The sequence below is a fragment of the Salvia splendens genome, chromosome 21, assembly GCF_004379255.2.
Source record: "Salvia splendens isolate huo1 chromosome 21, SspV2, whole genome shotgun sequence".
Taxonomy (NCBI): Eukaryota; Viridiplantae; Streptophyta; class Magnoliopsida; order Lamiales; family Lamiaceae; genus Salvia; species Salvia splendens.
In genome coordinates this window covers 20,498,256-20,570,002 of record NC_056052.1, presented here as the reverse complement: position 1 = coordinate 20,570,002, position 71,747 = coordinate 20,498,256, and the positions used below count along the sequence as shown (strand labels likewise).

At 37.8% G+C, this 71,747-nt stretch overlaps 4 protein-coding genes and 4 long non-coding RNA genes across 34 annotated transcripts; 5 read left to right on the top strand and 3 right to left on the bottom strand.

Annotated features, from left to right (window-relative positions):
- Nucleotides 1-699: 699 nt before the first annotated feature.
- Nucleotides 700-2,785, bottom strand: LOC121785052. Its single transcript, XM_042183392.1, has 2 exons — nt 1,459-2,785; nt 700-1,024 (listed from the first exon to the last, which is right to left on the bottom strand). The coding sequence occupies exons 1-2, from the start codon at nt 1,931-1,933 to the stop codon at nt 975-977; spliced, it is 525 nt and encodes a 174-aa protein (XP_042039326.1). The 5' UTR covers nt 1,934-2,785; the 3' UTR covers nt 700-974.
- Nucleotides 2,786-17,220: 14,435 nt separating this feature from the next.
- On the top strand, nt 17,221-20,993 carry LOC121783266 (uncharacterized protein At4g38062-like). Its single transcript, XM_042181294.1, has 2 exons — nt 17,221-17,414; nt 18,244-20,993. Exon 2 carries the CDS (start codon nt 18,265-18,267, stop codon nt 20,824-20,826), a length of 2,562 nt encoding a protein of 853 aa, XP_042037228.1. The 5' UTR covers nt 17,221-17,414; nt 18,244-18,264; the 3' UTR covers nt 20,827-20,993.
- A 17,109-nt stretch (nt 20,994-38,102) lies between these two features.
- Nucleotides 38,103-42,028, top strand: LOC121785063. 16 transcript variants are annotated; one of them, XR_006046887.1, is made up of 9 exons: nt 38,103-38,200; nt 38,280-38,339; nt 38,503-38,666; nt 39,756-39,823; nt 39,970-40,067; nt 40,138-40,251; nt 40,738-40,793; nt 41,561-41,710; nt 41,850-42,028. XR_006046887.1 is itself a non-coding variant. In XM_042183405.1 (5 exons), the coding sequence occupies exons 1-5, from the start codon at nt 38,123-38,125 to the stop codon at nt 40,152-40,154; spliced, it is 423 nt and encodes a 140-aa protein (XP_042039339.1). In that variant the 5' UTR covers nt 38,109-38,122; the 3' UTR covers nt 40,155-40,251. The 16 variants fall into 16 exon arrangements, 2 of the variants coding, with proteins under 2 accessions (XP_042039339.1, XP_042039338.1); XR_006046889.1 differs by having other exon boundaries at nt 39,756-39,830; XR_006046882.1 differs by having other exon boundaries at nt 39,756-39,834.
- Nucleotides 38,867-54,671, bottom strand: LOC121785069. Of its 3 annotated transcripts, XR_006046898.1 has the most exons (3): nt 54,496-54,671; nt 52,822-52,885; nt 51,612-51,706 (listed from the first exon to the last, which is right to left on the bottom strand). It is a non-coding gene; the product is annotated as an uncharacterized LOC121785069 (long non-coding RNA). The 3 variants fall into 3 exon arrangements; XR_006046899.1 differs by lacking the exons at nt 51,612-51,706; nt 52,822-52,885 and adding an exon at nt 38,867-40,614; XR_006046900.1 differs by lacking the exon at nt 52,822-52,885.
- Nucleotides 49,974-52,050, top strand: LOC121785066. Of its 4 annotated transcripts, none has more exons than XR_006046892.1 (4): nt 49,974-50,563; nt 50,668-50,788; nt 51,031-51,087; nt 51,483-52,050. It is a non-coding gene; the product is annotated as an uncharacterized LOC121785066 (long non-coding RNA). The 4 variants fall into 4 exon arrangements; XR_006046893.1 differs by lacking the exon at nt 51,483-52,050 and adding an exon at nt 51,175-51,468; XR_006046891.1 differs by lacking the exons at nt 51,031-51,087; nt 51,483-52,050 and having other exon boundaries at nt 49,974-50,161; nt 50,396-50,563; nt 50,668-50,934.
- Nucleotides 52,992-55,250, top strand: LOC121785067. 2 transcript variants are annotated; one of them, XR_006046894.1, is made up of 2 exons: nt 52,992-54,339; nt 55,023-55,250. It is a non-coding gene; the product is annotated as an uncharacterized LOC121785067 (long non-coding RNA). The 2 variants fall into 2 exon arrangements; XR_006046895.1 differs by having other exon boundaries at nt 54,665-55,250.
- A 4,426-nt stretch (nt 55,251-59,676) lies between these two features.
- Nucleotides 59,677-61,880, top strand: LOC121785068. Of its 2 annotated transcripts, none has more exons than XR_006046896.1 (2): nt 59,677-60,968; nt 61,653-61,880. It is a non-coding gene; the product is annotated as an uncharacterized LOC121785068 (long non-coding RNA). The 2 variants fall into 2 exon arrangements; XR_006046897.1 differs by having other exon boundaries at nt 61,295-61,880.
- A 671-nt stretch (nt 61,881-62,551) lies between these two features.
- LOC121785405 (O-fucosyltransferase 39-like) lies at nt 62,552-67,102 on the bottom strand. Of its 5 annotated transcripts, none has more exons than XM_042183818.1 (10): nt 66,478-67,102; nt 65,420-65,486; nt 65,228-65,305; nt 64,976-65,049; nt 64,767-64,855; nt 64,416-64,619; nt 63,690-63,960; nt 63,364-63,591; nt 63,089-63,286; nt 62,552-63,003 (listed from the first exon to the last, which is right to left on the bottom strand). In XM_042183818.1, exons 1-10 carry the CDS (start codon nt 66,610-66,612, stop codon nt 62,794-62,796), a joined length of 1,554 nt encoding a protein of 517 aa, XP_042039752.1. In that variant the 5' UTR covers nt 66,613-67,102; the 3' UTR covers nt 62,552-62,793. The 5 variants fall into 5 exon arrangements, with proteins under 5 accessions (XP_042039752.1, XP_042039750.1, XP_042039754.1 ...); XM_042183816.1 differs by having other exon boundaries at nt 65,228-65,309; nt 65,424-65,486; XM_042183820.1 differs by having other exon boundaries at nt 64,976-65,046; nt 66,478-67,101.
- Between the last annotated feature and the right edge of the window lie 4,645 nt (nt 67,103-71,747).

Below are 71,747 nucleotides of genomic sequence, written 5' to 3'. Positions count from 1 at the left end.
AATGTGACAATTAATTATTGCTCTCCAGAGGGGGCCAAATAAATCTATAAGAGCATCCGCACAATTGAGGATGTCCCGGCGGTCTTCCCAAAAACACATTCTGCCACGTCATACGGACCTCCCATTGCACTGTCACGTCATAAGGACGTCCCGTTGCACAATGGCAAACATCCCGGTAGACATCCACCAAAAAAAATAAAAAATCAGGACATCCGGCGGGACGTCTGTCGTGGCACCGCAATGACGGACGTCACGACGGACGTCCCGGAAAGCCACGGATGTGCGGTGTCCGCAGCCGACGTCAGCATCCGCCCCTCCCTCGCCTAATGGCGGACGTCCCGCGCGGATGTCCGGCACGCCGGTTCGACGTCCGGCGGGACATCCTCCATTGTGGATGCTCTAAAGTGATAGCCGCAACTAAGAATACATTTTCAGCCTTTGGATGCCAAACAAAATCTAAGGCAGTGGGTTATAGAGCATTCTTGTCCTAACTCTTACCATAATCATTGAAGAAACACTCATAAGCAAAAATCACTTGTGAATTTTAATCAAGAAATAGCAAAGATCACATGATCTGCATTTCATTCTTCAAACATAGCATGCAGTTAGCAATAATCTGTTTCAAAATACAATCTATTTTTGTTCTGATTGATAGTAAAGAATTAAGGAGGTGTCAAATAAAGAAATTACAGACAAGACAACCAAACAAATATGTACATAATTTATTTACAGAAGAGGGTAGAAAGTCTGAACATCATTTAGCATATTTACAATGCTGATTTATACATTACTACTAATTATCAATATTAATGTCAATATACTAATCCACATAACAGAAGAGCCTAACACAATGCATTGTTTCTGCCCCAACACATAGATTTCCAGTAGCACCTTACTTTTTTAGGAAATTACAGAATGTAGAAACCAATAGTTGTATTAAATGATGGCAAATTTTGGAAGTGATTAGCAGCAGCTCAAGATTTTTGGAGAGAGGAAAGCCACTGTTCCATGTACTCCCTACCGCCTGCCACAACAAACGAGACGAAGCTGAGACATGAACGAATACGAACTAACAACAGTAAATTCTCCACCAAATTTTATAGATATGATGGTTTGGAAAAGAAGCCATAACTTGGAACTGCATTTCAAGAAAGAAATCAAAACAAATTGGAATTTGAGATGATTTATGCTTTTAATTCATGCATTTCTAAGATGGAAATAAGTAGTTTTCCCCATAACTTAGTAGTATCAGTAATGTCCCTTTTTAGCTATTCATAAGCATAAGATTCATTAGTTTTTATGTAAACAAGAATCCATGCCTAATGCAGAACACAGAGCACATGATCATTCCAACCACACAGCATTGAAGACCAATACGAATTAACAAACCAAACACATACACACATTTGAAACAACAATTCATAGGAAATTCAACAAGGCATTAAGGGACAGCCATACCAGCAGAGTAACCATCCAAGAACTGGATACTGAGATCAGCCTCCTTTGCTTCCAATCTCTGGCAATCATGCCTATAGCAAGGGACCAGCACAGCAAAGCTGTCGTCTCCCTCGTCATCACTCTGGAGGAAATCGGGGGCGTGAGGCTCCATCCACCCGATAGACCAATCCGAGTCATCCGATTCGGATAATGATAAACCAACCCCATCTGATGGCACCACCACCATATCATACTCTTTATCAATCCTTCTGCTCCTCTCTTCCCTACTCTTCCATTTCCTCTTCAATTTTCTATTCCTCATCCCTCCATCACCCTTCTTCGTCGAATATAACTTCAAATTCTCAGCTTCTCCTCTCAGCCCCAAGCCCCACTCCCCAACAGAATTTATTGAATTTATCATTGATCCATTTGAGACTTGCTCTTTATCTTCCCCACCCAACCACAACCATGGGAATCTAGTGAAAGAAATAGCCATTTCTTTTCTCTCTCTATGTCTCTCTTCTCTCAGACAAGCACTTGGAGATAGCAAGAATCAATGAATTGATGATAGAAAGAATCCTGGCTCAATTAAATAGCAATTTCAAACAAATAACAAATATTCAGTACACATCATTTTCCCAATCAATCCAAAACAAAAAACTTTGGATATTAAATGCTAAAAGAAGCATCAAATGATGATTAAATAATTAATGGCCCCTAATCAACATTACACAAAATACTAGTCGAATTTTTAAAGAATGCTCAAATACAATCTGAGCTCTTCCAGATAGATTAATAAACAGTCATAAACAAGCTAATTCATAAACAAACACTCACACACGCACATAAAAATCAACAAGATTTCAATTTCAAGTGTTGAACGAGTCTTAAACAAGAATGCCTAAATTTTTTAAAAAATATAATCTTGGTTCGTAAAATCTAAGAAAATGATCAAAGGCAATCGAATTGAAAAGCCCCTTTTGTTCGCCTCAAAAGACTGCGGCTTTTGGAAATTTCAGAAGAAAATCGAACGATGAAAACGCCCAAAAACCAAATTGAAGCCAGGATGGAAGAAACAAACGAGATATGACACAAAAAAAGAAAGAAGCGAGGTTAGTAAGAGGGATAATGATTGCAGAAGATGAAGACAAAGATGGAAATCCCCAAGGGGTCGAAAATTTTAGATATCTCCCAAAGGGTCGACCTATCTCTCAAAGAATTCCATTTTCAATGGACTCCCCTCTCTCTCTTTGGCAGTACTTATCTTACACGCTTCAACCATAGTTATAGAATTGTGGATTTGTAGAAACTTGATTAGGTGTTCTGCCCGTCGATGCAAACGTGGGAGTGTGTATACACACAAGGGATGCATACTATTTACCCAAAATTACTATTTGGCCCCAAACATTTTTTACTTTCTACAAATTCAGCTTTCTTTTATTTTCAAATGTATATTTAATAGGGAGTTCAATCTAATCACTCCATTAGATTTTTGAGTGACTACTTAATCGAACGAGGATTAATTGGGTCGGTTTAAAATTTTATAACATTTGTATTTCAAGTTGACACAAAACTAGCCAATCAAGCTAAACACGTATAGTTAGTTCCTTCCATCTCTCTTCCACGTTTTTTTTAATAAACTTCTTTCTCCTCGACCACTATCTTCAATGGGTTAAAAAGCAATTAGTACTATACATAACATTACAAAATAAATTTAAACTTGTAATTTAAAATACTTACAAATCTTAATTGTGATATTGATATTGTTATGTGTTTTTTTTCATACGCTATGAAAATCAAATTAAGTTTATAAATTAAAATACATTATAAAATTCAATTCAACTTATAAATTAATAATATGCAAAATTCTAAATTCTAATTATGTTATAGTCTTATATATAATGTTCGTATGTTTTATTTACTTATAAAGTTTAATTATGATAGGAGATTTTTTTTGATATTTTCTTTATTTTGTTTAATTTATAACTTTGATTAAATTTTATAATGTTATAGTAATATAATAAAAAAATAACTGCATATAATTTTTCATTTCATTCAATGTTATAAATGCGATACCAAATGAAAGTTCTAATAATTTTTTTTAAAAAATTGGACTTTTTATTATAGTGACTTTGAAAACTTTTATTATCTTGGTATATATGCATAATTCATTGAATAAAAATATGTGGACTTTAATAAAGTTAAATATAGTAAAAAGTTTCAAAATATAATTAGTAAATTTAATTTAAAAATTATTCTCTTCATTTTTTTTAAATCGATTGTTTGATTCATTTCTTTATCATCTATATTGAATTTCATTAGTGTCATAAATGCAATACCAAATGAAAGTACTAATTAAAAATCAAAGATTATTTGGACTTTTTATTATAGTTTCTTTGAAACCTTTTATTATCTTGGTATATATGCATAATTTATCGAATAAATATTTGTGAATTTTAATAAAGTTAAATATAATAAAAATTCATAAAATATAAGTAAATTTATTTTAGAATTATTCTCTTTATTCCTTTTAAATCGATTGTTTGATTCATTTCTTTATCATCTATATTGAATTTCATCAATGTTATAAATGCAATACCAAATGAAATTTCTAATAAAATTCAAAGATTTTTTGAACTTTTTATAATAGTTTACTTTGAAACCTTTTATTATCTTGATATATATGCATAATTTGTTGAATAAATATTTATGGACTTTATTAAAGTTAAATATAATAAAAAGTAAAAAAAAAGTTAAATTAATTTAAAAATTATTCTTTTTATTTTTTAAAAATCGATTGTTTGATTCATTTCTTTATCTTCTACATTAATTTCATTACGGTGGTCGGTGTATAAGTGTCAGCGCTACTAATAACAATCATAGCATGCATGTCTAGTTTCAATTATGTACTCCCTCCGTTCCATATTAATAAAGTCATTTTTCTATTTTGAAAAGTTTCAAGTTAATTGAGTCATTTTTATTTTTGGCAAAAAAGTAATTCATTTCTCTTACTTTATTCTTTCTTCATCACTCTTACTTTATTCTCTCTTACTTTTTTCACTATTCATTTAATACATTATTCTTAAATTCCATGCCGAAAAGAAATGTCTCTATTAACAAGGAACGGATGGAGTATCCTTCTGGGGCAGAATTAAATATTTATAAATCTGATATATTTTATAATAAAATAAATAACATATTAATATTCAATTAGCAGTAGTGTCCATTGGTCGTGAAAACTAGAATTTAACTACAATATAGATAACATTGAAAGTCATAAGAATAATGTTTATGAAAGTCATAAGAATAATGTTTATGATATATAATAAGAATAAGATATTTAAACATATAATTCATAATGTTTATGAAATCTGATCTGATACAAATATATTACTAGATAGCATGTACCTTAAATAAAATACAAACATGCAGTATTAGGTTGAACATACATATTATTAGATAAATATTATATATAAAAAATTAAATTATAATAATTTCAACTATTTTTTTATTATAATTATACTAAAATAAATAAAAATACCAATAAAATTAATTTGATTAAAAATAAAAGTGCAAAAAGTTATACTCCTATATAAGTAAATGAGTAAATGTTATGGTCTTATTAATATTTTAAATGTTTGTTTTGGTATACATAGAATAAACTGCAATATAGATTTTAAAAATACTAGGATAAATAAACACACAAAAAATAAAAAAATTATCTAGGAAATAAATATAATAAAATAATAGTCCATTTAATTTTAATCAATTATGTTAACTGCAAGATATAAATTAATTGATATTTATGTCAATTGTTATGCAAAAGTTTATATCGTCTAAACGAAATACATGAAAATCTTGTTTTTTTATTCTCATCATATCTATTACTCCATTTTTTATGTAATTAATATAATTAAAATTAATAATTGTAAAATCAAAGTGAATAAATAAAATATGATTCAAAGCTAATTCATTAAATTTTAGTGAGTTCTGGCTTGTCATGTGACATTTTTTATCGAAATAAATCATCTGTTGTTTGTTGTGAGTCAAAAAGTACAATTGCACCCCTAAAAATAACCGTCCTCGAACCAATTCATATGATTAGTCATGTGATATTTTCTACATATTTCAGAGGAGGGGTGCATGTTTGAAACAACTAGGTACTATTTGATTTTTTTTTCAAAATTTTTGTGTTTTATGCAAGGTGTATCCTTATTTTTTGTAAGGAAAAGATTTAATTTAGATGTTAGATAATAATTTGAGGGCACTATGTAAATCTTCTGCTTGCATGCAAAGTGTTCGACGAATCGCTTCTGTCGTTTTGGTTTGAAGATTTAGATCAAATAAGACTTTTCTATTCATAAAAAATTTAATATTTTTAAAATGAAAGATTTGAGTATTTTCCTTAGTCCATGAATGTCTGACGATATTTTAAAGTCCAGGGACTATCGACGACCCATAGTCCAAGGACTTTTTTGTAGTTCACTCTTTTTTATAAAAGCTTATGCTATCTCAAAGTGACTCAAAAATTGTATAAAAGCATTATTAATTGCTTATGGATTTTCTCTCTTCCGTCTTCATTGTACATAATAGATTTGTATCTCCTTCATTCGCTATTAGAAAAAAAAATAGCGCTCGTAAAAATTTACAGAGAATTCAGACGCTATGAATTATAATTTAAATTTTGCACACCTAATTGATAACCATGCCTCGATAAGTGATAAGAATTAGTGGTGCCAATGGAAAATTAATTCACGAAAAGTAGCAAGCAAGAAGAATGAAACAAAGCATTGAATCAGGAGAGAGAGCTTCCAAAAAAATTGAAGAGTATGAAAAATCGGCAGTATTTAATGAGAAATGTTTGATACTTTGATAGGATAGAGATGAATGAAGAAGAAGAAAAAGAAAATTAGAAAAAATTTAACACGGAAGGGGGTGGAAATTTTTGACGTGAATCATGATCATGGAGATTTAATTGGGAGCTTTTGACGTGGAGGTGGGAGTATATTTTTTTGAAAATACTCATAATAATTCTTATTTTTTTTGAAATATTTCCATGAAAAAGTCATAACAAGAAAGGGATGCATATATCTAAAATAGACCCTTTTCAAAGATTGAACTTTTTATCCAGAAAAAGAAGGAAAAAGGAAATCTAGTAGCATATATTCTGTATGATGAATAGGAATGCAACTGATGTGTATAAGTTATAAACTTATAGCCCATACAAAACCAAAATACCCATAGCTATCTTTTTATGTTATAAATATAAGTATAGTTATCATACTTATCATAAATACGACAATGTATTTTGGAACTCAATATACAGAATTAAACAAATTAAACTATAGGGGATGTGATCAAATCAATAGGTGAAATTCTGTCAAAAATCAAAGTAAATCTCAGTCATTAGATCTTGTGATCTAACCGTTAGATTAATGTTACGTGTCATATAATAATATAGATTGTGTAGTCTAATAATGTAGCTCGGCTAATAATGTAACGCGTTTTAGTCTAATAATGTAGCTCGGATATTATTATCACAACCATCCAATTTAAGGATCTAAGGGCCGAGATTTGCTTTGATTTTTAACAGAATTTCACTTATTGACCATAGTGCGCAACTATATGTACTATATTCATTAATTAAGCGTTTCTCTTGGAATCTATTTTAATGACATGGAGTAGTAATTAAGTATAGAAAAGTTTGGATTCATTAAACTTAATTGTCAAATAATTGAGGCCAGTTGTAACCAAAAAAATACATTTGAGGCCATTCACTTCTATTTCCAGTAAATAACAAAACAAATATCTACATACACATGACAAACTATAATGAATTTATAGAAGACAAAAGAGTTGCAATTTGCAATATATGACAATTTAGTATGCCCCATGAGTTGCAAAACAACAGGAAGAGTAGAAAAAAGAAACCCACACAATAAAGCACAAAGCAAATTACATCCATCCCTACCAGTTGACATGCAATATAATATGACAAGTAGATAGTTGCAAGTTGATTATAACTCGTACTTTAATGGACTGATCAGTATGTTGGTCAAATTTTGAATTCACATGAATAGCCCAATTGCACAGAAAATACATATCCGATCCTCACATAAATAGTATTTTTGTTGTATTATATTGGATACACATCATTGTATAAGTGTATGAATTGGGTATTCAGAATTGAGGGCTCATTTGTTATCGATGATACAATTGTATAATGCATCTATGTTATTATCCTAAATCTTTGTTCAAAATTTTCCACCTCCACTTTGATATTCATTGAACATTTGTGCGTTTACTAACCCACAAAAATTTTACAAGTCTCCAATTGTTAGCATAATACATTAATGATGTATAAATGCATTACTTATATTAATATAACTTTATCCCACTACCATAGATTCATGTACTGTAATTAAAGTTTGACACGATGTTTGTAGTTAATAAAATTTCAACACTAAGTCAAATAATACATTTTGAACAATAACTTCGGGGGGTTTGAACTCATAACTAATACTATCCAGCATACAATGGCCTTGGTGGAAGTCATGCTTTGAATCATCATTTTTTATTATTATTGAGAAAATATTATTGATATGGTATTCACAAATTAATCAGTTCTCACGATTGTTTCTATTTGAGCTATGAAACAATCCTCACTTCTTACCTACGTAGATAATTCTTTCCTCGAATATCATCCCATACTCCACATCCTCAGACTTCCAATTAATATTAGAGTTTAAAGACTTTTTTTTTGACCTTTTTTCCATGTGCTAGGTTATAGTTAACACTCAATACTGCCAAAGTATTAGTGAAAATTAAGATATTTCAACTGTTCCAACTAGATTCGTATATCTTAGTTTTAACATTGAACCAAATTGATACGAGTAAACTCGTATCGAGAGATAACTGTGAGATCGCGGAGAAGATGATGGTTCGTTCGCGGGATCCTCCCGTCGAGCAGCCAACTATCGTCCAACTAGAGTTTTTGATAAAGTAAATTGCAGAGAAAAGTAAAAGACGATAAAAAAAGATAAATTGTATTTCTTCAATGAATGATTTAAAAGATAACAAAGACTCCTATTTATAATACTCCCTAATAACCTAACTTAGTGATCAAGAAATATGAAAGATATGCTAAATCAATAATATATGAAATAATAGAGATATGAGAATATTCTATAGATATACTCGTACAATTCCCCCACGGTTGAAATTCACCTTGTCCTCAAGGTGGAAACCAACACAAACTGAAGACTGTTGTGAACAAAATCTTTGGGGAGTTATCCCCACCTGGATCAATTGCATGCAAATGCTCATTATTAGCTCTCTTGTGTTGTATGAGCTCGGACAATGTCCACTCAATTAGTGTGAACGTTTTATCACTTCCGGCCACAAACATGTCCAAAATGAGAGCTTTAATAGAGATATCACCAAGAACAAAGCCACATCTCTCATTCCTCGACAACTCAAGCAAAACATCCACAAATGGAGGAGCACATGTCGATAGCCGAGTTGCAAAGGGTGACAATCTCTTGATCTTCTCATCAAGCAGCTTAACAAAAATATCAAGCTCCACCGTCTTCACAAAATGGACTTATCCCCACCGTCTCCACCGTCTACACAAACTGAAGACTGTTGTGAAAAAAATCTTTGGGGAGTTATCCCCACCTGGATCAATTACATGCAAATGCTCATTATTAGCTCTCTTGTGTTGTATGAGCTTGGACAATGTCCACTCAATTAGTGTGAACGTTTTATCACTTCCGGCCACAAACATGTCCAAAATGAGAGCTTTAATAGAGATATCACCAAGAACAAAGCCACATCTCTCATTCCTCGACAACTCAAGCAAAACATCCACAAATGGAGGAGCACCTGTCGATAGCCGAGTTGCAAAGGGTGACAATCTCTTGATCTTCTCATCAAGCAGCTTAACAAAAATATCAAGCTCCACCGTCTTCACAAAATGGACTTATCCCCACCGTCTACACAAACTGAAGACTGTTGTGAACAAAATCTTTGGGGAGTTATCCCCACCTGGATCAATTGCATGCAAATGCTCATTATTAGCTCTCTTGTGTTGTATGAGCTCGGACAATGTCCACTCAATTAGTGTGAACGTTTTATCACTTCCGGCCACAAACATGTCCAAAATGAGAGCTTTAATAGAGAAATCACCAAGAACAAAGCCACATCTCTCATTCCTCGACAACTCAAGCAAAACATCCACAAATGGAGGAGCACCCGTCGATAGCTGAGTTGCAAAGGGTGACAATCTCTTGATCTTCTCATCAAGCAGCTTAACAAAAATATCAAGCTCCACCGTCTTCACAAAATGGACTTCATAATATATATCACCGAATTTGCTTGAACTTCTCCAAATAATATGCAAATAGAGATCATTTGACTCTTGCAAGTCCTGTAATGACCCATTGATGCATTTCTTCCATTCACTACTCTTCAATACAGTTGATATATACTCAAGTGGAGTCGATATACACCCAAATGGTGACTTAACATAGTCAATGACGGATAGGGGGTTGGATCCACCATCTCCTTCATCATCTAACAATTTCTCTTCGACTATATCCACCTGTTCAATCTGCAACTCCAAAAAGGGACCCATATGTGAGCCCGACAGTTGTCCGTTGGGCGGGGCTAGTGGAGGTCGAGGCTGGGTGTGCAGTTCCCCCACGTGGCGGTCGGTGTCATCCAAGAAAGACTCCAATTTGGCGATTGAAGCAAGGGGGTGCTCGATGTGAGCGACATCCTTGGTGAAGGGTCCGGCAAGCTGCTTCCTGCAGTGATGTGGCTGTTGTAGGCTGTCTGCGGTGTCGCGGTTCACGAGCGATTGCAAATCGTAGGGTGCAGCGGAGTAGGACGACATATCGGGTGAGTACGGCATCAAAACCTGGTGTGGAACGTGACGGAGAACAGCTGGGGATGCAACGGTCGGTTGCTGTAGGGGACACAATACCGGCGTTGTGTACGAGATGCTTAACGGAAGGACTGGATGGACGCTGAACGCTGGGGCTGGTGGAGGACGCATTGCAGCGTGTGAATCGCTCAAGCGACTCTCGTTTGCATCCATCTGGGACACCAATTGCTTGACAACTGCGGTCAAGCGCTCAAGCTGTGAAGCCAAGGCAGCCAATGGTAGGTCCAGTTCCAAATCCTGCGTCTCCGTGGGTGGAGTACTCCCATGTCCTTTCCCCTTCACAGTGTCACTTTGGTAAACAATTTCATGAGCCAAAAACCAAGTCTCCTCACTATAGCCAGCAATCACGTCTTCTTCGTATTTAGAAGAATCCCAAAAATCATTAGGACCATTTTCGGATTCCTTCTCTCCATAATTGATAGCTGTTGTTGTGCGTTGGTGCTTCGGTGGATACCAGGAAGAGGGTGAGCGCTGCGGTGGCGACGACCAGTCAGGAGGGCTGCGTTGTCGTCGGTAGGGATCTAGATCACAAGTCGACGCTGTTTCGTAGCCATAAGGCGGCTGGATCAGATCTTGGTGGTGGTGTTGAGGTGTGTGTTGTCTCGGCAAGTCCCAGCAGGTAGATGGCCATACGGTTGGGGATTCTTGAACATAGGATCTGTACTCTTGTTGCACGTGATACCAAGGTGGGTCCCAACAGGAAGGGGGTCGTGGCTGCGGCGGTTGTGTATGACGGTTGCCGAATTGAGGGTTCTGGTGGTAGGGAGTGGGCTGAAATTGATCTGCCGCGTTGAATGATGGCACATCATATGGCAATCCATTGTTGGAAAATTGCAACTCCGAGAATTGTCGTTGTTGGTACATGCTGACGGAGGATGAGAACACAATGAAAGCACCAGATGATACGAGTAAACTCATATCGAGAGATAACTGTGAAATCGCGGAGAAGATGATTCGTTTGCGGGATCCTCCCGTCGAGCAGCCAACTATCGTTCAACTAGAGTTTTTGATAAAGTAAATTGTAGAGAAAAGTAAAAGACGATAAAAAGGATAAATTGTATTTCTTCAATGAATGATTTAAAAGATAACAAAGACTCCTATTCGTTCAGAGCCTTTGTCCTAGCGGCAAGGAGCTTAGACATTATTGTATGAGGTGCCGAGTTCGAGCCCTCTTGACATCAATTGTAATTTCCTTACATCTGTTCATACCCGATTAGAGAAAAACAACATCGAAGTATTCATTACAGCAATGTAAAGCTTAAGACAACCTTTCAAGTAGATACTTGCGTCTTTCATCGACGGACTGATATCTCATGAACTTTCCTCCACTGCCAGAATCTCCAATGGAGAGATTTTTCCGAGTTAAATACACAAATTAATAAATATAAATACTCAACCTTTCAATATTTTCTTATTTTTCTCCCGAACTTTACTTTTAAATACAATTATACGAACTGCAGACTTTTCTAGTTTTTCTCCATTGACATCGTCGTTTTGATTTCATTATGTTTATAAATTAAAAAAAAATCCATGTCATCATCTTCCTCATCTCTCTCTCACTTCTCTTTGATACTCTTTCTTTTTCACTCTCTTCATCCTCTTCATCATCATCATTGTATATGTGCAACTACTTGAATAAAGCTTGACATCTGGCTATGCATGGCCGCACAAGCTGGCATTAAGGTCCTAGCTCGACACGGGCCGTGTGCGGATTAGATGATTAAATTTTCCTATAGCTCAATGTTGCACGGGCCATGCATTAGAGATGGTTACGGCACAGCCCGTGCATCTTCCACACAACACTTGACATCTTATATATAATGGTCATAGGGCGGACACATGTGGAGAGAGAGGAGGGCTTTTATCCCTAATAATTTTTTTAAATTTTTTATAAAGTTTTATAATTTATTCATAATTTATACATAGAATTATATTAAAGCCCTTATTATAATCATATAAAAAAATTATTTTCAAATAATATTTGAAAATATAGCTCCTACTAATGCTCATTTCTGGTCATAATTTTTTCTACAATGATTGACATGGTTAAGGCGCAGGCCACATTCAAAGATAAAGAGAATGTTGACCTAAAAATTTGATTTGAATCCATATTTTGCTCTCAACATACATGTTAACACAAACAATTAGTAAATGATTAGACAAAAACCTACTTAAATCCAAGTGAGAGTATCATATTGCGAACTTTCTTCATTTGATAACTACAATTATAGCCATAATAGCAATTAACATAATTTATTTTATTAACTAATTGGGACTATAAGCTGGGATCAACTTTCCTGCCTTATAGTTGGATAAATATAAATGCGCGTTTGCAACTTCATAATTTATAGTAGTAGTAATAAATTATTATTATTATTATTATACTACAATTTTGATGGTCCAAATTGTACACAAGTAAATTGTAATTAGTTTTAATATGTCAATGCCAGTTACTGAAATTAATTAATAATCAGTGGTTAATAATTTTCAACTATATTACTATTTGTAAAAGAATAAATTGCATTAAAATAAGAAGTTAGGGGAGTGTTATATTGCTAACTCAATACTTAATTACTAATTATACTTAAATAATAGTCATTAGATAATCAAATTAAGGGCCTAGATCATCAGCCCCAAAATATCGATCAACAAAAAACGTCAATAAAATCTTAATGTCAATTTACAACAAATTAATTGTAACTAACTTTTGAAAAATATCTCATAACTTTAAAACGCATATAACTTTCTTGATTTAAATTATTTTTTCGCACAACATATATCAAATTAAAGATAATTTCATAAGGATTCTAACGAGATCTCACTTGCATATGTTCTGATGTCAAAATGTGAAAAAAATTCGAAAATTTTCAATTTTTTCGTACAGCAACAAATGTCAACATAGTATATAAAATATGTTAATATAATACATGCATAATGTCAATATAAGCAATGTGTTAACATTCTCAAAGCATTGTGTTGACATTCTCAAAGCTGTTGATATTTTCGAAACACTATATTGACATTTTCATCCAAACCCTAATTTGATAATTTTTTTTATATTTTTTGATTTAATTAATAAAAACAAAAATTACATGTGGCAAACTGTAGACCACAAGTTTTCTAAAATCCTATGGTCTTAAATTAGTCGTAGTTAGAGCATCCACAACGGTTGAAATCCGCCGTCCATCTGTCCGTGCCAGCGGCGCGGCAACCGCTGCTCGCCGCTGCGCTCTTGCCGCTGGCACGGCGCTGCTTGATGCATCGAGCACATCCGTGCCAGCGAGCAACCTACGTGTCAGCTTGTGATTGGCCAACGGCAATGCCGTTGGCAATTTGTTTTTTTTAAAAAAATCGGATTTTAATTAAAAAATTTGATTAAAAATAAAAAAAATATTTTCCCACTTCCCAAAAAATTATATCCGTTTTCTACCCACTTTTAATTTATTTGTCAATTTTTTTCCCCAAAAATACACATTTTCATCTATAAATACCCCCACTTCCACACCAAAAAATTCACACCACACTACACAATTCTCATCTAAATTCTCTCATTTATATTCTTACAATTCTCAATCTTTCTTTCACTCACAACAAAAAAATATCCGGCTCCGGCGATCACCCCTCCTGCTCCCACGGTTGGAACCCCGATTGGTTCGGTTCACAACCATTTCCTAGTCCGGAAACGGAATATTCGGCCCCTCCTCAAACCCAAGGTTCGCAAGTTCCGGGTGGCTACCGGCCTTACCCGATCGACGACCATGCCCCCAAAGGGCAATACGGGTGAACACCCGAACCACCCCCTCTCAAACTCCTCCTCTTCCTACTCGTGGCGTCCGCACCCCGTACACTCCAGGGGAGATGGAGCAATTATTCAAAGCGTATTTGTCAATCTCTGAAGATCCGGAGGTTGGTACGAACCAATCAGTGGCAGAGCCACATTGGAACAAGGGGGTACTACTGTACCCCCAAATTTCATGCTAATTATATATTTATATGTGCTAATAACTAAACAGTGGTGTTGGTGCAGCGGTAAGTTGCTGTAATTCTCTACATGATCAGGATGCCTGAGTTCGATTCTTTTTGTCAGCGTTATTGTTGTTTTAATTAATTTTTATACACTATTTAATTGGCAAATATACTCCAATAAATAAACATTACACTAGTCTAAGTAAGCGTTATTATTGATTTAATTAATTTTTATACAATATTTAAGTGACAACATATACTCCAATAAATAAACATTACACTAGTCTAGTAGGAGTATTTTATATTTTTGTGTTAATTATTCTAAACGAGTGGTTCATATATAATTTTTTCTACAATAAACACTATCTTAGAGTAATAATATTTCAAATAAATACTTTATTTTAAAAAATATATATAAAAATTAAAGTAAATTAACATAGTATATTTTTCTTCTATACAATAAACGTTACTTTAGTGTTATATATGAAGCATTAATATAGTATTATGTTAATCTTAATTTATGCTAAAGTCAGAATTTGAAGTTCCGAGTAACTATACAAATTTATTGCACCCCCGAATCGAAAATCCTGGATCCGCCACTGGAACCAATCCGGTGACCATTATTGGTGGCGCATCTGTCGCCGGTACAATCAAAACCGGTCGGCTGGAACAATCGAGCGCAACGAGAGTATGGTGCGCAATGCCATATACGGAGCCAACGAAGAAATCCAAAAGTTCCAGGGGTATTACCTCCAGGAAGAGCAGTCGGCGGGGAGCGGCCGGAGCGAGCTTGACATCATCAGTTCCGCCTTGGCGACCTACCAATCCATGAACTATAAGCCGTTCAAGTACCTCAACATTTGGCAGGAGACGCGGGTGCATCCGAAGTATAGGGGAGGCGTATCATCCTCCTCTAGCTCCTCCTCCAAACGGTCGAGGTCGGTATCCCTATCCGACGCTGGCTCCGACGATGTGGCTAGCCAACTTGCCGGAGCTAACTTGGGTAGCCCCGACGCCGGCCCGAGCAGTTCCCAACGCCGGCCGCAAGGAAGGAAGAAGGCGGCGGCCAACCGCCGTCGCGCCGCGACTCCATCCGCCCCCGACCCCGAACCCGCTCCCTATATGCCACCTCAACCCCCCACCAACTCGTTGTGGGGATTTTAGCCCAACTCAATTTGGCCGATAGGTCAACTATGACCCCCGAGCAACTTCGATCGCATGTGGCAATGATACAGGGTCTTCAAAGAACATTGGTGGTAGAGTCTGATGAATAGTCTTCCACGGGGGTATTTTTAGCCTTAATTATGTAATTTTTTTAGGAGTTTAATTATGTAATTTTTATTTTTTAGGAGTTTAATTATGAAATTTTTAATTTTTAGGATTTTAATTATGTAATTTTTAGTTTTTATGATTTTAATTATGTAATTTTTATTTTTTTATAATTTGTAATATTAGTTCGGGTAATTTTAATGCATTTTAATTTTGTGGAAATGTTTTTATTTAAATTGAATAATAGAATGGTGGGACTCTTGAGCTTGGTATTGCGGAAGAGCACAGATGTGGGTGTTGTGCTCTTGCCTAATAACAGGGAGTAAAAATGGAACCTGACCCACATCCGTGCTCGTTGGCAAGAGCACGGACGTGGATGCTTTTAGCAATTAAATGACTAGTTACTAAGAAGTTATATGTGCAACGCACATAATCTATGCTAGGAGTAGTATATAAATAAAAATACGGGTATGCAAAACATTGAATGGACAAGGCTAATTCAATTCAATTCAATTCAATAAATATAAAATCGATATTTCATATATATAGTGGCTTATAAATATACAGGTGGCTTGTAATGTTAAGTGCTTAATTTTGTGTGTTCTATAGTTGGATGGGATGGGATGGGATGGGATGGGATGGGATGGGATGGGATGGAATGGGACTCCTCATATTAATAATTGGGAATATAAATGTGGCACGATGAGAACGGACATTGGACATAGCTACGTGGCAACTAAATTAGAATCAAACAATCATGAGCGGTTATAAAAAAATAATTGGGTTGATGTGACGACTAATTAAAAAAATTTATTCAGTAAACTATACTCTCTCTCTCTCCCCATAAATTAATTTTTCGAGAAAATATGAAATTGATAAAAAGAATGATAAAATGCAGTTAAACTATCTTTTGTAGAAAATATTTTGTATACATCAAATGAATCATCTGGTAAATGGATCAAATGGGAGTAATAAGATTTAGGTGGATCAAACTTCAAAATAAATAGTCTAGGACTTAACTCGAGGGCATTCATGCTTTTCTTTTTGTGGTTCTTTATTTTAATCTTATGAGTATTTCATATCATTCCTTGCCAATTTCTTAACACTCACAATTATAAAACTTATCCATCTTTTTTCTTTCACTATTCATGTGCTAAAGTTTCTCTTATGGACTGGTAAATAAAGTGGCATATTGAAAAAATATGTTGTGGAGTAATATCGATAGATAAAAATGAGCTAACTTTTCTAGATATACCAAAATGTCAAATATAACTATTGTCTATGGACTGAATAAATATGGAGTAATTGATAGTTTAGAATAATTTTTCGATTTTGTGTAATTTATTTTGTTTTCTAGTTATTAATTTCACTACATAATTATCAACGTCTATGGCATAACGAAATAGCTTTAGGCAACATTTCATGCGTCTTTCTTTCCCTTTTATTTTTAAAGAATTTATTTCATTGGATCCAATTTAGGCCATAGCCCATTGTAAATATAGTATGCTCTTGTCTAACGGCTAGTATCCAGTAATTTAAACAGATTTAAACGAATCCATCCTAATACGGCGTCGTTTTACCTCAACATATTCAAACTCCAACGGCTCTCTTTTCAGTTTTCTCTGAAACAACTTTTTTCTCATACTTCCATCTCGTTGAATCCTCCCATTTACACACATTTCAGCAAGGAACACACACACACAAAAACGCACATACATACATATGGAGAATGACGAAATCGGATATCCCGACCTTTATTGAATGCTAGCTGATTTCTTAAATCTGAGAAATAAAGGTAATTTCTTCCCCCTTTAGGTTTTTAAACGATTTCATCAGAGTATCATAATCTATTACGATCTAATTGCTTGCGATAGTTTGTCAAAATGTTCATGTATCTTGGGTTTTTTCCCCTTTTCTACTCATCTACTATTCTACCAACAAACAGCAGATTAATTTCATTTTTAGTTAGAAGGTATTTTATGTGTATTATGTCTACAATATGATTTGGATGTATGCTTGAAATGTGGATGTAATTTTGATTAGAAATTGAGCCTCATCGTTTATACATACCCAAGATTCACGAACAGAAAGTTTGGCTGGTAGAATATTGACAATTGCAGAAAAGTAATATCCCAAAATTCAGGCAGAATAGTTTTTTCTTATGTTTGCGTTTTGGGTTTTCTTGGTTTGTGATGCAGTTATAAACTTCTCAGAGTTTTAACAGATGTGCTCTATTTCCATTGTTTGGCTGATTTTTTGATTGTAAATGCAGCAATGCAGATTGAATTTTCACTTAGACCTAGGTTTGATAGTGATTCTAAATTTAATTTGTTGGTATACTCTATTTTAGTGTTAAAAATTCAGTTATCATATTGAATCAGTTGCTCAGTCTTTCATGTTGCATCTTGGAATCAAACTGTTTCTTTGATTGCTTTTAGTGGTAGAAGCCTCCTTCCATTTCACAAATGAATGGGCTATATTTACATAATACATCATGTTTAATGTTGAATGCATATCCAACATGTCTTGAATATAATGTTTTGATGATTTAGAACAGTGCCGGCTTTATCTTGTTCGTGGAGCCAAATCGTTTTCTTACGTTCCCTGGCCTGTGTTGTCTGCAGGAGTTGCTGCAAAATCAGAAAATGGATGCTGTCTATCAAGAGCTCGATGATGCTAAAGCAGAGATTGAAAAGCTGAGGGAGCAGTACCATGTTAAAGTCGAATTAGCTGAAACTTTAAAGAGATTCAACAATGACCAAGTGAGCAAGAATAAAGAGGCAAGTTCCAAGCTAGAGAAAATAGCTGAGGAACTAAATGAGAAAGAAGGTGAAATCGCTACTGCCAAGCAAGTATATGATGAGCTCAAGATTAATCTGGCAGAGAAAGAATCAATCATCAGGCGTATTACATCTGCTCATGATAAACTTCGTGTTGATTGCAATGAGAAGCTTCACAAGTTAGAAGAAGAGAATAAGGCGCTGGCATCGGCTTTGGATGATTCAAATGGCAAAAATATCAATCAGGAGCAGCAGATCAGTGCACTCAAACAAGAGGTTGAAGGAGTTAAGAGGCTTTTGAATGTTTCGCAGAAGAAATCTGCAGAAAGTGAGAGTAGGACTGCGACATCCAAAGATGTGGGAGTGAGGGAGGATGCTTTCTTCAAATTGGAAGAGGAAAAGAAGAAGTTGGAATATCAGCTGAAATGGAAGAAGGAACAATTTGTTCATTTAGAGGAGGCCCATGATAAGCTTCGGAAGAATTTTAAGATGAGGGAAAAAGAGTGGGAGAAGGAGAGAGCTGAGCTTGTTCATGGCATCTCCTCTTTGGAGGAAAAGTTGGAATCTCAAACTAGAATTTCACAAGATCTTCAAAAACAGCTAGAGATGTGCAACAGCGCGCTAGCTCATGCTGAATCCAAGAGGAAAGTCATGGAAGTTCAGCTTTTAGAATCAAGAACGAGCTTGGACAATGTCTCTGCTGAATATGATGAGGCTAAGTTAAATTTTGACAACTTGGCCACTCAAAGGGATCAAGAAATCGCAACTTTGAGGAGCTCATTGGGTACGAAGGACATACTATACAAAGAGATGGAGTATCAGTTCAGGAAGCTGGAGCAAGAGAAACAAGAGCTACTGGTTTCCCTGAAAGATCACCAAGAAGCTCAAATTCGTGAATCAAGCTTTTCTTCAGCTTCTAAGCTTCAAAACAAGCTCAAGTCTTTAGAACAAGTGCACAAGGGGTGCTCCACAAATCTTAAGGCTAAAGAATCGGAATGGCATTCCCAGATGGAGAAGTTATCACAAGAGTTAGACTACTTCAAGTCTGAAGTAGAAAGCAAGGACTCATCGTTGAATGAGCTAAACAAAGAACTGGAAGCTTGTGATTCTTTAACAATGAAGCTGGAATTACTGAACCAGGAGACTTCATTGATGCTACTGGTTTTGAAATCGGGGTTTTCAGAAGCCCAATTCAGGCTTGCTGATGATCATTCTTGCATGAACCTGAAGAACAAACAGGTGCAGGAAAATGTCTGCGAGTTAATGCAACAGTTGGAGCAAAAGAAAGCTGCTCTTATCAGTGTTCAGGAAGATCTTGAGGATGAAAGGCAGAAAGTAGTGATTTTGTCGAAAAAGGTGCAGGAGCTCGAAGAACTGCAATTTCCTCTTCAGAAAGAGGTAGACAGGCTCAAGGAAATCCTAAAAGAATCAACTTCTTCACGCCTGCATTCTGAAGAGCAAATGCTGCTCATACAAGCTGACTTGAACAGGGTTCGTGAAGCCCTCGAGAGAGCAGACGATGAACTGTATGAGAAGTTCCGTGAAGCAAATGAAATAGAATTCGAACTGCGGATGTGGAAATCCGTGGCTGAACAGCTGGAAGCTAACCTCAAGCAAAACCATCAAATGCGTAAAGAAGTTGAAGCTTCTCTCCTTGCACAAACGGAGGTGGAGCTGAACCTTAAGCAAGAGAAACAAAGCCTAAGCCATCAGCTCGAAGAGAAAGAGAGAGAAATAGACGAGCTTCAGCAGCAGCTTGTCTTGAAGGCTACAATAGCAGAAACCTCGTGTTGGAATGCTGAAGAAGATTCACTTCCTCAAGTTGATGTGAGGAAGAGCCTTCACCAGCTTGTGGAAGAAAAAAACCAGAGAATAAGTGATCTGCAGCAGCTTGTTGCATCACTGGAACATGAGTTTGATAGTTCCACGACCTCGTTCTCTTCCAGACTATCGCAGATGCAGAGAGAGATGAACGTTCTCCGTGAGTCATGGGAGAAGATCAAGGCAGATGGAGTGCTCAAGGAGATGGAGATTCAAGAGAAAAACATCATGATCACCGAGCTAGAAAATGATCTCCATAGCCTAACAAAGAGAGTTCAGCAGGATAAGATTGAAGATGCAGTTCAGAAGCAAGAGCTGGAGATCCGCAGATTAGAACTTGACTCCAAGATTTCCACTTCAGAGAAAACCATCAAGATCTTATCATCAGAAAATCAGAAACTGATCGATACAATCGGATCGCTCTCTGAGAAAATGAACAAATTAACAGCTGAAGATCTTCAGCTTATGGAAAGATTGGGAAGTATTGTGAAGTCATTGCCTGGAGATGAAGAACAGGAGAACATCAACATTCTTGCACCTCCCATGAAGAAAGTTGAATTCATTTGTGAGGGAAGATCGCCACTGAGAGCCATAGTTTACAATTAACTGCAGCTTGCTTCATGCTTATTTATTTACTGACACTATTTTGGTTTTGTATATTCATTGATATTTTTTCTTCCTGGAATAGCCTTATTTCCATTCTTCTTTTCAGAATTCTGTTGTAGTTGATTTCCTCGTTTGGCAGTTAATGTATTACTTAATTCCACATTTTATTACGTGTGCATCATAAGTAATCATTATTCTCTATTAAGTATTGCTTATAAATACAGTATTGATTTTTTTTCTATTGCATTTGAATTTTGATCTTACCGGCTAGATATATCCATATGGCACAGATGACAGGTTTAATTTAAAAAAAAAAGCATTTTACTTCAAAACTTTCGACTAGAATAAGTAATTCTTTTAGCTTATATTACCTCTTTTAAAAGAGGAAACAAAACAGATTGATCATTTTTGTCCTAGCATTGAGAAGTGTGCATATATTCCCACTCATGAGAGATTTAAAATTCTAATAGCAAATGGTCCAACAATTTAGCTGTATATATTCACATTTTTCACGTTGTATATATCGTCGAATGGTACAAAATTAAAGAAGGAATCACCTAAGTCAATGGTGTATGCACGAAGATAATCTAAATGAAAGTGGATAAGAAAAAAATAATAAAAATATAAATAAAATGAATTAGTATGATATAAAATTTATTTATTAAAAATAGCAAAGTAAAATAAAAATATGTAGTAGTGCCAAATGGTGATATGAGATGTTTGTTGATACAAATTGAGGTAATATTACGCTTATCATTGTTATAATGTTTAAATTTTAATTACAGTAGTATTATTTGCTTTTTTACATTTATTAAATTATGGAGTAAAAAAATGGTTTCTTGCCTTGTTGATATGATTTCAAAAATACTTACACGTATATATATATATATATAGGGTCTTGTTAGGTTGAGATTTTTTAGCTTAATTGAGAATTGAGATGCATTTTCAGCCACTCATTTTGAAATGTCAACTGCAAGTAGATTATGTCAACTAAGGGGTATTATCGTCATTTCATTTCAATAGCCAGAATATCAAATGTCAACAACTCGTATTAAAATGTCAACAACTAAAAAAAATTTAATTTTTTTAATTTTTTTAATTTTTTTTAATTTTTTTTAAATTTTTTTTAAATTTTCGCTCGATGTCAACTACTGAGACATTATGTCAACTACGATGTGTAGTCTGCACATCAAATGTCAATAGCTCTGCACATCAAATGTCAATAGCTTATAATTGACATTATATATGTGTAGTTGACATGAATTGTATATGTAGTTGACATTATATGTGTGTAGTTGACATGAATTGTATATGTAGTTGACATTACATGTGTGTAGTTGACATGAATTGTATATGTAGTTGACAAAAAAAAATAAAAAAATAAAAAATCGAAAAAAAAATAAATTTTTTTAAAAAAATAAAAAAAATATTTATTAAATAAAATATATGATGAAATTACAAATATGCCCTTTCACAATTAATTAATGTAAAAATATTTTCCATGTGGCAAATTCTGGACCACTCATTTAATAAAAATGAGTGGCTTATAATGCATCTCAATTCTCAATTAGGCTAAAAAATCTCAATTGATCACAACCCTATATATATATATATATATATATATATATATATATATATATATATAGGGTCCTGTTAGGTTGAGATTATTTAGCTAAATTGAGAAATGAGATGCAATATCAGCCACTAATCCACAAGATTAACTAAATGTCAACAGCTATCACATTATGTCAACACGGGGGTATAAGTGTCATTTCGTGTTTTAATGTATCGGATTGTTGACATGGTTTTTATGTCTAGTTGACATGACTTATAATTGTTGTTGACATGGTTTCTATGTGCAGTTGACATGGTTGTACGTGTAGTTGACATGGCTTGTAACACAGTTGACATGGCTTGTATGTGTAGTTGACACGATATGTACCGTAGTTGACATGACATGTATGTGCCGTTGACACGATATGCACCATAGTTGTCATAGTGTCACCAGCTTATATATCAAAATGTCAACAACTGACAAACACTGTAACAAAAGCAAAATTGATCAATTGCATAATCCTCTCGCATTTAGATCTGCTCGATTCTGGCCGCAGCTCCACCAACATGCAGATCGCGCCGGCCTTGATCGCCTTCAGCCTCGACTTCTTCGACGCCTCCAGCATCTGCATCAGCAGCTTCAGCGCGCACGAGCTCGCCTTGTTGCAGATCTCGTCGGAGACGATCTCCAGCAACGATTTGAAGCGTGTCAATGGAAAATTGCTACTAGCCAATCCTCAATCACAACGAATCGAGATTGAACACTACCTCAATACACAGGTAAATCAAAACAACCATTTGTTGCTGTCAAATTGAAGAGAAAACAGAGTAATTAATAATTGCAATTTCGTCAACCGAAACAGAACGACATATTGAGAATCGCACTATATGAGCGGCGGCGGCGGCAGACGGCGCTCCTGGTGAGGAGTTACGATTCGAAGATCCAGTCTCTACCGAAGCAGAGAGACGACGAGATCTCGAGAGCGGGTGGAGGAAAATGGACCTGGAGGAATGGGTGAGGAGGATGGAGAAGGAGGAAGCTGATGTGGCAGAGATTGGCTCAGGAGAGCGAGGTTATGGCGGCGTCGCTGATGGCGCGGATGAAGGAGGCGGCGACGGAGGACACGACCAAAATTGCCTTCTTATTCGTGGTGATGTCGGCGATTGAGATGGTCTGGAGCTCGTCGGAGGCGTCGAGGTAGGATAGGGTGGCGTCAGGAAGCTTGTCGGCGACGGAGATTGTGGCAGAGATTTTGGGGGCGGCGGAGAAGCGGAGGGGCTGAGATCGAAATCTGCTGCGGGGATTTGGGAAGGAGATGGAGAACACAAGCGGAAGAAACCCAATTTAAACATAAAATTACCATTACGCCCTTTCATAATTAATTAAACTAAAAATATTTTCCATGTGGCAAATTCTGGACCACTCATTTAATAAAAATGAGTGGCTGATAATGCATCTCATTTCTCAATTAGGCTAAAAAATCTCAATTGATCACAACCCTATATATATATATATATAGGGTCCTGTTAGGTTGAGATTATTTAGCTAAATTGAGAAATGAGATGCAATATCAGCCACTAATCCACAAGATTAACTAAATGTCAACAGCTATCACATTATGTCAACACGGGGGTATAAGTGTCATTTCGTGTTTTAATGTATCGGATTGTTGACATGGTTTTTATGTCTAGTTGACATGACTTATAATTGTTGTTGACATGGTTTCTATGTGCAGTTGACATGGTTGTACGTGTAGTTGACATGGCTTGTAACACAGTTGACATGGCTTGTATGTGTAGTTGACACGATATGTACCGTAGTTGACATGACATGTATGTGCCGTTGACACGATATGCACCATAGTTGTCATAGTGTCACCAGCTTATATATCAAAATGTCAACAACTGACAAACACTGTAACAAAAGCAAAATTGATCAATTGCATAATCCTCTCGCATTTAGATCTGCTCGATTCTGGCCGCAGCTCCACCAACATGCAGATCGCGCCGGCCTTGATCGCCTTCAGCCTCGACTTCTTCGACGCCTCCAGCATCTGCATCAGCAGCTTCAGCGCGCACGAGCTCGCCTTGTTGCAGATCTCGTCGGAGACGATCTCCAGCAACGATTTGAAGCGTGTCAATGGAAAATTGCTACTAGCCAATCCTCAATCACAACGAATCGAGATTGAACACTACCTCAATACACAGGTAAATCAAAACAACCATTTGTTGCTGTCAAATTGAAGAGAAAACAGAGTAATTAATAATTGCAATTTCGTCAACCGAAACAGAACGACATATTGAGAATCGCACTATATGAGCGGCGGCGGCGGCAGACGGCGCTCCTGGTGAGGAGTTACGATTCGAAGATCCAGTCTCTACCGAAGCAGAGAGACGACGAGATCTCGAGAGCGGGTGGAGGAAAATGGACCTGGAGGAATGGGTGAGGAGGATGGAGAAGGAGGAAGCTGATGTGGCAGAGATTGGCTCAGGAGAGCGAGGTTATGGCGGCGTCGCTGATGGCGCGGATGAAGGAGGCGGCGACGGAGGACACGACCAAAATTGCCTTCTTATTCATGGTGATGTCGGCGATTGAGATGGTCTGGAGCTCGTCGGAGGCGTCGAGGTAGGATAGGGTGGCGTCAGGAAGCTTGTCGGCGACGGAGATTGTGGCAGAGATTTTGGGGGCGGCGGAGAAGCGGAGGGGCTGAGATCGAAATCTGCGGCGGGGATTTAGGAAGGAGATGGAGAACACAAGCGGAAGAAACCCAATTTAAACATAAAATTACCATTACGCCCTTTCATAATTAATTAAACTAAAAATATTTTCCATGTGGCAAATTCTGGACCACTCATTTAATAAATATGAGTGGCTGATAATGCATCTCATTTCTCAATTAGGCTAAAAAATCTCAATTGATCACAACCCTATATATATATATATATATATATATATATATATATATATATATATATATATATATATAGGATTGTATTCAAATCCTTTTCACCTTATATATCATTTCTTCTTTTTAATCTCATTCATGGATTTCAATGCATCTAATGGCTTAAACTTTAAACTGAAATTATCAAAAAAATTTAAGTTTCAACGCTTGGGGGTGAAATAGGGATTAACCAAATTTGTTAGTTATGGAATTGTCCATGAATTACTCCTTTTAGGCTTTATGCAGTTTCAACAAATGATTTCTTCCCAATTTCTCGCTGATTTCTTTCTCCAGCACGCCGCTTTTAATTTTGATAATTTCAGTTCGAGAAATTGGCAGTTCACGATTATAGATCGTAGATTGTGCACGTCGGTGCTTTGTGAATCAAACGCAGACAATTATAGATTGTGCACGATTGGTCGATAATCAATGGAAGAAGGTTATTCACCCGCTTCTCGCTCATGTTTAGTGGTTTCGACGATTTCATTTTGTAATTGAATATCAGTCGTAATACATAATCAGTGTAGAGCTTCGAGATCGTTTTTCATGTTGGTGTGCGTCTGTTCTCAGTCGCATTACATAATCTGTATAGATCAGCAAAATAATGCATTAAACATAGGCATATAATGCACAGATTATACAAGGTAATGTACAAACAAATAATGAAGAGATTAAACCAAGTAATGCACATCAACATATTCCATGTACTCTTCAACAATAAAAACCACCAGTTACATGATGCATACACCAGGATATGCTTATGCATATAAATATTCATATAATGTGCGGAACCATTACAATAATGAACACACGAATATTGCATTAATGTTTACAACAATGACCACCAAAATACAAATAATGACTACATAAGTTAAAATAATGCACACATTTATGTTCTAAGTCTAAATAACGTTGTCCAAATACACGAGCTGCAGTAATTCATCTGGGATTGCACATTCATAGTGCGTAGGTTTTTTTTACTGATTTACATAATGTACATATTATATAGTATAATGCGCAGTTTAGTTTCTGTAATGCATTATTTGTGATATGTAATGAACATTTATACTGACCCGTTTAATTTAAGTTGTTCCGTGTTTCGATGTTTGGTTCTCGTTTCTTGTTTTCCCTAAGGGTTTAACAAGCCTAGGGGCTAGGGTGTAGTATGTTCTAAGTCAAACAAACGTTGTCCAAATACACGAGCTACAGTAATTCGTCTAGGGTTGCACATGCATAGCGAGTAGACATTTTTTAAAACAGATATACATAATGTACATATTGTGTAGTATAATGCGTAGTTTTAGTTTCTGTAATGCATTATTTGTGATATGTAATGAACATTTACCCTGTTCCGTTTAACTTAAGTTGTGCCGTGTTTCGATGTTTGGTTCACGTTTCTTGTTTTCCTTAAGGTTTTAACAAGCCTAGGGGCTAGGGTGTAGTATGTTCTAAGTCTAACAAACGTTGTCCAAATACACGAGCTATAGTAATTCGTCTGGGGTTGCACATGCATAGCGAGTAGGCATTTTTTAAAACAGATATACATAATGTAATATTGTGTAGTATAATGTGTAGTTTTAGTTTCTATAATGCATTATTTGTGATATGTAATGAACATTTATCCTGCCCCGTTTAATTTAAGTTGTGCCGTGTTTCGATGTTTAGCGCACATTTCCTGTTTTCCCTAAGGGTTTAACAAGCCCAGGGGCTAGGGTAGTAGTTTAAACCGATACAAATAATGCACCAAATGTTAATAGATAATGGATGGTATTGACTATATAATGAACGATATGTGAACTGCAATGTAAAGGTTTTCTGAGCCGGTTTGTTTGTTTGTGTTATACAATTTCATGAATATGTCAGGATTGGAACGGTTTGATTTTTTGGGTTTAGTTTCAATCATTCCCCAAGGGTTTAGAAATCCTTGGGGCTAGGGTGTAGTATGGTTTAAACATGTTTGCCAGATTGTGATTATGTGGGGTTTAGGGTTCATTCATTCCCCTCGGGTTGCCCAATTCTGGGGGCTAGGGGTGTAGTATAGTTTGAGAAACACAACCTCTACGAAGGACCGCGACTATGAGTCATTCCTTTAGGGTTTAGCTATCCTAGGGTATAGTGTGTATTATGTATTATGTAACAAAACAATAGCCAAATACCTAATTCACGTAATGTACACATTTGGCATTGTAATGGTCATTTTATGCCTCTGTAATGAACGTTTTATATCTTATAATGTCTTAGTATCCAAAACATTTTTTTATTTGTGTTTGTATACAGTTATGGTTGTGCCTGAATGTTCTCCGGAATCGAAGCCCGTCGTTGGTCAGAAGTTCCAATCATTAGATTTCGCATTCGAGTTATACGATGTATATGCTCGCGCTGTTGATTTTGATACGCGCAAACAAGGGATGAGGAAGGTGCAGAATAAATCCAAAAAATGCACACATGAATATTGCAATCACCCATTGTCCCATGTCCAACAGCAGTCACATAAAACATAAACCATGATAAATAATGCACTAAATTAGCTAAATAATATACATATACGGCCAAGTAATGAACATACAAATATTCCATTCACTCTTTGACCCATGTACAACAGCAACCACGTGATGCATAAAACAGGATAAATAATGCATACAAATAGCCAAATAATGTACAGAATAACTCAAGTAATGAACATACAAATATTGCATTCATTCTTGGACTCATGTACAGCAGCAGTCTAATGATGCATAAAACATGATATATAATGTATAGAAATAGCTAAATAATGTACAAATATTGCATTCACTCTTAGACTCATGTACAAGTTCCGTGACGGCTTCCTTCTGCCGTGGAGTTAAACTCTTAATACAATTCAGAAACTCTGTTGGGGTTCGTCGACAATACAGATGGTCGACGTTCCTACCCCTTGGTTTCCTATCCTCCGTCTCTTCCGAAGCTGTACTAGTCCCGGCCTCTGATAATCGCTCCTGAAATTTTTGGGCAATTCCTACTGGCAGTATATCATCGACCGCCTCGTCGATGTCCAATCTTAGCTGCTTTGATGTTGTACAACATACAAAATAATAACATACAATTAGTTACATAATGTACAGACTGAATAAAATAATGTGGACAGTTATACTGCATTCACTTATACACCCTTGTACAGAAGCATCAAAATAATGCCTAAAAACTGATACATAATGCATTTTAATAATCAAATAATGTTCAGAATAAATCAAAAAATGCACCAAGAATATTGCAATCACCCATTGTCCCATGTCTAACAGCAGTCACATAAAGCATAAACCATGATAAATAATGCACTAAAATAACTAAATAATGTACAGATCCGGTCAAGTAATGAACATTCAAATATTCCATTCACTCTTTGACTCATGTACAACAGCAGTCACATGATGCATAAAACAGGATAAATAATGCATTCAAATAGCCAAATAATGTACAGAATCACTCAAATAATGAACATATAAATATTACATTCACTCTTAGACTCATGTACAACAGCAGTCAAATGATGCATAAAACAGGATAAATAATGCATAGAAATAGCTACATAATATACAGATTCGATCAAGTAATGAACATACAAATATTGCATTCACTCTTTGACCCATGTACAACACAAGTCACATAATGGCTAAATCATGATAAATAATGCATAGAAATAGCTACATAATGTACAGATTCAATCAATTAATGAACATACAACTACTGCATTCACTCATTGACCCATGTACAACAACAGGTCTATAATGCCTAAAACATGATAATTAATGCATACAAATAGGTAAATAATGTACAGATTCAGTTAAATAATGCGGCCATGAATATTGCATTCACCCAGTACTTCATGTACAGAAGCAGGCAATTATTCCAGGAATTGGACATGCAAATGAAATAGAATGCTCACCTTCAGACTGGGATGGTTGTGAAGTTGAAGGACGTCCTCTTTTCGTCATGATAAATCTGGGAGACGAACCAAAAAAATCAGAACCCTATACGATTTCATCTACATAATGGGTAACTAAACAATTGTAAAATAGAAAATAATTACAAAATCAATTAAAGACCCAACCCTAACCACAATGAATACGAAATAATTATTTAAGAACATCCTGTCCAATACGATTTTGAAAACCTCGTTTTTTCTGGGGAAAAATTTGTGAATCGTCGAGTTGGTGGTTTGGTAGGTGGATAAACGGTGGTTGGACGCAGAAATTAACCTTCTTCAAACCCGACCTCTTCTTCGACTTCAGGAGATGCTCGCACAATACGGGAATGATGGTTGGACGGTGAAACATACGACAATCGACGCTCTGTGGAGATTGACACTCCCTTGAAGAGGAGGCTAGGGTTTTGATAGTAGATGGAAATTGGGGAGACGAAATAGGGTGAGAGATTGAGGGAGAGTTGTTTGGAGTGAGAAATTGGTAGAATAGATGGAAGGTAGTGGCTATATGGCGCTTAAATTTCGCACCTGCAGTTTTTGGGCGTTTTTTGGTACTGTACATTTACTAATTTGCCCTTATAATGCACAAAAGGGCCCTAATAATGCACAGACGGGATCATTAGTAAGCTTCTCATCCGGATCGTCCATCCCTCAAATCTAACGGTTCCAATTAAGAAGGAACTTAAATCTAAGGGAAGAAAAGGAGATTAACACTACCCTATATATATATATATATATATATATATATATATATATAGGGGTGCGTTATATTGATAACCTCTAAATATCGTAATAACCCTATAACTAAATCTGGACCGCACATTTTTAAAATCACGCGGTTGAGATTCAAACTTAGATTTACGTCATAAAAAAAAGGCGGAGGGGTAAAACTGTCATTTCGCTCATTTAATTTCTGAATTTCGCCAAATATCACGTAAAATGATACAATGATAAAATGATAGGTTTATTGCATAGAATGATAGTTTTGCCGGATAGAATGATACTCTGGGTTGATAAACTCATTTTATCCGCCAAAGGTATCATTTTATCAACTAAAGTATCATTCTATCTGCTGTGAGTATCATTTTATCATTTTATCAGTCAAGAGTATCATTTTATCAACTCATAGTATCATTCTATCCGGCAAAACTATCATTCTATCCAATAAACCTATCATTTTATCATTTTATCATTTTACGTGATATTTGGCGAAATTCAGAGTATCATTTTATCAATCAAGAGTATCATTCTATCCGGCAAAACTATCATTCTATGCAATAAACCTAACATAATCGGCACAATACATAATATACAAACCTACAAAGCAGTAAACGTATCATTTTATCAACTCAGAGTATCATTTTATAAGGTTTCTGTCATTTTATCCGCTTAGATTATCATTTTATCAGGTAAAAGTATCATTTTATTAAACAAAAATGTCATTTTATACACCAAAAATACCTATCATTCTATCGGCTGAAAGTATCATTCTACCCGCCAAAACTATCATTCTATCGGCTGAAAGTATCATTCTATCCGGCAAAACTATCATTTTATGCAAAAAACCTAACATTTATAAGCTAAAAGTATCATTTTATCAACTCAGAGTATCATTCTATCCAGAAAAACTATCATTCTATGCAATAAACCTAACATATATCATTTTATCATTTTATCAGTCAGTCAAAAGTATCATTTTATCAACTCAGAGTATCATTCTATCCGGCAAAACTATCATTCTATGCAATAAACCTAACATAATCGGCACAATACATAATATACAAACCTACAAAGCAGTAAACGTATCATTTTATCAACTCAGAGTATCATTTTTATAAGGTTTCTGTCATTTTATCCGCTTAGATTATCATTTTATCAGGTAAAAGTATCATTTTATTAAACAAAAATGTCATTTTATACACCAAAAATACCTATCATTCTATCGGCTGAAAGTATCATTCTACCCGCCAAAACTATCATTCTATCGGCTGAAAGTATCATTCTATCCGGCAAAACTATCATTCTATGCAATAAACCTAACATAATCGGCACAATACATAATATACAAACCTACAAAGCAGTAAACGTATCATTTTATCAACTCAGAGTATCATTTTTATAAGGTTTCTGTCATTTTATCCGCTTAGATTATCATTTTATCAGGTAAAAGTATCATTTTATTAAACAAAAATGTCATTTTATACACCAAAAATACCTATCATTCTATCGGCTGAAAGTATCATTCTACCCGCCAAAACTATCATTCTATCGGCTGAAAGTATCATTCTATCCGGCAAAACTATCATTTTATGCAGTAAACCTAACATTTATAAGCTAAAAGTATCAGTTTATCAACTCAGAGTATCATTCTATACGGAAAAACTATCATTCTATGCAATAAACCTAACATATATCATTTTATCAGTCAGTCAAAAGTATCATTTTATCAACTCAGAGTATCATTCTATCCGGCAAAACTATCATTCTATGCAATAAACCTGTCATTTTATCATTTTACGTGATATTTGGCGAAATTCAGAGTATCATTTTATCAATCAAGAGTATCATTTTATCAACTCAGAGTATCATTCTATCCGGCAAAACTATCATTCTATGCAATAAACCTAACATATATCATTTTATCATTTTACGTGATATTTGGCGAAATTCAGAAATTAAATGAGCGAAATGACATATTTACCCCTCCGCCTTTTTTTATGAAGTTGAGTATCATTCTATCCGGCAAGACTATCATTCTATGCAATAAACCTAACATATATCATTTTATCATTTTACGTGATATTTGGCGAAATTCAGAAATTAAATGAGGGAAATGACATATTTACCCCTCCACCTTTTTTTTATGAAGTAAATCTAACTTTGAATCTCAGCCACAAGATTAGAAATATGTGCGGTCCAGATTTGGTTATAGGGTTATTACGAGATTTAGGGGTTATCATATGATCACGACTATATATATATATAGGATTGTATTCAATGTCGAACTATTTTTAAAGACCGAACCAGAGACCAAATCTTGTCCACCCATTTTGATAATCTTGTGGTCATAATTAATTCAAGCAACTAATATCAAATAAACCTAAATCTATTAAAATATTTCGAAAATAGTGGCTTGAGGATGGTTTTGTAATTTTGTAATGCAGTGTTATTAAGTTTTCCATGATTCAAGCCATGTAAATATAACAAAGATTTATTTTCGATCAAAATCAAAATACAATCTCTGTAATCTCTATTTCTCAATAAAATCTCCAAGACCATTCCATCGTTCAATGGAAGATTCAAGCAGCCCTACGCCTAGAATAGATTTTACTGGTACGTCAATGGACGCCTCGAGCAATCATTCTCCCAAAACTGATTTTACACATGAATCAGTGAACGTACGTGGAACTGCTTCTACCGAAACTAATCAAGAAAATCAGGGTACAACTTTTGATGAGTTACAATCTCTAGTTGGCGGCTTGATTTTTAATTCTTTCATCTCAATTATGGAAAACACAATTCAGCAACTATTTTTTGTGATTCGCGATTATTCATAATTTGTTTCCTATTTCATCGTGAAAAAATTTCTTGTGAATTCCCTATCGCGATTATTCACGATTAAACAATTATGGAAAACATTCTTACGAATTCCCTATCGCAAAATCTGTTGTGTAATTACCTAGTGATATACAAAAACCGGTTCTAATTATGTTACCGCTGATTAGATCAGACCTGCTCAAGGTCATCGCCGGGATCAAACCGGACCTGCTCAAGATTATCGCCGATCCCACCAGACATGCTCAAGGCCATCGTCGAAATTACACCTATTTTGCAATTCCTTACCGCAAAATCAAACCGGATTTGTTCAAGGTCATCGCCAGAATCACACCTGTTTTGTAATGAACTGTTTTGCTTTAATAATGAATTGTATTAAGTGTGAGATGAACCATTCTCGTTTATATGTCCTGATGCCATTTCTTGTATATGAATGTTGTACAGACCTGATTGTCTTGCTAAAATGAACCAATATATTTGTTAGATATTTATAAATATTGGTCAGATGATATTAAAGCCTAGTCGTATATGTGCCAAATGTCATGAGGTTGGTCACCATGATTCAAAGAACTGCGACAAGATAAAAGAGAAGGCGAATACAACGTGAAGACCATTTAGTTTTAATTGAAACGCCTATGTTATGAATTTATTTCATTTTGCCATGAAGAACATTTACTATTGTGTTTCATGGTTAGATAATTAGACTACGATTGATGTCGGTCATTCAAATTTTATAAAGTATTATCTTCATCTTATAATGTTATAACTTCATCCTAAAAAATGAACCAAATTTGAAATGAACCAAATATGAAACAAATTACTTCATCTTATAATCCTAAAACTTCATCTAATACCCTAACCACTTCATCTTATAATGTTATAACTTCAACCGAACTTGGAAATACGTCAGCTAAAATGAACCAAATTTGAGATTACTCAAATTTGAAAGAAAACATTATATCTTATAATGTAACAAATTCATCTTATACTTTTATTACCTCATCTTGTAATATAATAACTTCATATTCTAATTTGAATCTTCCCAAAATCCAAATTTGAAACAAACCAAATTTGAATCAAATCACTTCATCTAATAATGTAATACTTCACACAATCTATTCGCTTTAAAGTTTGCAAAAAAATTAAATAATTCAAATACAAAATGGAATAAAGTAACAAACTACTGGAATAAACCTACTAGAATGAAGTAATAAATTACAAAGAAATAAATGTATCATGACAATTTTAAAAATCAAAACACTAACAAAACGAATGTTAACAAAACAACTCATCACTTCTTCTTCTTCATGTATCTTGTCGAAATTCCTTGAATCATGTATCTTGTCGGAATTCCTTGTGGCATATGGCATATCTACGACCACGCATGGACATATCCTTTATTTCTTCATTTGACAAATCTACGATCATGCTTGGATGTATCCTTTATGTGGCACTTAAAACAAGACATTGATACATAAAAACTAATTGTTGTTAGTCAAAGATCATAACAAACACAAATCTTCATTCAATAAGTATTTAATTTCATTCGTTCATGTTATTACTTCATAACTAGGTTATTTAGTTCATAATAAGTACAATTCTTCATATACTTGTGCAAACGATACAGTTCATATTAGCATTTCATATTAATCAGTATTAAGTTCATTCAATAATGTTACTACTTCATTCCATTACATTAGATATTTGCAAAACTTATGCAATTCTTTGCATAAGCAACTTCCTAACAAAACAAGACATATCTACATTCAGAACTCATCACAAATACATCAACACCAAATATCCAGACCAATCACTTCATCAAATAATCAACTTTCACCACATAACATCATAACTTACCGCAAATACATTCTAGTAAAATTAATTCAGTTACGACATACCAAATATCTAGACATATCTACATCTCATCACAAACCAAATTCAGTTACAACATACTGAATTTCTTCATCTAATAAACACCTTTCTTCATCTTATAATGTAACAAGTTCACCCAAATATGAAAACATTTTATGTTAAACTGAATCTAATTTGAAAAACTAATACAAATAACTTCATAAAATGATATAATTTATTCATGTTTCTATGAAATCGCTTCATTTTATACTGCAATCAATTCACATTACAAAATTAAGATGAAGCAAATTTACAAATCAAAAGATTCGAAAAATATTTGCAAATCACTGAGAAATGCATAATTAATAACCAAAACAGTAAAAATTTGAAAAAAATATATAATTTTAAACATCTAAAATAAAATAACCAGACGCAGCTTTCGAATACAACTGCTGCTGATCTTAAACCAAAGTTTCAGAATAATTAGTATGTTGTGTTTTCCTAGAATGACTAAAAGTGTAGAACACAACAAATACCTTTGATTTTGGTCTGCTTCGTGTCAACCATGGTAAGAATCCTATGATATCTATGGATAAGAAGGAGACGAAGGGATTGAATTGGATGGTGAAGACGAATGGCAGGCGGAGCTCTCTGAATCGTCGGTGTCGTTGTGAGAATGGAGTAGTGGGAGAAGAAAGTGGGGCTGTGAAAATTGGAAGCGAGAAGAGAAATGGGTGAAATTAATTCACCCTAAAATTATGATTCATTTTGACCTAAATAGCATAATGACTAAAATATCCCTTGGATGAAGTAATTAAATCACCGGATGAATGAGGAAAATGACATATACTTCTATATCATCTTTTCCATTAAACTTTAAATCCAATGGTTAATATTTGGTCTCTAGTTCTACACTAAGGAGGTGTTGTGCATATAAGGGGACCCTATATATATATATAGAGAGTAGTGATCAAGATATAACTATTTTTAAGTGTATAACTAGAGAACAAATCTCAGCCACACAAATATATGGAACAAATATTATATATTTTAATAATGTAAAATAGATCAAGGGTACTTTTGGAAATTAGAGATTCAAAATCACGTGTCATTTCCTTCCAGATTTTCAAATTTCCTTTCAAATTTCCTTTCAAATCTCCTTCCAAATCTCCTTCCAAATCTCCCTCGTAATCTTAGGTCTTGAAATTCCCCAATTGCTCGAAACCACAACGCCACCTTTCTTGGCCTTCTCCTCCGGCGACTCGCTGTTCTTCACCGATGAAGGCGGCGACGATGTAGGCTCCGCCGCCGAACTCATCATCCGCCTCCACCCTACCAACTCCGCGCTCAAACCTTCAACCTGTGCAGCGGGCGCAGGCCTCCCCGGCGTAGTCGCCATGTAACAGCGCCGGCAACCGCGCGCCGCATCAGTGATCTAGCGAACAAGTGGTTTGAGGACATAGTTGTTTTGTTTGGGTTTGAGGGCATAGTTGTTTTGTTTGGGTTTGAGGGCATAGTTGTTTTGTTTTGTAGAGTGGAAGTTTGCTGCTGTGGTATAATGTCCCAAGGGGAGTTGCTTTTTGATCTCACTTGATGTATACTTGGGTGTTGTAAAGATATTTTGTGCTTGAAAATGACTTCATTAAATGATGCTTCATTGGTACTGGCAATCATCTATCGCATCTATTTTATTCAAACAGACTTTATTTGTTGAGATAGAAAGTTGTATAACAAGAATAAAGTGGTACGAAACACATCACTCTTAGCATGATTTTACTTCACTATTGTTTACAAAATACATCACTCTTAGCATGATTTTACTTCACTCTTGTTTACAAAACACATCACTCTTAGCATGATTTTACTTCACTCTTGTTTACAAAATACATCACTCTTATTATGATTTTACTTCACTCTTGCTTACAAAACACATCACTCTTAGCATGATTTTACTTCACTCTTGTTTACAAAACACATCACTCTTATTATGATTTTACTTCACTCTTGCTTACAAAACACATCACTCTTAGCATGATTTTACTTCACTCTTGTTTACAAAACACATCACTTTAGCATTATTTTACTTCACTCTTGTTTACAAAACACATCACTCTTATTATGATTTTACTTCACTCTTGTTTACAAAACACATCACTCTTAGCATGATTTTACTTCACTCTTGTTTACAAAACACATCACTCTTATTATTATTTTACTTCACTCTTGTTTACGAAACACATCACTCTTAGCATGATTTTACTTCACTCTTGTTTACAAAACACATCACTCTTATTATGATTTTACTTCACTCTTGTTTACAAAACACATCACTCTTATTATGATTTTACTTCACTCTTGTTTACAAAACACATCACTCTTAGCATGATTTTACTTCACTCTTGTTTACAAAACACATCACTCTTATTATGATTTTACTTCACTCTTGTTTACAAAACACATCACTCTTAGCATGATTTTACTTCACTCTTGTTTACAAAATACATCACTTTTAGCATGATTTTACTTCACTGGTGTTAATAAAACACATCACTATTAGCATGGATGTAATTTGACTCGGTAAATTTGCAACGATTGTGAATTTAAAAATATTAAATTTATTTTCTAAGAAATGAACTTACATATTTTGATTCATATATATTGGATTGATCCACGTAGGAGTATTTTTTTTATGAATTAATAATCGATAAAATCTTCTAACACTATTTGACAACCCAACTACCCAATTTGCTCTTAAATCTGTATTTATTCTCTTTCTCTCTATCTAAAAAGACAATTGAATTGCACAAGAAGAGGAAGAAGACAAATCCTCACTCTGCTCATCAAAGATCCTCCGAATTTACACACACACGCATGATTTACACACACACACGCAACCTTCCACCTCTCCTTCCTCTCTCTTCCTCTCCCCGTTGCTCTTTATCACCAACGTGTTTTCCTCCTCTACCGTCACCTGCAGCAATTCCGCTCCAATTTCATAAATATCTTCAGCTCGAGCGAGCTATTTCGCATCAATTTCATGAATTCTTAAAGAAATTTCGTTTCAATCAAGCAACGGAGCTTAATTTCTGGTGAATTTCCAGAACAGAGAAGAGGAGAAGAGAAAAGAGTAATCGCGGTTTTTTTCAAATGAATTCAATTTGCCGACGAAATCTAATTTTGGCTATGCAATGACTATTATACCCCCGCCTTGTTATTGTGGAGTAAATTTGTGATTGAGGGAACTAATTTCTCCTTAAATTCAAAAATTACATGTATTAATAATAACCCTTGATTTTCTTGATCTTGTGGCTTAGATTTATTCTCTAGTTATGTAGTTAATGAGCACTTGCCCTAGATCACCACTATATATATATATATATATATATATATTGAATATGGAGACAGATATTCTTGATTTCATCATCCAATTATGGATATCTTCAGTTCTTTGCAGCTATCTCTGGAGCTCGGAATTTGGAGTAACTATGGAACTAAGACACGATTTCGAGTGCGCATCGTTCAATTTTTGTCTCTAATTCAGTTAATTAGCTATTGTTTACTAAATTTCACCATGTCTCAAGCTGCAGAATTCAGAATCGCGAGGCAAATTTTGTGTTCTCCGCGCTAATTTATCATCATTTTCGGCTGTAATTTCCCCGCTCTCTCTGTGGATTTTTATTAAATCTTTTGGTACCAATTTTGGTTTGAAATGAAGATTTTTTCTTCTTTCTTTCTCAGAATAAATTTCCAAGTTCATCACAGAAGTCGGGATATGAACTTTATAAGTGAGAGAATAATTATTTGTTACAGTTTCAGGAACAGTGTGGTTGGAGTAGAGATCTTTCGAAGAGGATACAGAGACGAGCATGCATCATCTCATCTAGGAATCATAGACTTAAATGCCACTGTTTTGTGAATAGAGTGCCCTCTTTCGATGCTGCGAATATAAAGAGTGCCACTTCAACTCTACCAAGGTAATTACTTTGTGTTGACTTCAACAGGGTGATTGTTACTTCTTTGCTTTACATGATTTTAATTGATCTACAACATATGTTGATAAGATTTTTATTGATTCTTATTTTGACAGTCGATTCATCTCATTAATCTAATTGACAATGTTAATAATAAAAATTACCGGAAAAAGTAATGTACTGTTAAATTTTACAGTAATAAATTTGCAAGAGAAAAAGAAGTGTTAAAATGAATATGTGTGTGCATGTGTGAACATTTGGGGATGTGTGTGTGTGTTATTAATATATTGTGATAATTTATAAGGGAAAAAGTAGTTTATTACAGTACCGGGTGTTGGGGTGGGGGATGACTGATGAGACAATTTAGATTACAGTTTCCAATGTGGAAGTAGAATCACATATTGCAGTTGCTAACTAGTCTCCAAATTTTACTCCAAACATTAGTGTGAGCCAAGTACACATGTTAAAACAATTTACCCTATTCATACATATGAGAAGGGTAGTGCTTTGGCACAAATTTTATTTTTCCCCTCGCACAGCTGTTTTACTCCCCAAAAAATGTATGATGAAAGATGAAAGACATTTAAGATGATTGCTTAGTTTTTTTTGGCTGTAAATGTTGTGTATGCAGAAGAGTACATACCTTCACGAACTTTAATTATACCCCATAAGTGGAACACCAAATGGCCAATGGGCGTGTTGTTAGTTTCATTTGTTGAGCATATCAAGTATAAAAAGATGCATGGTGATCTTAACATACTTGTAGGAGAGCAAATTCCTTGAAGAACATTGAATATTATTTTGGGATGACTCAGCACTGAATCTTGACTGGTTGTGCATAGACTTTAGCTGATGATGTTGATTATTTAGCTTTGGAATATGCTTGTGCCAGAAAGGCCAATCAGTACAACTTTAAAATAAAGTATGCATATGCGTTCTTCATACATGTTGCCTGTTGGGGCCTTGCATGTTGTTTGGCGAAGCATCTGCTTACATGCCCCTTGGTTTTAGCAATATTTTCGTAAAAAATCTTGGGGCTTTGCAGATCCTTGAATGGAAATCCCCATGTGATCAAATTGGCTTCAGCTGTAGGTTTTGTTATTTTTGCAATATGGGGACTCAGGCCGCTTGTCAGACAATGCAGAAACAAATTTTTTGGGGTTCGTGGTTGGTAATGCAGTTTCTCCTTGTCAAAACTCACTGTTGTATGCTTCTATGGAACAATTATATGGAAAGAGGCTACATGAAGTTGAGTTGACTCTTTTTATTGCCTATATTAAACCACCTTCCATCATACTGAATGCAGAAAAGTGATAGCAGCTGGTGAAGAAGCAGCACATTTCATGTCACAGCCTCTTACATTCAACCTTTACTGCTATGGGCAGGAGCAATCTACATCTGCAGGTTGGTTATTAAGAAAAAAAACAGATATACCTGTTATGTGACTTACTGAGTGGAACTCAATCTCTTACAGAGCATTGGATCCAATGATTCTTCCTTCCGAAGCTGGCCAGATTGTTAAAAAGCGGGTCCTAAATTTTGTCAGATCATTATCAACAGTGCTGGCCGTTGCATATTTATTTTCAAGGTCAGTATCACTTTCGTCAGTTAATACTGTTACGCGCTAATAGTATCTTTACATGTGTAATTGTTGTGCCTGCCTGTTTGCTCAAAGTTTGACATTACTGTGAAATGCACTTTTCACTATCACTATCATTTGGGTCTTCAGGGGTTGCTTCACTCTATTTCAAGTACTCCAGTTGGTTACCGTAATTGTTTACATTCTTTTGTTTTACTTGATGGGCCTTAATTATATTCAACAAATACATAAACGCAGTCATTCGGGTCTTCAGGGGTTGCTCATTCTATGTCCTGACTTTTGGTTCATAAGACTTCAATGATCTTTGCATGTTCGTTCCTAATTTTCGATGTCAGATCTACCTCTTGGTACCTGTTGTATAAATATGTCGTGAACTGGTGAACTGAAACAAGCTTTCCATTTGTCCAAACTATTTTACATGGCACTACTGCTCCAGGAAAAATGACTAAACCGTTGTTACATTACTTTATGCAGTGTATTTCAACAAGCACAAAAATTCTTCATGGAGACAAATGAACTCACGGATGCTAGTAATGTGTTTTCCATCTCCTATATTTCATGCAACAACATTATACTAGAGATTTTTAAATTGATGCATATGTCGACTACCAGCAATAACATTCTAAATAACTAATACTCAAGTTCCTTTCCTTAGTAGAAGCACCGTGCTACCTCAGTATTATTGTTTTGCTGAGTGTTTGTGAAATAACATCTTATTTCACTTGGTTCTTGTATAAATGGGTGATGATGAGATGCTAACACTAATTTGGTCAAGGTCTGGTCTCATGTTGAATTATCATCTTAAGCTTGTATAGTGGAGTATCATTTCACATTTAATTTAATGTCAACAAAAACTATATAACTTAACTCACTAAACATGAACTTCAAATGGCGTTCAATATTGAACATCTTGTGTAACAAACGGAGTACATTTTATTTTCAGTTCTAAACTTTAGATGCCTATCCATTATACCCAGTTAAAACTTATTTTTGTTATTTAAAAATAATGCTTGTTTTTTTAAAAACAAAAAAAATACTCTGAAAGCTTACTTTATTATGTATGTTCATAAATTAGGAATCATACGATATCCAAATTTTGCTCTGCTCATTTAGTTTTGCTAGTTGATAATGACTGTTGCAATTCCACAACCAAGTCCTGAAATCACTTTCAGGTAAAAAGGTTTTTGGTTCTAAGGGGAAGTGTTGTGAAAGAGAGACTGAGACACATAAACTGTTTTAACATTTCTGAAAAAAAGGAAGATCCGTAATGGGAATGTATCATTTTGCTTCTTGGCAGATGGGCTTCCAGTTTGTTGGCAGGACTGTATACACAGCTGTATGGGTAGCTGCAGTGTCATTGTTTATGGAGTTGCTAGGTTTCTCAACCCAAAAATGGATTACGGCTGGAGGGTTTGGGACAGTTTTGATCACTCTCGCTGGACGTGAGGTTTGTAAAAGTTCTAAATTCTCTGCATAAGGTTTTCAATTTAGCTTTGCTACTTTTTAGTAGTATAAGCTAAGGAAATGCCTATTTTAGTAAAAAATGTCTACTCTTGACTCTTGCATATAATACTATTGTTTTGCAGATTTTCACAAATTTCCTATCAAGTGTGATGATTCATACAACCAGGCCATTTGTTGATGAATCCGCGAATTTCTGATCTTAGTAAATGCTAGTAGAGAATGAAGATTATGACACAAAGAATTTACGTGGTTCGATTTACTGAAGTAAATCTACGTCCACGGGAAGAAGGGAGGGCAAGATTGTATTGCTTGATCTGGGATTACAGCTTACAACACAGACTTGCTATATGCTATTTTATCTCTAGAGAGCTTAAACCTTTTCTATCTGATCTAAGTTCTATTTATACATTGAACTAAGATCGTGGTTTGCAGCCCCACTAACAAGATCGTGGGTGAGAACCAGGAGGAAGCCAATCCATCCCATAGGTCGGGAAAACAGCCTAGGGATAAATCCACCACCAGTTCTCATGGCGAAGGAACAAGCCGCTCCAAAAACCGTCCCACTGAGTCTTCCCAGCAGCCCGATTTGAATGAGGCTGTCAAGCAGTTTTTGGCTGAAAAGCAGGAGGAATTCTTAACCTTCCTGCGAAAAAGCCAAAAGCAGCCGGAGACGAAAACGACGGATTCTCCTTCCCCCTCCGCACAAGAAAGTCACTACCGCAGTAGTGTCGCATCTCCCAGGAGAAAGAATCCCCGTCCCCCACATATTCCAGCTCCTCCTCGGTACCGGAATCACAGGAGAACTCAATCTCCTCCATACCGACGAGATATCGGATTCGCCGTGTACGGAGCACTGAAGACTCCGTTCTCGGACGACATCACCCGAACTCCCCTACCACAGAACTACCGAACTCCGTCGATGACTTACGACGGGCTCGTGGACCCTCACGATTTCTTGGGGCGCTATCAATATAACATGGCGAACCAGGGTCTCAACGAGGTCCACATGTGCAAGCTGTTTCCCGAGCTGCTCATCGGGAACGCGAGAAGGTGGTTCGATAGCCTCCCCCAGGGCAGCATCAGATCTTACCGAGATCTAATGGATGCCTTCCACAGGAGGTTCTTTCAGAAAGCGGAAGCCCGAATCACTTCGGCTCAGCTGCTTTCCATTCGTCAAGGTCGCGACGAAAAAATTAGCGACTTTATGACAAGATTCCACAAGGAATGCCTGCAAGTAGACGATCTCAACGATCTGCTTGTCATCTCGGCATTCCAAAATGGAATCCTGCCCGGAGCTCTCTACAGGAAGCTCGTTGAGTGCGGTCCGCAGACAGCTCAGGAAATGTGGGACATTGCGGACCAGTACTCCCGGGCCGATGAGGCAGACCGTCGCAAACGGTCGTTAGACAGCTCATCGACCCGAGGAGACAGAAGGAAGCCCGATCATAGCGATCAGGGGCATCCTCGCCGGACTCCATTTGAAAGAATTCAAAGGGCTCCGGTGCAAGACAGATTGGGACCTCGTCTCAATCCCGAGAAGTCGCCCGCTCAGTTCGTACCGCTGAACAAGCCGAGAGCGGAAATTTTCGAACTACACTCTGACCTGTTCGAAAAGCCAAAGCGGATGACGAAATCAGCCGCGCGCCGACCCCAGGATAACTACTGCTCCTACCATCAAGACCACGGTCACGATACCGAGGAGTGCAGAAACTTGGCTGCAGGTATCGATGTTCTTGTGAGGGCAGGGACATTGAAAAAATACCAAAGCAAGCAGTCAAAGAAGAATAAAAAACAGAGTGGTGCGAACTGCGCTCCTCAGAATCCGAAATAGAGCCGCCGGACTGCTGGAGCGGATTCGTAGATGGAGCTTCAAACAAGATGGGAAGTGGAGCTGGTATTTTACTTGTCGCTCCCGACGGACACGAGGTAACCTACTCACTTCGGTTCCTATTCCCCACTACTAATAATGAAGCCGAGTACGAAGCCCTCCTGGCCGGACTCCAGTTAGCGCAAAGTCTGCTCGTCAAATCTCTCAAAGTCCATTGTGATTCACAAGTCATAGTAAATCACATGTTGGGTACAAGTGAAGCTCGTGACGAGAGAATGAAGAAGTACTTGGACAAAGCGCAAAACATCAGCCGAAGTTTCTCCTATTTTCGGATAATCCGCATTCCCAGAGCGGAAAATAGCCGAGCAGATACCTTAAGTAAGTTGGCCTCAGATCCGAACTCAAAGGCGGAAGAATTAATGCATCGAAGCATTGATGAAGCCGAGGTACATTCAGTATCCAGCTCGCCGAACTGGATGACGCCGATCTTGCAGTATCTGGATCAAGGACAATTGCCCGAGGATAAGAGAGAAGCTCGGAAGATCACATGCCGAGCACTTCGGTACGAGCTTCATGAAGGAGTCCTCTTTAGAAAGTCTTACCTCCAGCCGTTATTGCGGTGCGTAGGACCAGAAGAGACGGACTACATCCTCAGAGAAGTTCATGAAGGATCGTGCGGTAGCCACATCGGAGCCAGAGCTTTAGCTAAAAAAGTTCTGAGATGGGGATATTATTGGCCAACCATGGTACAAGAGGCAGTGCAGCTCGTCAAGAAGTGTACGAAGTGCCAAATTCATGCAAATGTCCCAAGGATGCCGCAGACCGATCTATACACTATGCAAAGCCCTTGGCCTTTCATGCAATGGGGCATAGACATAGTGGGACCACTTCCTCAAGCTCCTCGGCAAATGAAATTCCTTATCGTTGCCGTGGACTACTTCACGAAGTGGGTGGAGGCTGAACCATTAGCTACGATAACGAGCTCAAAGGCATTGGACTTCGTCTGGAAGAACATAGTGTGCCGATTTGGCATACCCCACATCCTCATCTCGGATAATGGGACTCAGTTCACCGACAAGACGTTCAAGAATTGGTGCCAAGAGCTGAACATTCAACAGCGGTTCACTTCGGTCTCCCATCCCCAAGCAAACGGACAAACGGAAGTAACGAACCGGATTCTGGTGAAAGGGTTAAAAGCTCGGTTAGAACAAGCCAAAGGACAATGGGTAGAAAATCTCCCTCAAGTCCTATGGTCCTACCGAACTACGCCCAAAACCTCCAACGGTGAAACCCCGTATAGTCTGGTGTACGGCACTGAAGCCGTAATTCCGGTGGAGATCGGCGTACCCAGTCCCCGAACTCTAAATTTCTCCTCAGAAATGAATGACGACGGACTGAGAGCAGAGCTAGATCTCGCCGAAGAAAGAAGAGAATTGGCGTGCATAAAAGCAGCCAAGTATAAGGAGCAAGTAGCCCGGTATTATAACCAAAGGGTGAAAAAGCTTCAATTTCAAGTGGGAGATCTCGTCTTGAGAAACAACGAAGTAAGCCGAGCAGAAAAGCTGGGCAAACTCGAACCCACATGGGAGGGTCCATATCGGGTGTCAGAGGTCCTCGGCAAAGGGTCTTATAAATTGACTCACATGTCAGGAGAACAAGTACCCCGAACATGGCACGTCTCCAACCTCAAGAAGTTCCACTTGTAAGAGACAAAGTCCGGTCAGTCTGTCTTGTGTCTAGTTCGGTCATAGGGGTACATGTTTTTATTTGTTTGTTTTTACTTGTACCTTTTACTTGTCGTTTTATAAAAAGTTTAAAGTTTTTTCTTTCGTCTTTTTCATTTTTTCTCTATGTGTTTTGTCTCTATGTGCTTGTCGTCTCTTACAAATGGTACCGAGGTATATCGTTCTTTAAAGGCTGATCCCCTTTTTAGATCGATTATTAAAGACTATTGTGAGTCCAAGCTTCTAAGGAGGATACAAGACCACAATTCAGCTTAACAAGCAGTTCGTCTGAAACGAACTACAACAAGCCAACGATTGTGAGTCCAAGCTTCCAAGGAGGATACAAGACCACAATTCAGCTTAACAAGCACTTCGTCTGAAACGAACTGCAATAAGGGAAAGTCCGATCCACGCGATAAACCTCGCCGAATTAGGACAACCAAGTTCGGTCAAAGAAGTTTACCTCATAAGACCGGGGACGACCATGTCTAGTCAAAGAGGTTTACTGCATAAGACCACTTCGGTTAAATGGGAAAGTCCGATCCACGCGATAAAACTCGCCGAATTAGGACAAGGGAAAGTTCGATCCCGGCGACAAAAATCGCCAAATTAGAACACAAACCAAGTCTGGTCAAAGATGTTTATTTCATCAGACCAAAGACGAGTCCGGTCAAAGATGTTTATTTCATCAGACCAAAGACGAGTCCGGTCAAAGATGTTTATTTCATCAGACCAAAGACGAGTCCGGTCAAAGATGTTTATTTCATCAGACCAAAGACGAGTCCGGTCAAAGAAGTTTACTTCATAAGACCAAGGACCAAGTCCGGTCAAAGAAGTTTACTTCATAAGACCGAGGACAAGTACGATGAAATTTTTTCGCTAAGCTGTAAGTACAGTGTTAGAAGCGAAAACAAAATTTCATTTTTCAAAGTTCGGCATACAACTCAGCTACCCTACAAAATGGCGTTACGCTATTACAAAGGACTATTCTACTGTCCAGGGTTGCTGAAGTTAAGCCACCTATCTGCAAAATCCCCTGGAAGCCGAGTTCGGTTGTTCCGAGCAGATGAAGAATAAGCAGGTCGACGAGATGCTATCCTCGACCCAACGCCTCTTCCCCGAGCCCGAGAAGTCCTAACACCTCGGCGATGAAGAGTCTCTGCAATAAGCATCTGCTGATCTTGCTCGCTCATAGTCACAACTCCTCGGCGAATTTCAGTCCGTCCCTGTCTTGACGATTCCGGTTGCTCCTGAGCCCGTTCTCGTCTTGACGTTTCCGGCTGTTCCGGAGTTCGTTGTTGACTGGGAGTAGGATTTTGAACAAGGGAACCAAAGGTTTGATCTGGAGTGCGAGCATCTGTTGGCACGACATGCCGAAGGAATCTTTCTATGGAGGGGCGCCGAGAAAGAACAATGTCGTACCGAGAAGCCCAGCGCCGTAATGATTTCACAATTTGTTGGCAAGCCGAGCTCTCCAGCGCATTGTTCCTCCGGAGTACATGATATTCCTCCCACAGTTCGTCAACTCGACTCTGAACATCTGATATGGTCAATCCCCCGCGCACACGGATGTAATCCTCGTACGCAGTCCTCTCAGCAACGGTCGTATTCAGCTCGGCCTCCAGATCCTTCTTATCGGACTCTAAGTCCTTATTATCGGCCTCCAGCTTCACTAAACGAGCCAGAAGCTCGTCATTCTTCGTCTGATCGGCTATAGCTCTTTTCTCAGCTTCGTCTAAAGCCGAAGAGTACAGCCGTTTCCAGTGAAGTATCTCCATCTCCTTGAGTACAAAGCAGCTATATTAGTTCGGCAGCTGTACCGAGCAGATAGTAAAATACAACAGGAATAAAGGCGAGTACGAAAAGCTATACGAAGACAAGTGTAGAGAATTTTTCATTCACAAGGAAAATTTTTTACACTAGGAGGGCTTCAAGGCCATTTTACAAGGAAGAAACTAGACTAAGAGAAGGGAGACGAAATCATACTCCGCCAGCTTCGTCTCCGGCTCCTTGGTCTGGTTCAGCTTCTTTCTCCTGAACTACCTCAGCCTCCGCCTCCTGATCGGCCTCCTTCTCCGGATGCCCGGCCCGCTCGACTTCGGCCTCCAGCTCCGGCGGCTCGGCCTCACCCTCTCCGTTGTAAGTCGAAGCGGGTGAAACGGGTCCCACGGAGGCAAAGATAGCCTCCAGGTTCTCGTCCCGATCAGCTCGACAACTCCGGACTCGGTCTGCAGAAAGCAGGACCGAGGATGAAGCGAGCTCCTCAAGGAGCGGCAGATTCTGAAGCCGAGCTGCTATCTCTCGGCTGTACAGAGGCAGCACGACGTCGGCCCCCTGCTCGCCCTTATCGGCAATTAGCCTTACCAGGCTACCGACAAAGGCCGAGAACTGGCTGCTCAAAAAGAGTTTCTCCGTGTAAACACGGAGAGCCTCCCCTTGGGCAACCACGGCAGCAGCATCGCTCCGCTTCGTCTGCTCTCGCTGGATGACGAGCTGGTTTTTGGCAAACTGAGCTTCATCCTGGGCCGAAATCCTAGCAGCTCTGGCCTTCTCAAAGTTAGCCTCAGCCTGTTCGGCCCGATGACAAGCAGCCGCCAACTTCCTCTGCATCTCGGCATAGTCATTGGACGCTTTGGAGAGTTCGACGGCGACGAGCTTGGAGAGCATATCGTTCCTCTGAAAATGAATAAAGAAAAAAGTCAACAAAGGGGCCACAAAAAATACAGGAAAAAAGCAAGGCCAGAAAATCAAGAAGAGAATTCACCTCGGCGAAGTCCGTGGGCCATAAAAACGGCTCACAGATATGTTCCGAAGGAGGCGCCAAGACCACGTCTTTCTCTGGCGCTCTCGGGGGCTTCTGGGCCTTCCCCCTCCCCTTTGCCGAAGTCGACTCCGGCTTCTTCGGATCCGAAGAGGTTTTTTGCCTTTTCGGAGTCCTCTCGGCATCAGACGCCGAGCTGGTGGTTTTCGGCCTCTCCGGCTCCTTGGACTCCGAAGATTTGCGGCTAGCCTTACTCAGCATGTACACTGCCAAAAAGCAAGAAAGCAAAGTCAGATTTTCTTCGTTAAAGCAGTAGAGCATAAAGATAAAGAGAAATCCTCACCCTCGGCCTCTTCGTCCGAAGACGAGATGTCGAACACGACGTCGCCCTTGACGAGCTCAGACTCCGTGTATTGTTTCCTAACTATGGGAATCTTGTTGAGCTCGCCATCGAGCTCGTCCAACGGTTCAGGCCGAGGGTGACGGATAACGGACTCCGGCCCTCTCCAGGGAAAACTAGGAGCCGCGGTCCTATCATAGTAGAAGAAGCGATTTTGCCACTTCGGCCACTTCGTTTTACAAAAGGCTCTAAAGGGCTGTAAAGGGATCAAGTAAAACCAAGACCCCTTCCTCTTAAATTGAAAGAATTTAAGGATCGCCTTCAAAGACAAATCCCTTCCTAACCTACGGAGTTCGGCAGCGAAGGCCGACAAGTGCCTCCAAGAGTTCGGAGTCACTTGGCCTAAAGGAAGCTGAAAAAATCTAGTAAATCTATAAAGGCAGAAGGGAGGGGGAAACGAAGCCCGCATTCTAAGCAGGCCTCGTACACGGTGGCGTACCCCTCCGGCGGGGAGTCAGCCCTATGATCACCGTCAGGTACCACCGCCTTCCCCCCAGGAAAAAAGTATTTTTCGGGTAGGGATATCACAGTATCCTTACTCAAAATACTAGGGAAATACTCTACGGTCTTCTCCCCGGACTCTTTCCGGCCAGAAGACCCCTTATCCCCTTTCCTACCGCTACCCGACTCCGAAGAAGAAGAAGACATTTTTCTTACTTTTTGAAGGTGAAGAAAGTCTGAAGAAGCTCTTGAAAGCGGAAGAAAATTTCTCGAGAAAGAGAGAGTATAGAAGACGCAACAGCAAAGGTGTTCAAATGAGGAAAAAGGAGCATATTTATCAGATTCGGGAAAGATTTCGAGATCGTTGCGCCGTTTCGAATCCCACCTTTTCAGGATTCAACGACCGGATTTTACTGTCGCATTTAATGCAGGCACGCGCAAGGCACGTCCCCTGACGTCAGCCTCCCCCTTACCATTATCCAGAATGCCGAAGTGACTCACCTCGCCGAAGTGATTCACTCCGCTTTTCGGGGGGGGTAGTGATGGGGTACGAACTAAACCCTAATGGCAAGCCCAATAACAGTGACGGCCCATCAGCCCAGAGCCCAAGAAAGAGTATCTGTTCGGCACCAAAGAGTTCGGCACGACCAAAGAGTTCGGACTCAGCCTACAGCTCGGTAAAAGCCGATCAGTCAAGCTCTCCTCTCAGATCGGCAAGAGTTGATCGGTAAAGTCCAGCAGTTCGGTCTCAGCTCGGTAAAAGCCGACCAGTCAAGCTCTCCTCTCAGATCGGCAAGAGTTGATCGGTAAAGTCCAGCAGTTCGGTCTCAGCATTCGACCGAACTAGGAGTTAGTGGACTCATGAAAGGCCTCCACGACCTCCACTATACCCACGATCTATTTAGTGGTATGAAGCAGTTATTGAGCAGTTATTGCTCACCCACGATCTTGTTAGTGGGGCTGCAAACCACGATCTTAGTTCAATGTATAAATAGAACTTAGATCAGATAGAAAAGGTTTAAGCTCTCTAGAGATAAAATAGCATATAGCAAGTCTGTGTTGTAAGCTGTAATCCCAGATCAAGCAATACAATCTTGTCCTCCCTTCTTCCCGTGGACGTAGATTTACTTCAGTAAATCGAACCACGTAAATTCTTTGTGTCATAATCTTCATTCTCTACTAGCATTTACTAAGATCAGAAATTCGCGGATTCATCATTTGTCTTGAATGAATGGATTCAAACAAAGATTCAAGGCTCTGAAGTTTCTGGGACAGTTGAGGTTAAATGAAAATAGTTGATATGCTGGACAATTCTTAAATGATGTTTCTTGTCTAAAGTCGCTGAATTATGTTCACTGTCTGGATGATATTTATATACAAACTATTTACCTTCCGTGCTTCCTAGTTTCGGAATTAATTGAGTGATGCTCAGACTTCAGAGTGTCAGTAGATTTCATTCTAAATATGTTACTCAGGCTTCCGGTTAATAACGTTTGTGCAATTCATTTCTGAAGCATGTTGGATGGTGGTCGCCGACTATTATTAGAGCTGATGACCGTGAAGCTGTCCATATTCCGAACCATAAATTCACTATGAATATTGTATGAAATCTCAGTCAAAAGACTCACTGGCGCATTAAAACTCATCTGGCGATCAGTCATTTAGATGTTGGCAAAGTCAATGTGAGGATTCTGTTAAACTTTTCATTCATATTGAGTGGGTTATCTAATATCAAGATCGTCATGAATTAGATTACTCACCAGTTGTACTATGGCTCTCTATGCAGAAAATTGTAGCAGATATGCGCAAGGTTCTGTCGAAGAATCCACAAGTGGAACAACAGAAACTGCATAGAAAAGAGTATTCCTGGACAATATTGATCCCGAAAATCAGGCCCTATTGGTTAGGTTCGATATCCTCACTCTTGGGGATTATCCTATAGTATTTTATCCCGGTCTCTCTTTTGTCTATTTTAGAAACCTTACTCCTTCAGGGTAAAAGTTTATGTTGTATTGTTATATTACATTTTCTAAGCATGATTTCTTTTTAGGAATTTTCTGTGTTTTACAGCAAAGATATCTAAGAACCACATGATAAATTATTTTATGATGCATGCTTCAATGTGATCTCATTAACTCCAAACATTCAGATACTGGTGTCCTGCTTTGTGAAGACCTCTCGTTTTGAAGAATATTTGTGCGTTAAGGTAAGAATTCAAATTTTCGATCCTTCACTCTTCGTTAGGACATTGTATACACTCTGCATGCCTAACTCCATAACAAATCACATACAGGTTTAAATTAAGGCATGCATATTCTATATGATGGCCTATCCTGATATTTGTTATCGATCTGCATATCTGCGTTTTTCGTCCTTTTCTATTTGGCGATTCCTCCTTTTTTTTTGTGATGAGGAAGGGAGTTCTTGGGTATAACAAAATTTTGAATTAGATTTTGCAGAACCAAATCAAAGAAATTTGTTTGTTTAGCCTGTAATTTGTACTTGCTTGATTTGAATTGATCGGTTTTTTCATCAGCTCTTTTAAAGTCATTTTATGGTAAACCTTGAGCTTACTTGGTTTTCATGGCTAACAAAAACCAGGAAGCTATTCTTCTAGACCTTCTAAGGGGTAATTTCACACCACCGTGCTCGATTAGCCACACCCATCCGCACGGTTCAGAAAGTATACAGAGATGCCGATTTGGATGATATACCATTTTCAGATTCTCCTTTTTCCTGGGGAGCTACTTCAAAACATCCATTACTGTTGGTTGAGCCTTCCAATAAAATCAACGGGGAGGATAAGATCAAACCACACGTCCGATCTACACATATAAATGGGGATGAAGATGAAACGGCTACACCAAAATCAACAAAGTCATCTGCAGATGGTAAAGGGGATGATACTAAAGGTGAAAATATCGATACAAAGCCAAAAGAAACGGAAGTTGGAGACCATAGTAGAAAAGAGGCACAAACGACAGAGGCCAAAGTTGGTGAGGAGTCTGGAAGAGGGACCAAGGATGTGAAATCATCTCCATGGGTGTCACGACCGCATTTTCTAAGGATAGAAAACACGGTTGATCGCGACTTGGGGAGGATTAAAGAAGCGGGGAAGAAAGGGGAAAATCAACACAACTCAACCACAACCCGAAATAAATGGGAATAGCTCGAAATAAATCAGAGTTTTGAACAAAATAGACTTGAGTCTTTTAAGATGCACAACGAAAGCAAATGAACGCGGTTCCATGTATGAAGACATGAACCTCCGAGAGTCAAAATCTGACTGAATTAAATTTCTTGTCTCAATAGCACTTCCTCCACCACTTCGCTGCTCAACCTGCTCATTTAGAAATATATGCAGGGCTGAGTACAAAAAGTACTCAGTGAACACATTGCCGAAAATTACACATATACATTTGAAAATATTGTCAAGCCATCATCACAGTAACACTCGGGGTGTTGTTGAAAAGACCCGAGCTTACTAAAAATATTCACATTGGGTTGCAACCCCTTTTTCTGGTACTTAGCCATATCTGATCACATTGTGCCGTCGAGATGGTGTTCTCGCACGGTCACCTTCTCTGCCCATCACGTCAGAGGTATTCTTGTGCCGGGAAGGTGGCCACCTTCCACGGTCACCTTCTCTGCCCAACATGTCAGAGGTATCCTTGTGCCGGGAAGGTGGCCACCTTCCTCGGTCACCTGCTCTGCCCAACATGACAGAGGTAGCTTGTGTACACTAGTCCGAGCGGGGACACCACCCTCACTGGGACCCGAATTCGATTCACATATATCATCATTCATAATTTCTTTGGCCTTAGCCAAACAGATAGGCATCATACAAAACATTTATGGCAAGACCACATCATTAAAATCACGAACATGTGTTCGTGTTATCATAAAATACGATTTGTATTTTTAGTATAAGAAAGCTCACCTTGTTCGCTTAAAACTCCTTAACTTGAATTTTCCTGACTCCACCCTTAACTCACAGAGATAGCCTTTTGAAAACAAACAACGTACTAATAAGACTCGAGAAATTCACATACTTATAGGAATGCATGCCCCTACTTTATTTCTTTTATCATTTGTTCACCGTTAGAAAATTTTAGAAACTTGCATATTAATTAAATTGGGAAATTTAATTAATAGCACTTTTTTTTTTTATTAAACTTAATTATTTCTGTGACTTGAGAACGTCGTCTACCTCTTTCTTTCCATTTCCTTAGCAGCCGCCCGAGGCGTAGCGGGGCGATGCTGGTCGGCCGCTTACGCCCATAATTCCTCCGTTAGCTCCTCGTATTTTCCATCATAATATCGAACAAAAATCCTAAAATTTATTTAAGCGCATAATCGAATTATCGCAACTATTTCCCTTTGTTAAGAAAAATTATATATTCCGGACTTGGGATAAACTATTCATACTTCAAAATTATTTCGGGATTTAATTAAATAACTCCTAAAAAATTTTATTCAATTCCATGATTAACTTATCGTAATAATTTCCCACCGAGAATTTATATTTATTTCGGCCTTGGAAATATTATAAAATTAATTAAACAATTCCCCACAATTAATTCAATTATCAACCCAATGATTTATTTATAAAACCCAAATTCTCCACCTTATCTCTCAAATTAATTTACTAAAGCCCCAAAACAATTTAATTGGAGCCCAACTTAAATAGATCATCCAATTAATTTATTAAGCCCAGAAATTAAATAAATTCGAAAATGGGCCTCACACTTACTAGGTATTGCAACCCCAAATTAATTTGAAGGGGATTGGGCTCGGATTATAGTTGGGCTCGAATAAATAGTATAACCCATTTAATTAATTCATGAGCCCAAAATCAAATATTTCCCATCCCTTAGCCCAAGTAACTAATTTATTAGTCCACCAAATAAATAAACCCATATACTCCACGCCACTGTCGGTTTCTTCCTCTCTCAACACTATTCACACTTCTTCCCCAAAATGCACAAATTTGTTTCCCAAATCAAAAACTTCCGCCGCCTCACCCCGTTTCACACCTCGCGACGTCGACCAGCCATCCCTCCGTCGCCACCCTCGCACCGCCGTCTGCGTCGTCTCTCCCTCTCTCCCTCTCTCAGCCTCACGCCGCCGCGGATCTGCCTCCATCGCCGATCCGCCGCCACTGCCTCCGTCAGACGTCACTGATCCGTCGCCGCCGGGAGACGCGATGCTGCTGCTGTTACGCCTGGAAGACGCGACGCCACTGCTATCTCGATGATGTCGGTGCAGCCGCCGATTCACCGGAAGAGCTGCTGCTGCTGAGGCGCGTACCCGCCGTCGCGCCGCTGAACCCAACGCCGGTCAGGCCGCTGCTGTTGCCGCCGGGTCAGGCCCGATTAACTCCTATGTCACCCCGATTTACCCCGAAACGTCCCGGGACTAACCCGTTCAGCCGTGAAAGACTCCGACCCCGCGAAAGGTAAGTTCTTTTTATTCGAAGTTATGTTCTTTTTTTTTTTTTAATCGCAGCATCGATTATGTTCAAATGATTGTGTTATGTGTGGGAAAGGTGGATGATTATATGCTGTGAAACAATTGCTAAAAATTCATACTTGGAATTGGGTAGAAATTATACCTCCGTGAGTAGGACTTGGTTATGGAGTTCACATGGTCAGAAAGGAGATTCCTAAAGCTGAAAATTCCGATTTCTATTGATAGCAATCGTTGGTGTTAGATTCTGAAATAGGAGCAATTTAGGTACAAATCGATAGAGGGATTGTTTACCTTGAGTTGAAATTGTGCAGAGTGGTTCTTGGTTTTTCTTGCGGCAGAGATAGGAGGAAACGGATTGTGCAACAAATATTATAGGGGAATAGGACTTAGTTGTGATGTGGAAGTGAACAAGGTGATTGTGATACGTATAAAAGATGGAGATGGCTGTGAATGTGGCGTGGGCATCAAGTTGCTAACATTCCTATCTATAATTTAAAAGCAGCAATTTAATGCTCTGTCTGAAAAAAAAACAATTCAATGTATCTGTCTTCTTTCTCATTTTTATTTTATTTTATTTGTTTATTAAATTTTATTATTTGTATATTTATTTACTTATTTATTTAATTTGGTATAGCAAAAACCCAGTTTAAGCTCGTGGCTTTGGTGTAGGAAAACAAATAACATCCATAGTCTTCCCTGATGATGTACCGGACTTTCTTGGAGTGCGAGCACGACCATTGAACGGGCTGCATGAACTTTTCTCTAATTGTAATAGATAAGGATTTAATAAATTTGTATAATAGTAATTTAGCGGACTTCGGAGATATGCCGTACATTATAACTTTTTATTTGGTGTTACTTTTTTTTTTTTACTTGAAATATTCGTTCAAGAACGAAGCAACGATTATTTATAATTCCAAGATCAATTATTATACATGAAAATGGCAGATTCGAATACTACAACGATCAATTATCATTTATCTTTAGGCAAATAAAAAATAATAAGGTACGAAAGTTCGGGTTGTTACATTCTACCCCTCTTAAAAGAAATTTCGTCCCGAAATTTAGGAAGTATTTAGACAAAAAGCTCGGGATATTTCTCCTTCATTGTCTTTTCTAGCTCCTATGTTGCTTTTTTTTTTTTCACAAACTTTACTGTAGTAATCGACTTATTCCGAAGCTGCTGCACCTTTCGATCTTGTATTTCCACAGGCTTTTCTTCGTAACTCAGGTTAGGCTCTAGGGTGATTTCTTCGTGGCGCATCACATGTTTTGGGTCGAACATGTATCCTCGGAGTTGGGAGATGTGGAATACGTTGTGTACGTTCCCAAAGTTGGGTGGTAATGCCAAGCGATATGCTACTGGGCCTACTTCTTCCAGAGTTTCATAGGGTCCAATAAATCATGGCTTTAGCTTTCCCTTGAGTCCAAATCTGGTTATTCCTTTGGAATGGGATACTTTCAAGAAGACCTTCTCCCCGATGTTAAATTCCAATTCGGTTCGACGCTCATCGACGTAGGATTTATTATTATTATTATTATTATTATTTTTATTTTTTTAGTTTTATTCAGTGGTCAATGTCTTGCCTCCCATGAGGGTCTCACGCGAGGAAATATAGAGTTGATCTAACCGTTTTAACTTTGATAGGAACTGAATTTGAGATTCCAAGGGAAATATTTGAATCGTTCTTGCTTTGTGTAGGCTCCAAGGTAGCCATGAAAATAAAACGATTATAATTATTTCAATTACGTGAGTGTTTGGTTCACCACGAACTTTCACCATTAGCTTGCAACAAAGGTTTTCAAGAAGTGCAAAGACTAGGCTCAATTGGACTCATTATGCTCACTCCCAGAAAAGAAAATATACAACTTTAAAAGGGCTTGAGCTATACCCATAGAGCTTGGAAATTTTATTGTGGGAAGAGCTTGCCAGATGGAATAAATTGTGAAAGTGAGGGTATGAGGAAGAGAATGTAGATGTCAATAACAGGTTGCCAATAATATTCAAAATTAACAATCAAGTAGAAAAGTTTCAAGTATCCATAGATGATAACAGTAAGAACTGAGATGGTTGGTTACAAATGGATTTGAAAAGAATAGGGAAAACAAACAATTGCAATTTGCTCAAGAACATTGTGATAGAAGATCATATCAAAGAATTTTTTTTTTTTTTTTGAGTTTATAATCAATTCGTGGAAACTAACTAATAAAGAGGGCAACAAGAGGAAACTAGCCAAGGGAGAAGCAATGTGCCAGCTTTGATATGGAGCTTGCAGAAAAGCTCAAATCAAGAGACAACAGTCATATTTGAATTCAGAAGATGAGAGTGCTCTTGTAAAACAAAGAGCTTGTCAATATGTCTGAAAACACAAAAAGTCAAATTAAAAGGTTTAAGGTCTCACCAGATGACAGCTCCAATATAGTAAAACTGAAAATGATTGGTCTCAAGTGGATTTCAGAAAGAAGAATAACAAGGAGCTACCCTTTTGGGTCAACAACATCGTGATACTATATCACGTTCATGAATTCACAAAGTTTGTAACCAAATCACGGAAATTAATTAGTAGAGAATACAACCAGACCAAACTGGTTCGGGAAGAGAGCAAATTACTTTAGACTTGGAGTTGCTAAAGAGCTCAAAGCATGATGGAATAATTATGGTGGAATTAAGAAGAGGGGACTATTCTTTAAAAATTAAAGAGTGTCAACAAGCACATTTGAAAACACTAAAGATCTACTAATGATCTTTGAAGAATATATTATCATTGAAGAGGCAATAGTTTAGGGAAACATGTTCATTCTGAAGGCTATAAATCAAGCAGCTCCGAGTATAGGAGTTCGGTGTCAAGAATTCAGAGAGTCAAAATATTGCTTATATACAGAACGAGTAAAGAAGGACCGTAGTAACTGGAGGTTATCAGAAAACATGAGGGAGCAAGCTCAAAACTATAAGTGATGCACAACCTTGACATAGAAGAGTGAAAATAATGGCACATTACCTTGCAAAAAGGAGTCATTTAAGGTCTTAATTCAACAAAAGTATTTTGATCAAGGGGAATGCGAGAAAATGAAATTCATGGGAATCCAAGTAAGCGTTGTTGATGAATCTTCCTAGTTAACTACGATGGTGATACTCTCTGTTTAATTCTGTATAGAGAATGGTAAACGAGTTATGAGAAACTTTGGTCACAAGCTATTTTCACCTTACGATCACGTCAGATGACCATATGTGGAGATTATGACTCTTTGGTACTCTTGGTTCGTCAGAACGCTCATCTTCGTAACACACCGTTTCTGTTTACTTATTATTGTAGAGCTAGGTTCTTTGTTTACATGGTAATCTTATTCTCTTGCTATGTATGTATACATCGCTTAGTGGGATCAAAGGTATGATCCTTTGGAGTGATTAGATTGTCTTTGGAGTGATTGGATTGTCAAGAAAGACAATGACTAACCCAGATTATTCGTGTCATTGGGACGTAAAAAAAAAATTGCCTTTAGCCCCCACCATCTTTCTAGAAACATCGTTTTGTTTTGTTCTATGCTGGATTGCTTTTCTCGTGACGAAGTTTCTTTCTATCGCGTCCCTTTTCTTTTCGTCGCTCGGGAAAGCGAGAAATGTTCATACTGTACTTCTAAGTTCGAGTTCATATTGTTTTCTAGAAGGAACACATAACTAAGTATTCTAAGTTCTTGGAAATTTTGATTTCCCCATTCTAGCAACATGATTCAATGATTACTCAAAAAGAGGTATCATTTCACAAACTCAAAAAGAGACATTATTTCAACAATTGGTATCAGACTAGTACACTTTATACTTTCATATTTCAGTACCTTTTTCCATTTAGGAGATTTACTTTTTTTTTAATGTCTGACATTCGCAGTCTTTAGCCAAGAAAAGACATATTAACTCTTTCTTTAAGCACGCTACCAAATCAAGAAACATCAACTCTTTCTTTGAACTTAGTATTTTCATCTGTTCACTCAAATTAACTGCATGAGTTATTTCTTCATTTCAAACTTTCAAACATCTTGACTTTCTTTAGAAAAAGAACATTTTACCTTTTTCCTCGTTGAGCGCGATTGGTGAGAGTGCTAAGAGCATTTTCATCGATTAGACAGTCTAGTGGAACAAGGCTAGACCAGGACTTTCAAAGAAGACTCTCGGGTTCAGAGCTAGAAAGAATGCTCTGATACCACTCTGTCACGACCGCATTTTCTAAGGATAGAAAACACGGTTGATCGCGACTTGGGGAGGATTAAAGAAGCGGGGAAGAAAGGGGAAAATCAACACAACTCAACCACAACCCGAAATAAATGGGAATAGCTCGAAATAAATCAGAGTTTTGAACAAAATAGACTTGAGTCTTTTAAGATGCACAACGAAAGCAAATGAACGCGGTTCCATGTATGAAGACATGAACCTCCGAGAGTCAAAATCTGACTGAATTAAATTTCTTGTCTCAATAGCACTTCCTCCACCACTTCGCTGCTCAACCTGCTCATTTAGAAATATATGCAGGGCTGAGTACAAAAAGTACTCAGTGAACACATTGCCGAAAATTACACATATACATTTGAAAATATTGTCAAGCCATCATCACAGTAACACTCGGGGTGTTGTTGAAAAGACCCGAGCTTACTAAAAATATTCACATTGGGTTGCAACCCCTTTTTCTGGTACTTAGCCATATCTGATCACATTGTGCCGTCGAGATGGTGTTCTCGCACGGTCACCTTCTCTGCCCATCACGTCAGAGGTATTCTTGTGCCGGGAAGGTGGCCACCTTCCACGGTCACCTTCTCTGCCCAACATGTCAGAGGTATCCTTGTGCCGGGAAGGTGGCCACCTTCCTCGGTCACCTGCTCTGCCCAACATGACAGAGGTAGCTTGTGTACACTAGTCCGAGCGGGGACACCACCCTCACTGGGACCCGAATTCGATTCACATATATCATCATTCATAATTTCTTTGGCCTTAGCCAAACAGATAGGCATCATACAAAACATTTATGGCAAGACCACATCATTAAAATCACGAACATGTGTTCGTGTTATCATAAAATACGATTTGTATTTTTAGTATAAGAAAGCTCACCTTGTTCGCTTAAAACTCCTTAACTTGAATTTTCCTGACTCCACCCTTAACTCACAGAGATAGCCTTTTGAAAACAAACAACGTACTAATAAGACTCGAGAAATTCACATACTTATAGGAATGCATGCCCCTACTTTATTTCTTTTATCATTTGTTCACCGTTAGAAAATTTTAGAAACTTGCATATTAATTAAATTGGGAAATTTAATTAATAGCACTTTTTTTTTTATTAAACTTAATTATTTCTGTGACTTGAGAACGTCGTCTACCTCTTTCTTTCCATTTCCTTAGCAGCCGCCCGAGGCGTAGCGGGGCGATGCTGGTCGGCCGCTTACGCCCATAATTCCTCCGTTAGCTCCTCGTATTTTCCATCATAATATCGAACAAAAATCCTAAAATTTATTTAAGCGCATAATCGAATTATCGCAACTATTTCCCTTTGTTAAGAAAAATTATATATTCCGGACTTGGGATAAACTATTCATACTTCAAAATTATTTCGGGATTTAATTAAATAACTCCTAAAAAATTTTATTCAATTCCATGATTAACTTATCGTAATAATTTCCCACCGAGAATTTATATTTATTTCGGCCTTGGAAATATTATAAAATTAATTAAACAATTCCCCACAATTAATTCAATTATCAACCCAATGATTTATTTATAAAACCCAAATTCTCCACCTTATCTCTCAAATTAATTTACTAAAGCCCCAAAACAATTTAATTGGAGCCCAACTTAAATAGATCATCCAATTAATTTATTAAGCCCAGAAATTAAATAAATTCGAAAATGGGCCTCACACTTACTAGGTATTGCAACCCCAAATTAATTTGAAGGGGATTGAGCTCGGATTATAGTTGGGCTCGAATAAATAGTATAACCCATTTAATTAATTCATGAGCCCAAAATCAAATATTTCCCATCCCTTAGCCCAAGTAACTAATTTATTAGTCCACCAAATAAATAAACCCATATACTCCACGCCACTGTCGGTTTCTTCCTCTCTCAACACTATTCACACTTCTTCCCCAAAATGCACAAATTTGTTTCCCAAATCAAAAACTTCCGCCGCCTCACCCCGTTTCACACCTCGCGACGTCGACCAGCCATCCCTCCGTCGCCACCCTCGCACCGCCGTCTGCGTCGTCTCTCCCTCTCTCCCTCTCTCAGCCTCACGCCGCCGCGGATCTGCCTCCATCGCCGATCCGCCGCCACTGCCTCCGTCAGACGTCACTGATCCGTCGCCGCCGGGAGACGCGATGCTGCTGCTGTTACGCCTGGAAGACGCGACGCCACTGCTATCTCGATGATGTCGGTGCAGCCGCCGATTCACCGGAAGAGCTGCTGCTGCTGAGGCGCGTACCCGCCGTCGCGCCGCTGAACCCAACGCCGGTCAGGCCGCTGCTGTTGCCGCCGGGTCAGGCCCGATTAACTCCTATGTCACCCCGATTTACCCCGAAACGTCCCGGGACTAACCCGTTCAGCCGTGAAAGACTCCGACCCCGCGAAAGGTAAGTTCTTTTTATTCGAAGTTATGTTCTTTTTTTTTTTTTTAATCGCAGCATCGATTATGTTCAAATGATTGTGTTATGTGTGGGAAAGGTGGATGATTATATGCTGTGAAACAATTGCTAAAAATTCATACTTGGAATTGGGTAGAAATTATACCTCCGTGAGTAGGACTTGGTTATGGAGTTCACATGGTCAGAAAGGAGATTCCTAAAGCTGAAAATTCCGATTTCTATTGATAGCAATCGTTGGTGTTAGATTCTGAAATAGGAGCAATTTAGGTACAAATCGATAGAGGGATTGTTTACCTTGAGTTGAAATTGTGCAGAGTGGTTCTTGGTTTTTCTTGCGGCAGAGATAGGAGGAAACGGATTGTGCAACAAATATTATAGGGGAATAGGACTTAGTTGTGATGTGGAAGTGAACAAGGTGATTGTGATACGTATAAAAGATGGAGATGGCTGTGAATGTGGCGTGGGCATCAAGTTGCTAACATTCCTATCTATAATTTAAAAGCAGCAATTTAATGCTCTGTCTGAAAAAAAAACAATTCAATGTATCTGTCTTCTTTCTCATTTTTATTTTATTTTATTTGTTTATTAAATTTTATTATTTGTATATTTATTTACTTATTTATTTAATTTGGTATAGCAAAAACCCAGTTTAAGCTCGTGGCTTTGGTGTAGGAAAACAAATAACATCCATAGTCTTCCCTGATGATGTACCGGACTTTCTTGGAGTGCGAGCACGACCATTGAACGGGCTGCATGAACTTTTCTCTAATTGTAATAGATAAGGATTTAATAAATTTGTATAATAGTAATTTAGCGGACTTCGGAGATATGCCGTACATTATAACTTTTTATTTGGTGTTACTTTTTTTTTTTTACTTGAAATATTCGTTCAAGAACGAAGCAACGATTATTTATAATTCCAAGATCAATTATTATACATGAAAATGGCAGATTCGAATACTACAACGATCAATTATCATTTATCTTTAGGCAAATAAAAAATAATAAGGTACGAAAGTTCGGGTTGTTACAATGGGACACTAATAAGCTTGGAAATGCTGCCACTAAAGCCCCCAATCCCGAGGAGAAGCTCCTGGAGGGCGTCCCGTCTACTTCGCAAGTTAACAAGATGCAAAACAACAGGCGACACCAGCTCCTCCTCCAACCAAACCTCCTTCTCTGGAAGAGAACATAGTTCTTGGTGTTGCGTTGGATGGCTCGAAGAGAACCCTTCCCATCGATGAAGATACAAACCCTGAAGATATGAAAGAATTGGCTCGGTTGCATAGTGGCAGTGGGCCTGCAGTGACTCGTATGGAAAAGAAGGATACTAAACAGTCCAATACAACAGGATCTCCAAGTAGTGATCAGAAAGATCAGCAAGATTAGTTGAATCCTCAATCCTTCCATTTTTGCACTGTTGTAATTTAGAAACTGTAAATAGTCATCCTTACATAATACTTGTGATAATTTACAAAGTATACCATCTAGAGTATAAATTTATACCAACTAAATAAGAAATATACAAAACATACAAAGCAGGCATGAACACAAGAAACAAACCAAGCTTATGACAGATAAAATAATGAGGGATTAGATTCAATAAAGTTGTATGTTACACCACCACACCAGCATCTGCTACACAAGAATCTGCTATAATTTAAACTCGAATACATAATTTACAACCCTCAAATGAATCTATCGCGGAGTGACTGTGCAGTTCGTGACGTGCCCTCTTCTATAACTAAATGCAGAATGGGTTGTCGTTTATTTATAAATAGTACGAGATTGATATAGTGAGTCGTAAGGTGCCTCAAGCGTTGCACATGCAATCAGGAGCGGGGTAAGTGTATATGGACTGTGTAGGTTTGCGTAACCTCAGCTGTCCTTGCCTGTTCTTGTGCCCTCCAACGACAGCTTCTTCAAACTCCGGCCAACTCAGGCTCTTGTTCAAGAAAAGCTGCCCTAGCAACGCCATGTTTGGCCTTATGGTCTTCTTGTTTTCATATGTTCGATGCCCCACCTGAGAATCCACGAGAACTCCGGAAATTAATCAATCACTAGTTTGATGCAATGAGAGAGGGAGGGAGGGAGAGAAAGTAGCTTACAACAGCATTATGCATATTTCCTGGCGAAGCAGAAATAAAGATATCACTATGCATGCTGACATAGTAATCAACTGCTGCTAACAATGAAGCCTTTCCTTTAATCTGAGCTCTTTCTTCTGATGATGCCAGGCTCTTTTTGTCCTCCATAAGTGGAAACAAACTCCACAACGTTGAGATCCTAGCTTCCCCTCCATATACCTAAAATAGACGAACGACATGAAAATAAACTCCATTGGAATGCATATTAGTTACTAAGGTTAATATCTGTTACTAACCTTATGGGATGCTAGATACAAGCGTGTACTGTTGTCGAATCCCAAAGCTGCCAGCAGCAATCCAATCTCTTCCGGAGTCAATGGGCACCGCCCTCGACTCCTTAACTCCTCGTCAGTGAATTGAGAATTTAACACCCTTCCCTGCCAAATAACCTGTCGGTACTTGGCCAGAGCCAACTTCTCAGCCTTGCCTCCACCAAAGTCACATGCCGAGTGGGCGGCCATGTCCTGACAAATACATCCAGATTTTAAGCATTCATTCTATATACTATGAGAAACACTTGAGAAGTTAGGTCACAGTGATATGAATGAGAACAGCAGAAGACCTTGTCAAAACGAAGATGGAGAACAACAAACTTTCCAGTCCCTTGCCAGCCTTTAGCGTCGGTTACTTTCTGTATGTAGTTGGTGCCATCTGTACCACTTGAACTAGGAGAATTCCTGAGATGACTTACAAGAGAATCCCCAAGAGCTCTGATATGAGGAACAAAAACCAAAGCCTGAAAGTTGACTTTGCATCGTAGTCGTTGGATCTCCTCAGGCATATTGTCGAAGGCCAGACGGTGAGAAAATGGTGCAATTGCAGCAATTCCATAACTGGACATTCCAAAGATGCTAAAGTTACACATTGACAATGAAGTGCATAACTAGAAAAAAGAGGATTTTTCTTTCTGGTCAGCAGGGAAACATGCCAATAAATATTATGCTTTCGAGTTCTATTAGCATCATACTGACAGAGTACTCTAATACAACGGTGAATCTCTTCATCCATGAGAATTTATCATATTAGAAAAGAGCAGTGAGCCTGCATTCTTTTTATAATAGATAACATGAGCTTTATACTCTTGAACGAACCCATCAGAGCTAATATATAACTGAAAACTTTTGGAAGTTCAAAATAAAATTATACTACTATAAACTAAGGATACCTTACGACATGCCCTAAAAATTGACAATTGAAACGAAGGGTGATATTACAATGAGCACGTCATGAAGATTATGCATCAATGTAATTAAATAGACTTGGAAAATATTAGCTCTGGTTTACCAACCTCTCCAAGACAGGTGAAACATTCTCCAGATACCAGTTTGTGGAAGCATGAACAGGTGCTGTTTTAATCCTGGTAGCTCGAATTGCTGTAGCGTAATACTCCCGCGTACTCCAAAAATATTCAGCAGGTAACTCTCTAACAATAGATACGTCATCTTTCAGCACGTTAATGAAGTGATCCACATCATATATATCCGTGAATGTGCTGCAAGGAGACAACGAGAGTAATAGGTCTGATCCCATCAGTTACAGTTACAGCTTTTGGTTTCAACTGAAAATTAACAAGAATATGCATTTGTATCATAGTGCACTAGTATAGAAGGTATGAACAGATGAACTTATAAAAATTTACCTTGAATCTTTCCAGACAGGATTTACTTCAAGATATGGAATTATGAGAGTTGCATTCAAAATTTTGGCTACAGCAACTGCATCACAAATCTTTAACAACAAAAGCACATACATCAGAGAAAGGAGACAGACTAATTCCAAATTCCAATCAGGTAAGAAAAAACTCTTTGACTATGCGTTATACGCGTTATAATAACTCGAAGTACTTACTCCCATTCTCTGCTGATTTAGCCCTCCATCAAGGAACACCTGAATATATCCCTGAGATTTCTCTGGCAATGCTGCTTCACACGAAAAACCAATTATTAAGGAGAATGAAGATGAAATTTTCTTCATATTAAACTTGTTGCACAAACCCCATTATTTTATATATAAAAGTATTTCAAACTTGATAAAATAGAAATTCTATTCCCCTTCTCTGCGTTTATGTGGAATATACAGCAAGAGTTTCTTATGACTTACTAGAGATACCATCTGATCGGATGCAGCGTTTCAATGGTTGTTGAGGCAGCGGCATCCATAGGTCAGCTAGTTGTCTATCTGACTATTACAGAAGGGGGAAATGGAAGGAAAATTAAGCATCAGATACTTGAAGAATCATTAGAAATTATTGTTGCTATGCGCTAAATGATAGTACATCAGATGATGTCTTACTCACACTTTGGCGCTGCAAAGCACTCTTAAGCAAGTGAGAGTGTCTAGGTTTAGGAGCATTCCACTCCTGCACTAGATAAATAAGCTATGAGAATCAAAATGTGTCCATACAATGACATCTCTAACCAACAAGACATGGAATGCAAACAAGAGTGCCTAGCTACAGCACTAATTAAATAGGCTAAGAAAATCAAAACGAATTACTACTCCAATTCCAATAATTACTACTACAACTTTAACAAACAAGATGTAGCCTTGCTTGGTAAACCAGATATAGATATCAGTAATCCAAAATATGAATTATCTAAGATGGTACGTTATCAATATTAAGCCTACACAAAACAATCCCTTGAGTTGCTCTATAGCCAGTTGGTTCCAACATCATTTTTACAGTTGAAGCCAGTCATAATCTATCACCATGGGCATTTCACACTTCAAATTATCAAGCAAGTCTCTCTTGAACTTTTAATCTTTAATCCTTCAAAAAGGGAAGCTTAGCAGATGAGCAACTATTGACGCAATCAATGCAAGTAACTCACTAACCTCCAGGTTCTCAAACTACCCAACCTACCTTCACCAGTTTCAGGTATCAGTATCCTATAAGTGCCAAACGATAATACTTGAGAGAAACATTTTTAACCATGTTTGCATCAAGGAAGTACTTCCCTACTCCAGTAGTGTGGAAGGAAACCACAGGATTCATATTTAAGCTAACATAAGTGAACTGAAAATTACATCCTTCCTTCAGCCCGATACATTCTTTAACGATGTCTCCAAATTGAGGAAGATGAAATCTATTTCACAAAATAACCATTTACCAGTACCCACAAAGCTATGACAAATATTACTAATATCAACAGTATTGCTTCTAACCATCACAAGATACCAGAATACAACAGAGTTTAAAGTTGCAATTTTTTTTACTTTTTTTTTAAGAATTCAACAAGTGCAACTCTCTCTCGCTCAAAACCCAGTATACAGAACTCAGAAAGTAAGCAAATAGGAAGGCACAAAAGCACACAATACAAAAAGCACACAGAGTGAGATGAAGAACATACCGAGAGAAGGGAGGGAAAGGCGTGGCTCAAAGGGGTGAATATGCTCGGAAGAAGAAGGGGCAGCAGCAGGACAAGAGCAGCAGCCATAGCTCCTCCTCTATGGCTATCGCTTTGAGAGAGAGAGGGCTGCCTCATAATAATATAGTGGCTGCTGATCTTTATTCACTGCAACGATATTGTTTTAGTTACAAAAAATAGGCTTCAAGTCTTATTCTCGGAACACTACGCTAAAGCAACTTCGATGCAGGAGAGAGAGAGAGAGAGAGAGAGAGGACGCATCCTCCCTCATTATCAGCCTCACTAAAGGCATCTCAAATGGCCACCTATACTCAAAGACACAGTACTTATACTCTCACCTAAAACAAAAGAATCAAATAAAAAAAGTAGTTTCTGAAACAATTATACCAAGAAATCCACATCTCCATACAAAGATCATTACTTTATCCCACTCCAACATAAAGAAAACAATTCTTGATTCCATAAATCTGGTCCAAGACCGAAAACGACACTAACAAATAACACACTAACAAACATGTTTATGTACAAATTATAATACTAATAATCAATCCAGGTAAAAGCATAAAATCCTAGGCAATTGGAGAGAGAGAGAGATGAATGATGTGGTGGGGGGTGATGGGACCGCGACAGCCCAACGGATAGATTTATTGGGAGGAGAGAGACAGCGCACCTCTATACGTGTCTAAAAAGGAGTGAATCGAGATGTGTGTGAGCTTTCACTTTCCGTGATGCAGTTTAGAGCATCTCTAGTGGGCGGATGTCCCACTCGGACATCCACTAGGTCTTCCCAAAAACATCTCCTGTCACGTCACTAGGACTTTCCATCCCACTGCCACATCACTAGGACATCCCCTTCACAATCCGCATTTTCCATCGCCCTTCCCACTAGGACTTCCCGCAATAAAAAAAATCACAAATTCACAAATATACATAACGGAATTATAATTTTGACACTGAATACGAGAAAATTGTAAATGCTTCATTAAAAAAAATACATAAAAAAAAGAAAAAAATTTACATAATAAAAAAGAAAAAATTACATAATAAAATAAGAGAGAAACTTGTTAACACAAGTGGTGTGAATGAAATGAAGTGCAACGAGCCGTATATATAGAGTTTTTTTTTTAAATTAATACCGGACGTCCGACCCGGACGTCCGACCCACACCACAATGGCGGACGTCCGCCCGCCCGTCGCCCGCACGTCCGAGGACATTCGACGTCCTTACGGGACGTCCGTATCCTACCTTCCACGCCACAATGGCGGACGTCCCGGTCGCCCGTCGCGGATGTCCGATCGGACGTCCGCCATTAGAGATGCTCTTACCTTTAGCCCTCTAATCTCTATTGACTTCACATCGGACCAAAGAAATCCACCACTCTTTTCAGAAAAATGAATGCCCCTCTCTTGCCTTTAGGCTTTAAAAGGATGATATATGTTTCTTTTATCTTCAGCCTCGTATCAATGAAGTTCAAACACAGTAATGAATTATGTAGTTATTAAATCGAGATACGTTATGATGTGCTTGTTTAGTCCCCTCAATAGAGGTCATTTACTACAACTTATGTGCTTGTTTAGTCTTGCTTCAATATTTGGGTCATGTTCATGCCATTTATTTGAGATATGTTGCACTTAATCATTGCGCTGTTGGCTTAAGAATATTTGAACCATTATGAGACAAATGTACCTATCTACTAAAAAAGGAAAAGGAAGAGAGGAAAAATTCTATTTTTGGTAATGCATGTTAATGGAATTCCATTTTAATGAAGGTTTTAGTCGTATTCCGACTAAGGGAGTGACGCATAACACTTATGCGTCGTTAATAGAGAGACGCATAACCATCATGCGTCTTTACTTAGTGACGCATAACAATTATTCGTCTTTCCCTAACGACGCATAACACTTATGTGTCTTTCAGTAGCGACGCATAACCCTTGTGCGTCTTTGCCTAGCGACGCATAACACTTATGCGTCTTCGATCGGGTTTTAAAACAAGCAGAAGGCTTCGCACAGAGCATAAGCAGCGAAGCAGGAACATCGAATGAACATGCGTCTAGGGTCGAAAATTTCCGACGAATCCCAGCAATTTCCGGTGAATTTCCCTCATTTTCGAACATATTCCGGCAATTGTTCTTCAATTTGGCTACATACATCCTTTATTGCTTAATTTGTGTAGGTTTTCCGTAATTTAGTAAAATTAGGGTTTATGATGAAATTGATGGATTTTTGCTCGATTTTTGTTGTTTTGTTGTCTATTTGTGTATTTCATATGCATATAATTCAATGGGTAGAAGTAAGTGATTAAGTTTTTGTAATTGCGCCCCTTTTCTTGCCTATTTGAATCTTGATTATGTCTCCAAATTGGAATATAGCTTGTCGTTGTCAATTGAAGTTGCAATTTAGTTAGATTGTTGAGTTTTTTTGAAAAAAATTGAATCTTGGGTGAATGTTTTGAAGTAGATGGCATCTGCAAGTTCCCAACAGTTATGTTATGGACCTGAGGATCCATCATTACTATTTCATCAAAACGAACACATTTTAGCCTCATTGTTGGCAAATGGCACAGCAAATGTGTTGAGAGTTCGTAGGGCGGAAAGTAAGGTTTGGGTAGTGTCAATATATGAAAATGTGAAGTATTGGCTTGATGTATGGGGTTTCAAAGGCGTGGTGAAATGTGGAAGGCCGATGAGGATGGACAACGAGCTTATAACTGCCTTGATCGAGCGCTGGAGGCCTGAGACACATTGTTTCCACCTACCAGTTGGAGAAGTAACCTTACAGGACGTGCAAAGCCTGTGGGGTTTGAGAGCAAACGGTCGTGTTTTCACTGGCCGTGACTACCCTATTGGATATGAAGATTGGCCCAGCAAGTGTCGAGATGTGTTGGGATGGATACCTGACGCAGAAACAGAAACGAAGCAGGGTGGTTTGTTGATTACATCTCTGATCCACCAAGCGACGATACCTTTGGGTGATGGGCTGCATGAGTATGCATACATCCAAAGAGCACGTATACATGCTCTGATCTTGTTAGGGGGCTTATTATACCGGACACCACAGGGTGTAAGGTCCCCTTTATGTGGTTAAATGCATTTGACGATCCGGAAGAAGTGGCTAATATCAGTTGGGGTAGTGCTGCTTTAGCCTTTCTATATCATTATTTGTGCGAGGCTTCTGTAGGCAGGCAGAAAAGAGATGTGGGTGGACCTATGGTTCTTTTGCAGCTGTGGGCGTGGGAAAGAAGGCCTACATTGAGGTCAGCCTTCTTGATATCGCTTATGCACACGCCGTATACCCCGTGTGGAGCCAAGTAATGTATATTTTACATTAACTCACTTAATTATGTACTTTTTTTGGTAACTTTTGACATTAATATTATGTATAGGTGGCACGGAGTTACTGAAATTGAAAATGTTCTCCGACATTCAGTAGCTCATTATCGTGATTAATTATCACTGATTCGTCCCGGCCAGGTGAAATTTATTTTTGTTGTCTTAGTTAATGAATTTACTATAATATGAAATTAATTGTGATTTATATATTATTTTTTTGTAGTTTCTGTGGACACCGTATGCAGATTGTATCCTGCCTGATTACTGCATTGATTCGACTGCATCCTTCTTGTGCGACACTTATTTGGTGTGCTGTTAATTTGTCGAGGCACACGAGGCTGGACGTGTTTACCGACAATTTAACCGCTGCCAGCGTATTCCTCAGTACTGTGATAGGATGCTACATAATGCCGGGCATTTGAGTAAAAGTCACCGTCGTGGGAGGAAGGGCGCTGATTGGGCTAAGGTACATAAGTTCTTCATTGATGAATGAGACTTGAGACACGACAGGTTCCAATCAACTTTTGACCATGCAGCGACGACACCAACATCAGCAACATCTACAACATCTCTCTTCTCATTCATACTACGATTAAAGCTCATATGCTCCACCCTCGCAGATGATCCAATACCACAATCAAAGCTCATATGCTCCACCCTCGCAGATGATCCAATACCATAATCAACAATTGGTTGGATTTCTAATCTCCTCACAGGTGAATATTCAACAAATAATTCAATACACCCACTTGAATTTTGAGCATTGATGAACATAAACATCACACTTTCATCATTGCAAATCACAGAACATGTATAACTCACACCGGAAGCAAAGACTATACATTGTCTCCATAATAATTCAATTGTGTGTTGGTTCATATCTATTCTCATCGCATCACAGATCATTGCTACCAATTCAGAATAGGAAACACATGAATTTAATATGATGGAGCTCCTCGCACGAGGTGGTTCATAACCAATACCCATATGTGGTAGTTGAACTACTCTACCACCCCAATACAAACTCACAAATACGTGCATAATTTCTGCATAAAAAACATTTAAAACAACAACAATTATAGACATTTTTCCTACAAGCCCTAATTTAATAAATTGGGTAAAACTAACAAATGAAAGCAAAATAAACATGAATAATGATGAATGTAGCTTAATTGATGAACAAATTACCGGATCTTATGGAGATAACGTTGGAAATCGCCGGAAATCGCCGGAAACCCGAGAGAGGAATTGAAAGTGTATTCTGTGCGCTGCTTCTGCCTTCTGCGTTAAAAGCTGACTGAAAGACGCACAACCCTTATGCGTCTTTCGTTAATGACGCATAAGGGTTATGCGTCTTTTAACGACGCATAACCCTTATGCGTAATTAACGAAAGACGCATAAGGGTTGTGCGTTTTATTAATAACGAGGCATAATTCTTATGCGTCACTTTTCAATTTGGAATAAATCTAATCTCCTTCATTAAAATGGAATTCCATTAGTGGGCTATAACAAAAATAGAAAGAACTCAAGGAAGAATCACAAAAGAACAAGTTGAACAGTATATTTCTTGTAGATAATTTTGCTTCTGGCACATCAAGGCCTTTATTTGCGTGTTTTTGAAACTCAACTTCTTTTTAATCACTAGTAAAACTAGTTACGAGTGCTTTGCCAAAAAACTGGCTATAATGTACTAATATGTTATGCTGTTAAAATTTTGTAAAACCAATTCATTTCTGTTCCTTTTTTTTAAAGCGGAAAACTACTTCTGCAACGGTGATGACTCCTAAATGACAAGTAATTTGGAAATTTATGACAACTACTATACTGTGTTAGTTACCATATTCCGCACTCAAATCTTTTGAGTGCATGCACCAAAAGTTGATCTATGGAATTATATTATGGAGTTTTAGGGCATTGCT

Bases quoted from the DNA above. Each gene is read 5' to 3' on its own strand.
- LOC121785052 (XM_042183392.1), bottom strand. From the start codon at position 1,933: ATGGCTATTTCTTTCACTAGATTCCCATGGTTGTGGTTGGGTGGGGAA. The intron at 1,025-1,458 runs GTATGGCTGTCC...TTGTTGTGGCAG, and splicing joins CTTGGATGGTTACTCTGCTG to GCGGTAGGGAGTACATGGAA.
- LOC121783266 (XM_042181294.1), top strand. From the start codon at position 18,265: ATGGATGCTGTCTATCAAGAGCTCGATGATGCTAAAGCAGAGATTGAA.
- LOC121785063 (XM_042183404.1), top strand. From the start codon at position 38,123: ATGGATATCTTCAGTTCTTTGCAGCTATCTCTGGAGCTCGGAATTTGG. The intron at 38,340-38,502 runs GTAATTTCCCCG...TATTTGTTACAG, and splicing joins ATTTATCATCATTTTCGGCT to TTTCAGGAACAGTGTGGTTG. The intron at 38,667-39,749 runs GTAATTACTTTG...AATTGGCTTCAG, and splicing joins GCCACTTCAACTCTACCAAG to CTGTAGGTTTTGTTATTTTT.
- LOC121785405 (XM_042183818.1), bottom strand. From the start codon at position 66,612: ATGAGGCAGCCCTCTCTCTCTCAAAGCGATAGCCATAGAGGAGGAGCT. The intron at 65,306-65,419 runs GTAAGACATCAT...TGTAATAGTCAG, and splicing joins TTTGCAGCGCCAAAGTGTGA to ATAGACAACTAGCTGACCTA. The intron at 63,287-63,363 runs GTTAGTAACAGA...CGTCTATTTTAG, and splicing joins TGTATCTAGCATCCCATAAG to GTATATGGAGGGGAAGCTAG.